The sequence below is a fragment of the Halichoerus grypus genome, chromosome 4 (genome assembly GCF_964656455.1).
Source record: "Halichoerus grypus chromosome 4, mHalGry1.hap1.1, whole genome shotgun sequence".
Taxonomy (NCBI): Eukaryota; Metazoa; Chordata; class Mammalia; order Carnivora; family Phocidae; genus Halichoerus; species Halichoerus grypus.
In genome coordinates, this window is record NC_135715.1 from 77,734,275 (window position 1) to 77,806,363 (window position 72,089).

General features: G+C 41.9%; 1 protein-coding gene across 1 annotated transcript; it reads right to left on the bottom strand.

Moving 5' to 3' along the window:
* Positions 1–3,098: 3,098 nt before the first annotated feature.
* Positions 3,099–36,683, bottom strand: FGF9 (fibroblast growth factor 9). The gene is made up of 3 exons (XM_078070570.1): positions 34,374–36,683; positions 25,774–25,877; positions 3,099–4,303 (listed from the first exon to the last, which is right to left on the bottom strand). Exons 1-3 carry the CDS (start codon positions 34,648–34,650, stop codon positions 4,058–4,060), a joined length of 627 nt encoding a protein of 208 aa, XP_077926696.1. The 5' UTR covers positions 34,651–36,683; the 3' UTR covers positions 3,099–4,057.
* Between the last annotated feature and the right edge of the window lie 35,406 nt (positions 36,684–72,089).

Genomic DNA, 72,089 nt, shown 5'->3' on the forward strand with positions numbered 1-72,089 from the left:
GAGGTTATTTCTTATTTCCACATAGTCCTGTCTGGCGAAGAAAATGTTACATCAAAAAATGCTTGTGGATGATGGATGTTAACTAAAGTGATCGTGGGGATGCAAGTAAAATCATTACGCTGTACACCTTAAACTTAGACAATGATGCATATCCGTCTTATCTTACTAAAACCGGGGACCAAATTCTCCTATAGACCCAAGAGAAAGCAGTCGCCAAAGCACACTGGAAGTAAAAGGTAGAAATCACGCTCCCAGCCACTGTTCACACTCTGGTGACCACACCTGTTGTGTCCAGGGCCACAGCACAGAGCTGAATCCCAGAACTGGGGGCTATATGCTGAAGGAAGCAGGCACTGTTTATTCTCATAATTCCTCCCCGTTCCACTTTTAACGACAATATATCAATTCTAAAATGTGAAATGTCCACGGACGGACCCACAGGGCATTATGTGACATATATAACACACGTATACACACACACACACACCTGAGGGGGCCCGGGGGCTCGCACACCTTTTGAATCCATCTGGCATATTTCCCCACCCCCGCGACTTCATTGCTCTCTCGTGCAAGTGACCACAAACAGTGGATCTAAATTCAGCACATTTCAAGGTCAAATGATGCAGCCAACAGAATTTGACCTCAAACAATATGTCTTTGTCCATTCACCCATCCACGTAAATGTGTGCACACACTGCGTTTTGCTCGCTGCGAGTTCATAAATCTTTATCCCAGATTACTCGTTTCTTCATCTAATGCTTACAGAAAAGAAAAAAACATCTGGATGTTTGTTCCTCTGCCTCCAGCCCCCACACCCCCCATCCCCTCAACACACACGCAACAGCTGTAAGAGCAAGGAGAGCTTGTTTTCAAAATTCCATTGGTTCATGTAGGCACATAATCTGAAGCAGCTCCAAAATGGACATCGAGTAAAAAATACCAGTTTTCAAAAGTCTGTAATTATGTATTTACACAAATTACATAATCCTGTATGTATTTACATACAATTACAGATTATCAAGTAAATAACACAACGTTGTAGTGTTAATGAGATGAAATAGAAGGAAAACACCATCAACTAAAGCCATTCATTTATCTACAACACAGGACCTGGCAGGGACAGGTTCCCCAACACTGACCTGGCCTGTCCTTCACACTGCCTGGGGACATTCACATGACAGGTGGGAGGGTGGTTCAGTCCGTGCCCGTGAAGTCTCTAACCAAGGTGCAAGTGCTGTCACCAATAAGACAGTGGTTTGGCTATCTGAGCGTCTGTTTGTGAAAACTGGACCCACCCACTGCACGGTGGCTCGGAGCTGCCATCCAACAGGCTTGCGGTCTCTTACGACAAGAACCGGATGCAAACCCACTTGCTCTAAAACCCCACAGGACAATGCCCACGCCAAAACCCTGAGCCATCTACTCTCCCAGAACACTTATTTACATAAATTGCATAAGTCAATATTTATTTATTTACAGACCATTACAGTTTATTGTATCCATTGCCAAAAGCATATAACATTTTGTTTTTCTTTAAAAAAAAGAAAAGAAAAGAAAAAGGTACCAAAACGAAATTAACTCCAAAAGTAGACGTTAAAGTAGCATTTTCTAGGAATGCGTGGAGATTTTAATCTTTTTCACGAATTGGTTGCTTTCGTTTAGGCCGATTATCTAGCATCTCATGCTACTTCAAGATTACTTTTGGCTACCTCCTAAAACCAGTTTCTTCAGTGCTAAGTATTGTACCCATGACATCCTAGAAACTTGCTTCTTCCCTGTGGTCAGATGTTTAATGTTTTCAGCCAAAAATATCAAATGCCTTTTGGAAAAACTAAAGCCTGAATATGTGCACATTTTAGCAGCAGCAAAGGGTTAAGTAATAAATAAGAATACTATATCTTGGAATTAAATGCAGTTTCTGTTTCGAAAGTAAAAGAAAAAAAAAAAACCCAAGAAAATAAATGAAGAGGACATTCTGAGTTTATCATAAATCAACTATTTTACATCGCTTCTGTCCCCTCCCCCCAAATATTTCTTAATTCCAAACGTTAGACTTAGTTTTTCCTTAATGCACATCAGCAGGAGGTCTCTGCTACATCCTCGAACTTGGACTATAGAAGGGCCACATGTGCTCATGGCAATAAGTCATGCGCTTCTACTTCCAAACAGCTTTAACTCAACAGTGACATACTTTTATTTTTCATAAAGAATGTGCATCAGAGCAAAACAAAGTTGGAATATTAAATTTTAAAATTAGTTACATAAATCCCAACACAATTTTTTAACTGTCACTTTCAATTTCCCAACATAACTGGCTAGAAAGTGTTATATGTGGTATGTGAATTTGTTATAAATTCCTTTTTCTTAAATATTGCTTTAAGAATTTGGCTCTTTCCTCCTTAGTATATAGTAAGAAATAGTCTTCCTTGCCCGAGGGCAAGTTCCAAAATTATTGCTACTAAAGAAATATGTATTCTTACGCTTTTCAGCATAAAATGTTATAAAAGCCTTGTAAAAGATATTCTATATAGTAACCTCCCCTCTAAAAAAATTGAGCGCTTGTGAGGACCATTTTTAAAAACAAAACACAGTCAACAAGTATAATACTTTCCCCCTCATTGTCATTATTGATGAAGATTTATTAGTTTCATTTTGCAAGTTTTACTTGAAGGGTGCTATTATGTATTACGATGGTTCACACCAAAAGCAATTTCCTATAAAAGATGTTACAATGACCTCTATGGAGCTTGTATAATGTCATATTTGATAGTGCACAAATAAAAAGTCTCCAAGAATGGTCCTGTTTAATCTGACTCTTGTCCCTTAAAAAAATTAAAAAAAAAAAAAATTTGTGCTACGTAAGCTCTTTTTTTTTTCTTTTTTTTCTTTTTGAGCATTCTAAATCAGTACAATGTTTGATGTTAGTCCTGTTGTCCTGGAGATCAACTAAAATAAAAGCATAGTTATTGTTCAGCTTTGGTATATTCTGCAATAGGTTTAAACACGTAGGATATATACCAACCCTTATATTTTCCAACCGTGAAGTTACAGTGATGGAATAAGTCACTTATGAGAGAGGAAATATTACAGACACAGAATAAAAGTTTGAGACCCAGTTTTTCTTTAATCCTCTGGGATAAGCTATGAAACAAGCAGTCTGAAGAGTGAATACTCAGTGTCATGAATGATGTGCATAAGTTTACAATAATATGGGCACAAAAGAGATTGTCACCTTTAGTACATTAGGGTCATTAGAATTTCTCATATCCATGCACCGTTATATTTACTTGCATGAATTTACCACAGGTTCGTAGCGGACTTTGCCATTTAATGCTTACAGAGCCTAAAGCTTCCAAAATGCCTATCTGGCCTGTACATATTTCATTAAAAATAAACTCTATATAATAAATAAATATATAAAATAAATAAAATGTTGCCTTTGGAATTTCTATAAATAAATTTAACTTTTTTTTATTTTTATTTATTTTTTTTTATTTTATTTTTACTAAGAGGTCTTTGCTTTAAATTCACCGGGATGGCACCAGTGAGCATTAACTGAAAAAGTCTCTTAAGTAAGACTGCACCCTCCATGCCTTTGAAAATGCAGCGTACCCTTGCGCAGGCCACCAGCTAAAATCCTGATGAGTCGAAGTATGGCAGCTGTGCTGATACAAGATGAAGTACAACTGATCAAAAATGTAAAAGCGCGTCTAAATCCCAGCATGCATCAGGCCGCGGTCCTCTGCTTCTGCTTCTCTCTTCCATCTCCCCTGCTCCTCATCCACGCACACACTCACACCCCCGCTCAGTCTCCCTCTCCTCTTCTCACAATAAATCAAGCAAGTGGGCAGCGGCGGTCCTCCAGGAGGACAAGCCTGTTTAAGTGCAGAACAAAATCAGCATGTTCCCATCCAAGCCTCCATCGTACATTATACATGCGGCAAAGTTTGGCAACTGTGGAGCTGGTGTGATGACTCAGCTAATCAATAAGAACCCACCGCGTGAAACCTTTATAGTGGTTACTTTTTTAAGGGCTCAAGTGAAGAAATTGTCTTTGTCAACTTTGGCTTAGAATATCCTTATATAGTTCAGGTACTTTGTCGGGGTCCACTGGCCTAGGTAAAAAATGTGTGAATTTCTGGTGCCGTTTAGTCCTCGTTCCTTCTCTTGGCGTCCCGTCTTTATTTAATGCAACATAGTATCGCCTTCCAGTGTCCACGTGTTTATACAGATTCGAAGAGTACGTGTTATACCAGTTTTCTTCAAACTGTTCTCTGAATACACACTCTTGGGTTAGTTTCTCCTGTTAAAACAAACAAACAAACAAATCAGTATTTTGCAAAATAGCTACTTTCTGTATTTAAAGCAATATCCAATCGCGACACAATATAACTCTGGTGAGAAAATACTGATTTTAACCCATTTTAACCATTGTGACGTATTTTGCAAAAAGTGCCTGACTGTATAAATTTAACTACATTCTAATTGTTTTCCATACTGACTGAAGTTCAAAAGATTTCAAACGTTTTCTAGTTAGATTTTTTCGTATGCCCATTATTTGAACAAGCCCGACAGACAAAGGACGACAAATGCTATGAGTTGTTCCCATTTTTACTGCAGCAATTAGGACGGTGACCATCCTGCGAGGGAGAGCCTTAGCTGAAGCGAAAAGTTCAGATAACTGCCTCATCTTTAATATATGCTTTAAAAAGTACTTGCAATATAGACCAACATTCTCAACATTAGCACTGTGGTCGGATACCTTCTGCCCTCTGAAGTAGGAGAGGTGACATATTACTCCATAGGAGTGCTTTTCAAACTTTAGGATTACAGAAGAATCAGCTGGGATGCCTCTTTAAAATGCAAATTTGCAATCTCCAACCCTTTAAAATTCTGATCCAGAAAGTCTGGAAATACACATTTTTAACAGGCCCTTGGGGGAATTCTGATGCAGTTAATCCATGGTCCACATTTCAAGATAGAATGCTTTCTATGTGACTGAGTCTTCCTGAAGACAAAGAAGTAAAAACAATTGCTGTAGCCCTCCTACTTCCTTGAATTTAGACAGAAAGAGCCCCCCAACTTAAAAAGCCACATTCTCAGGCACACAGCTACCAACAGAAAAGCTGTACTTATTCCTACATCCCCAAAGTTAAAAGGTTCCACATTTTCACAAATGTATTGCACCTCTCCCTCCACCTGAGCTTTACGAAACTCTAGGTCCCATTTAACCGCATGCCCCAGGGCTCCTGCAGCCATGTGTCTCCTGGACAGAAGTCATGACCAGAAACAACATACGCCTCACATCCCTGAACCAAGAGCACACCCAAGTCACAAAAGCTGTCCCCTGGAGAAACAAGGCAACGGGACTGAATAGCCTTTTTGCTCTTCTCACCAGTAGGCCACAACTTTTCAAATCAATACCTTCCTCGACGGTACTTTTAAAAAATGAACACAAAATTACCTTTAAAAATATTCCCCTCGCTCTTGCTCATCTGGCAACTTACATAAATAAGAAAACAAACCAAAAAAACAACACATGTCCATGCACACACTTAAAACAGCAGAACAGGTAAGGGCATTTGATGTTCTTCCATTTCTGACATTCAGACCCAGAGGACAGCAAACTAGACATCACCAAAATACAGATGTCCTTTCTTTTTTTTTTTTAAGATTTTATTTATTTAAGAGAGAGAGCAACAATGAGAGCACAAGCAGGGGGAACAGCAGAGGGAGAGGGAGAAGCAGGCTCCCCGCAGAGCAGGGAGCCTGCCGCGGGGCTCGAACCCAGGGTCGGCAGACGCTTAACCGACTGAGCCCCCCAGGCGCCCTCTTTACATGCACACACCCAAGACAAAATTTAGTACACTGAGTTCATAGAGAGCAGCCGGGCAGGATCCATCACATCCTTGCAATGGAGTAAGTCAGGAGAGCAAAGGGAGAAAGGGAGAGAATTTGACAAAATCAACAGTCCAAAGTGAGGCCGGCTCCCCTATTTCTTTTATGAACCGAAGGCTTAACACCCACTCCAAAGCACACAGGGCCTGCCCGCACCTCCTGATGGGTGCTCTTCCAGGCCCCGAAAGGGCTTGTGACACAATATTATCTCACTGGACAAGTTCTTCTTAAATCAAACAGGGCAAAGCAAAAAGAAAAAACAACGTGTCTGTCAAGGACAGATTCGACTGTCAAGGACAGAAACGACGGGGAAGCTTTGGAAGGCTGATGCTGGGTTCGTCGGGACAAAATGAATTGCCGGGAGTGAGAAGTCCTCCACGGCTCCCCCCTCAGAGGGATTACTCCACTGGGGTTCCAGGAGAAGCTCTGCCCTCGGGAGGAGGGGGTGAGCATCGGAGAGGCAGCCCTTCACCTCACTCCAATGGAAACCTAGAGGAGCATTCTTCTGAGAAAACACAACCCCTCCCCTCCCCTGCACTGGAGGATGAGGCTGCATGTGATTTCTCTTTCATCTCTATTAAGACTGACGAAATAAAAATAGTGTGTTAAAGACATTACCAGCAATTTTAGTCTTTACTTACATCTGTATAATAAATATTCTCCTCACAGACAAGATTATTCCTGGCTAAAAATGCTGGTTTGGGTTTGCTGTGATTAAGTAAATTTTCTAAACAAATTATGTTTTTGTTTTTTTCTTCTTACCTAATAAAATGGACCAGCGTATGGAACTGTATGCTGAACCTTTAGTTCCTCAAAAAACATGAAAAACTAATTCATTTTAAGCTTGCTTTTTCTCAGCAGGAAATCATATCACCTGACAAACATTTTACTTAAAAAACAGAACACTTCTTTCTTCTTTTGGAACCGTGAGTTATGTACTAGTCCTGCTTGCTTTACAGAGCTATCGTACCTATCGTACAGTGGCCTTTGTTGGATTAGAAACACAGACCCGTCACCTCAGCAGAAGACAGGTAGCTTGTTTGCACGCTGGTGAAGAGCCCAGCTGGGGCGTCGAAGGCCCATGCACATCCCAGCTTCGCCCTTCTCTAGCTGTGGGACATTTACGACTGTACTTAACCTCCACAAGCCTCAGTAACTTCAACTTTCAAGCAGGTTAGTATCTTCAGACAGGGCTATTACAAATACGCAGTCAAAGAACATGCCTGGCACAGAGGAAGCCCTCCATAAACAATGGTGGTTGTTGACATTATGTTAACATCATAACCTCTCACAACTGGGAGGAACTTTGGAAAACAGCTAATACAACTTCTCCTGTTAAATACATGAGACAGTGAGACCCAGGTGCGAAATGACTTGCCCCTGGTCTCTGCCACAGGATCTCGTTATTAGGGGAATGAAGCCACCAGAGCAGGAAGTTTCCAGGAGCCCTACTGGAGGCGCCGCAATCTGGAGACCAGTCCCTTCTGGGTTTTTTTTGCTTTTCACTAAACACTGTGATTCCTCCAGACCTCCTCCTCCAGGGAGGCTTCTGGTGCTGTTTCCAAAGGGCCAGGCACTAGAGAGGGCTGTGCAGAGGAAAGGCTAGGGCTCGCACACCATGCTCAGGAATTATATGAAGCAACTGTTACTCTAAGACTCCTATGTGCTTCCTTCCTTTTTTACCTTAACAAAATGTAATTTTTAGAAAACACTATTCGCTTTGCAAGAGGAATCTGTAGAGATTATGAACAAAAGTCTACAGTGGTGGGGACAGCACAATCTAGCAAGGGAACACATTTGTTTTCAGTATTTATGAAAAGATTCTCATTGTATATGTTTTGAGGGGTTTTTTTAGTTTACAAAAAAAAAAAAAAAAAACCTTTTTTTAAAAAAGTTATAAGCTAAGAAACTGAACTAGCCTTTTCACTGCTCAGAAAACACTGCTCTATTTCCCCTGGCAAGCTATTATAGCATTTTTTATATACACATAATAGAACTTTTTAGGCAACCCAGAAAATAAAGTGAATTATTCCATTTTAAACAGCATCATCTATAGCCAGCACTTTTTGTGATGGTTAAGAGTTCAATTGCCTCCTACACGGAAGGGTTGTCTGACTTCGGTTAACAAGTTAAATGAGATCGTGCAGACATTACATTGCAAAAGCACTGGTACATTTCAGCTCCTGTAATTATGACAATTAGTATAATGCCACTCAGATAAACTGACATACCTTAAAAATTAAAACGATCATTAAGAATTAAAGACCCTGTTACTTTTTTATGCCATGTATATTCTTTTAAATAATTTCTTCCTCTTATTGGGGATTACATTAACGTGTGACTTCTGCTTTGGACAGACAGATAAAATAGCAAGATTTACAGAATTACTCTCTTTATGATCACTCTTTAGAACTCAGTGACAAAATACTTAGTCGAGGTGACTATACTTACGTATTTGTACCCCGCAGTGATTTTTCTAAACTAAAAATGAGCAAACGAGTGCAAATTGGGACAGCAAAAACATACTAGCCTGTATTCTTCTATATATGCAGTGGAGGAAAAAAAGTTTCTGCCTTCCAATCAACTATACACTTTAGAATTATAGAACTCAGATGTTTTAAAACTCACCACATGTTTCCAATGCAGACAGTTTATAGAGTATTCCACTATAAAGTGATCAATTCTTGTTTTATTGTATTTCCATGTTTTAATTTTTTTTTCTTTAGATTATTTAACTATAGCTGTTTATGGCATACCTATCTTTGAACTGTTGGATTATATCACTAGGCTTGGGTGGAGAATGTGGATTTAATTCAAAAGTCTACTAAAGTCCATGCTTTGGAACAAAATCTGGTGAATGTTAGCAACTATGGAAACCTCTTTTCATTTTATATCATCAAATTCTAAGCAGTGGGAAAAACTGAAATTAAAACTTCAAAACTTTTACGAATCCTATTAAAACCAAAGAATGAGATAATAATGTGAAAATTACAGCACACCCTAAGGAATGCTTAGGAATGTTATAAGACATAAACTCATATAGACACCACTTAAAATATTAGACAATTGGAAAATGTGTAATCCACATGGGCATTATTATGCCCAATTCATATCTATACTCACTTAAAAACTGAAATCAGAATTTTTCAAAATTTGAGGCTCAACAGTTCTCACGGAAAACATATAGGCTTATGGCATGCTGCCATTTTAAAACATGATTTCCCTTTGTATATCCCTTTGTATATATATCCCTTTGTATATATAAATATATTTATAAATATGTTTATAAACATATATGGTGTAGCTTTAATCACACTATCCAAAATGGTTGCATTTATTCAACTCAGTGGGTCACTTAAACTAGTTGCGCAAACCAGGCCAACCCATAAATCCGAGGTCAGCGACTATACAGAAACTAACTTGATAGCAGAGTTCCCAAACATTTTGCAAGTTAATGATTTGATGTAATCACTCGTTCTCATATCTCCCGTTTATTACAGTCATGGTATTTAAACCTCCCTCAACCACAATTACTCGTACAGATGTACTCTTTCTCATTAATAATCTAGCAGTAAAGTCTTAATGGGAGTTGTTGCAAGGATCGGGGTGATTAAATATAATGACTAAAGGACCATTAATAAGAAGCCAGGTCTTTCAACTCTTCTCTCCTGGGAGAAGTCCCCAAATGGACAGAAAGCAACAAACACAGAGGAGAATAGGCAAGAGGGCACTATTTCTTATTTTATTAGACTCCAATTCAGAGCCAACCCCGTTATGCCCTCGATATGGCTCCCCATAAGCCCCGTCTTTCAAATCCCCACTATTCCAGAGGGGCCTGCTTTCTTTCCATGATCTTAGAATTGTGGGAACAATTGGATCAGTTGTGTCTGGTCAACGTAAACAAAATGAAGCAAGGAGGCAGGCAGTTTTTCATTTGGTCTCATCAAAATATAGAGAAAATAAAGAATTCCAACATTCTCTCCACTCCTCCCCCACCAAACACTAAACAAAACAAACACAAACCACCCTTTCTCCAGGAGCGGCTTACTTGGGCATTTGGGGATTCAAAGGCCAGGGCCCAGTCTGAATCCAGGCGCACATGGACACTGTCTAGGCTGTGCGCTCACCAGCCTTGTGGCACCAACAATGCCGCCAAGGACAGAACCTGCCCCAGACAGGCTAGACAATTCAGGGGCCTTCTTAGAAGCCACTATAGACATGGATATTCGTTTAGCAAATCTTATTAGCTCGTCAACTTGTACTCCATTTCCAGAGACGTAGTCCCACAGGGGAAAGAAAACCTTGCTCCAGGTGCACGAGGATTCAAATTTGACAAGTCCCGTGTTCACTTTAAGAAATATTGTTGCTTGTGCCCCCTATGCAGACAATGCACGTTTAATGCTTCCACTGAGAACCTTACAGGAAAAAATCATGAAACTTCTTTTAGGATCTTAGAACACCAGAGTAAAAAGAAATCACATGTAACATTTCTTACCCTAGATGATGATCTGGTAAGAGTAGCAGGTCGTCCAGCGACCACTGAAAATACACATCAAAGACCTGCAAATGCTGAAGAAACCTCACAGTGCGTAGCGCGAGAGGGAAGAGCCCAGAGCAGAGGGAACACCCTGGAAGAATCTGACTGACACACCATGGCGGAAACCCGTCCAGCTGAACAGCTGGGAGGGGAAATTAAGGAAATACGGGATCCAAAAAGACAAAGACAATTGAGTCCAACTACTTTGTTTCCATGATAACCATCAAATATACCGTAGGGAGTGGAATTGGAAAAGAAAAATGTGCCAAAGGTTTTCTATGATAGACAAAATGGGTTAAATTAAGAACTTGGTTTGTAGAAATAAAATTAAGAGAAACCAAAAAATGAACCAATACAATGACAGTGGAAGCCCAAAGACTATTTTTGAAGAACTAAAAGATTCACGGAATTTCCTTACATAAAGGAATGCCAAACTTACACACACACACACAGGGTCTGGGAGCGGCGGGTAGGTTGATTAATAATCCTGGGCCTCAATTTCCTTATCTGTAAAATGAGGGAACTGGACTAAGACATTTCTAAGGTCTCCTTGGGTCTAAGATTCTAGGGATTCACTCTTGGCACATCAAAATGGAGAAAGCAGAGCTATCCACAAGAACTCTGGAAGGACATGTTGAACAGGAAATGGAAAAAGAAACTGCAGTGGAGGAAAATAAGGAAAGAAACCAAATAAAATGTGCTGCATCAATTGCCCACTGCAGAGACGGTGGGGGCAGCTGATCAGAAATGCAGACTGAATTAATGCTTCCAGAAGCAGCCAAGGGAATGAGGTTGCTGTTTTAGGAAGAAAGGAGGACAAGGAAGAAGACATCACTTTGGCACAAGGAGCCCCTTCTTTCTTCTCCCTGGGAGACCGTCAGGATGATCCCATCCTGGAAGGTGTCTTGCCCACTATGACCTTGCATTTTAGGGCCCGCCACCATCCTCTTCGCCATGTTGGCCACCAGAAACAGGCCTGACCCACAAACCCTACATCATAAGCTCTCCCTCAGAGAACTTACTTGGGAGAAAAACCAAGTCTTGCAAGAAAATAAAAAGTCCGCAATGTCATAGAGCACTCAAACCCAACGGGAAAGCTGGATGTGGGCATAAGGCAGACAAAATGCAACATCGAAGATAAATAATACCAGAACTCTTGAACTTCTCGAATACCCCCAGCCAATGCTCATGGGCCCCTACACCCCCATCCCCACCCCCGACACCCACAGAGAAACCCTGCATAAAATCGCAAAGTAGATAAAGCCTGTCTCTGGCACCCCCAGCTCTTGGGCCCCCAGCTGCTAGCCTCAGCCGTACGCGTGCCAGCCCAGATTTCTCTGGAACCGAACTATTCCTCCCACCCCTGAACTTGTGATATATAAATGGCCCTGCTCTCTTAGAAAGCGACCGGTGCAGCTGTCCCTTCCCCTCTGTAACACGCAGGTGACTGTCTCACTCTCTCAAGGCCCCTCTCCCTGCTAGAGTGGAACAACCCACTTCCAACAGTAATCAGGGCTAATACCACCAACTAATAATTCTATTGCTCCAAAACCAAAGTCATATGCTGACATAGACCCTTTTTTAAAACAGTGCTTTAATCCTGAAAAACCAATTCTGAAGGTAGGCATTTCAGGTGCTGTGACAGCCTGGTGAATCCACTAATGTGTGAACATTAGAAAAAAAGAATTACAGTAATACTAAAGTAAATTAAATCCCAAAGAAAGAAACTTCTTTAACTATGTGGATAAAATAATAACAAGCTACATATAAAAATAAAGTATCTAAAATTAATCTTGATAAGCAAGGCTTTATGGTTAACATTTTAAAGTATGATTCAAGGGATGCAGGAACGAAGGAAATTTATATTTATTTTCATAGACTGTGTGATACATCTTCATTCCGGAATTCAAACTGGCAAGAAACACACTCTCTGTGCACGTCGCATCCAGTAAGGCGTATACAAGGCTGTACCAGGGCAGCGTCCACCACGACCACACTCATCCGGGAAGAATGCTAAGGGAACGAGCCTGCACTAACCAGCCGCTGGGAGCCACGCAGTGTGCTGGCTGTTCTATGGGCTTCGTCTTCTCTAATCCTCACAGCAGTGCTGTGATGTGGCTGTCATTAGCCCTGTCTCACAGTTATAGCTCAGCAAGTTTGAGTAGACTGCCCAAGGTCGCACAGCGAGTGAGCAACAGGGCTGGGATGCTAAGCCTTGTGTTGCCGCTACTCCCTGCTTTACCTCCAGCTTCGAACCATCCGAATGTTCCAAATGCAAGTAACAGGCTTCGATATTCCATCAAAACCCTGCAAACTGAAAATGAACTTGAAAGATGGAGAAAGAAAAAGAATACAGGCCAAGTCAACACAGCCAAGAGAAAACTATCTGAAACACAGCAATTCATGTGGAAAATGGATGGAGGGATGAAATCTAGAGCCGAGGGTGGACAGCAATTACGTGAGAACATACAAAGCAACATGGCAGCTAAATGGGCAAAAATCATTCCATGCAAAGCAATCACATCATGCACCACAGGGAAAGGGATGTCTTTGGTGTGACCTTGGCAAGTCTGTTCTGGAATACCGCACTGAGCTTTGAGCACTTCATTACAAAGGAAAAGCAAATCATGACGGAGATTTCAGTGAATTACAATACACGCGAAAAAAAGAATAAGAAAAGAGGGGATCAACTTATGTCGGGATTTTAAGCATTTATAAAGAGGACAAAGGAGGACAGCTCTGTATATGTCTCTCCCACGTAACACCAGAACCTTTCAATCCTGAGGGGGAGCCCTCGGCAGCGGGGGTGTCAGGAATGCAGACGATTTCCTCAGCCACCCGTGAGGATGCCGCTGAGGTGTACCAGGTCCACAGACTGAGAAACGATGTCTGTGCACGAGCACAAGTCAGTCCCTGGCATGGGGGAGGCAGGCGGGATGAGGCGGCCCCGCCACCACTGTAGCTGCCCTCAGGGTAGCGCCCCCCGCCCCCCGCTCTGGGGGGTGGGGCGGCAGCTTTCTTTGTGGGGCTCCAGGGCACCTCCCACACCATGGCTGATGATAGTGACAGGAAAGAGGCTCCAGCAGCAGCTGGGAGAAACAGAAGCGGAGACAGGACATGGCGGGGGGCGGAAGTAAAGATAACAGAATTAGGGTACAAGCACAGCCACCATGTTTCTGAGCCCAGCGGCAAAGCCGCCTTCTCACAAGCCTTCCTCTCCTCAGGACACCCGCCTGGTTTTCTCCATCTCCTCTGGGAACAATCCTGAAGTTCTCTCCCACCCTGGAATTAAGCTCTCTAAGTTCTCCGAGCCCTTTTTGTACATAAGGCTATCATAACAAGTATCATACCAAATTATAATTCTTGGTTTGTGTATCTGCCACCCCCCACAAAGTTGCAAGTTCTTGGATCAGTTCTAAGCTCACCCAGAAGAGGAAGTACCATTTGCATTTGTATGTTCAGTTGATCTCATTATCCACGGTAGTTCTGTTCTCTAAAGCCTCTGTGAGCACTGAAGTCATGAATACTGACGCGCTGTTCCCAAGAGAAACACGGCATTAGGTGCCACGCAAGTCAGTCATAACACTTTGGTCAATCAATACGTAACCTTGATTTTTGTGGGTTTCTATTTAAGTTAATGTTGTAGATTCATTAACAACGAACTCACCGACAACACACCAGCAACAGCACTGTGGCTCACACTCACACAAGACTCTCTCACTTAGCTGGTGTGCTCCGTAAGACTCATCACAGCCATCTCGCATTTAGAAACACTAGATAGCACTTCAGTACTATGCTTCGGGGGCATTTGAAACACTAAAATCACCAAAAAAAGCACAAAAAAGGAAAAATGTGGCACTAAATAGATCCCCAAAAGGACACTTTTTTATAGTGTGAGCTGAAGCAAGAAGGCAGAGCATCGCCTGGCAGGACCTCTGCTGGAAACGTGCCCATCAGGCCATTCCCTTCTGCTTCTCCTTGAATGTCTGCAGATGACCATGGAAGTGCCACCAGTAATGACTTTAGGATCACAAGCAAATTTAGTAAGTAGACGAATTTGCAAATATACAATCTGCAAATAATGAGGAGCAGGTGTACTTCCAGTACCAGCATGTAATAGTAGTAGGTGGTGTCACTGATGTTTGTTGGCTTCATGAAAGCCAGCAGGAAAGACTGAGGGTGTAGGTGAGGGTGTGAGCAAGTGAGGGTGTGAGTGAGTGAGGGTATGTGTGAGTAAATGGAAGAGGGAGTCAGTGATGAGCAAGTGAGGGTGTGAACAAGTGAGGGTGTGAGTATGTGAATGAGGATGTGAGCAAGTGTGTGAGCGAGGGTGTAAGTGAGTGAACATTTGAGCGAACAAAGGTGTGAGCAAGTGAGTGTGTGAGCAAGTGGGTCTGAGTGAGGGTGTGTGTGAGTGTGTGAGTGAAGGTGTGAGCCAGTGAAGGTGTGACAGAGTGAGGGTGTGAGTGAGTGTGTGAGCTCATAAGCAAGTGAGGATGTGAGTGCAGGTGTGAGCAAGTGAATGAGTGTGTGAACGAGTGAGGATGTGAATAAGTGAAGGTATGAGCAAGTGAGTGTGTGAGTGAAGGTGTGAGCCAGTGAAGGTGTGAGGGAGTGAGAGTGTGAGTGAATGAGTGTGTGAGCAAATGAGGGTGTAAGTGAGGGTGTGAGTGTGTGGACAAGTGTGTGACTGAGTGAAGGTGTGAGCCGGTGAGGGTGTAAGGGTGTGCATGAGTGTGTAAGCGAGTGAGGGTGCGAATGAGTGAGGGTGTGAGTGTGTGAGCAAGTGAGGGTGTGAGCGAGTGAGGGTGTGAGTATGTGCCTGAGTGAGTGAGCAAATGTGGGAGGGAAAGTGTGAATGAGTGAGACTGACCCAACTCTGATCAGCCTGTCCAGCATCACTAATTCAAGGAACTGGGGGAGACTGAAACACTTAAAAGAGAAGCAGAAGGCTCTGCAATTCGGAACCAGTCTGTGAAACAGGCTCCGGTGAGGAGGAGTTCAGGTTGTGTGTGACCAACAATCCATTCTGAACTGAGAGGTGATGCTGGAAAGGTGAGATGGAGGATGGGGCAAGGGCAAGTAGCAGGTAAGTGAGGACTAGAAGAAGCAGGGGGTGCTTGGAGGCAGTCAGCTTGTGCCTCTGTAGCCCCCAGTGTTGTTTTCTCTTGGTGGTCCTCACGCTCCCCAATTTACAAATTAACCAGATTTCATGCGTGCAGGGAGGCTCAGGACAAGAAAGCCATTAGTCAGCATTGCCAGTCAACTATGTAAGTGAAATATCCACTGCACAGATATGCTGCTTTTTTCAAATGTATATATGAACTGCTCTGTAACAAATTCATTTTACAATGTTAATGAATTCACAGTAGGTTTTGTTGTAATGTTTTTTTTTTCAATCAAAAGACACAAGCACAGGGGCCCCTGGGTGGCCCAGTTGGTTAAGCCCTCTGACTCCTGATTTAGGTTCAGGTCTTTTTTTTTTTTTTTTTAAAGATTTTATTTATTTATTTGACAGAGAGAGACATAGCGAGAGCAGGAACACAAGCAGGGGGAGTGGGAGAGGGAGAAGCAGGCTTCCCGCAGAGCAGGGAGCCCGATGTGGGACTCGATCCCAGGACCCTGGGATCATGACCTGAGCCGAAGGCAGACGCTTAATGACTGAGCCACCCAGGTGCCCCTAGGCTCAGGTCTTGATCTCAGCATTGTGAGATCGAGCCCCTCCTCGGGCTCTGTGCTCAGTGGGGAGTCTACTTGAGATTCTCTCTCTCTCCTTCTCCCTCTGCCCCTACCACCCACCATCTCACGTGCCCCCCCAAATAAATAAATCTTTTTAAAAAGTGGGGGGATGTCTGGGTGGCTCAGTTGGCTAAGCATCTGCCTTCGGCTCAGGTCATGATCGCAGGGTCCTGGGATCGAGCCCCGCATCGGGCTCCCTGCTCAGCGGGGAGCCTGCTTCTCCCTCTCCTTCTGCCTGCCGCTCCCTCGCTTGTGCTCTCTCTCTCTCTCTCTGACAAATAAATAAATTAATTAAAAAAAAAAAAGGCACAAGCACAATTACTATCCTGTGGGACTCCCTAACATTTTTTATCAAAAAGGAAGCCTTATACACAAAATGGTCAGGAACCACTCTGGTCTGCATGTCAACCTTCTAATCTTCATAAATTAGGTGTTTAGGAGCCAGGATCCACAGGGTCTTCTTAGAAAGAAAGAAACAAACAAACAACCAAAGTGATTTGGGATCCCACTGACAATATATTCATACTTGCAACATGTAATAAGTGCCAACTGCATGCAAGACACTGTTTTAAGTACTGGCAGTTCCATAGGAAACAAAAGTAGGCAAGTCCCTGCCTCCATGGAGCTACCCTTTATGAAATGGAATTCTAGTAGGGACACAGAAGAACTATGTGCCAGTGGAGACTCTGCCCCAAGAAATGGCCACGCCCTCAAGCCTTCCTCGTCAGACTTCTCAGGCAGACACTGAGGCCGTGGAGCTTCCGAAAAGGCAGGAGTGTGGAGCAGGGAATATGAGTAAAACCAAGGGCAGGAAACAGAAGGGATCTTGTGTGAAGCCTGCACCTGTCATGAGGAAGATTCTACTCCCAGACTCCTGAGCCTGAACAAAGACCACTGCTGAGCATGTTGCCTGGTACCCAGGACCATCCTCCTCCAGATGAGATGAGAGCAATCTCCTGAGCTATTAATGATTAAAACCAAATCCTTTCCAAGGCCTTTGTCTCCAGACCTGTGTTCTCTGACTTTGGTCATTACTAATGTGGGATGTTTTAAACATGTCTCAGTAAATCAGTAAAGCTAATCCACTAAACAACATATACTTAACTAAAATTAAATAAACAAATAGATACATTTGTTAAAAGATGATTTTCCATGAACTAATGTCCATCGGTACACATGCTAAGGAAACAAACCAACCACAAAATAAAAACTAGGCTACTAGAAAGAAAAAAAACTGTTCCAAAATCATATCTGTAAAGGAAATACTAAATCCTATTCTAATACATGGTTAATTCTGGTAAAATTATTTTGTATTCACAAAAATGGATGGCAACTCTTATGCATATGTTTTGGACAAAGTTTATTCATCCAGCTACATTCAAATCGTAATTTGTCACTATCTATGTGACCCTGAGTAAGCCACTCGGCCACTAAACCCTCATTCTCCCCATGTCTAAAACAAGGACAGTGTATGAACTCCATCAAATAATATAGAAGATGCTCTTCTGAGGTGCTGCCCTCTTTATCATCAAAGAATTATTACTCAATCCTTTGAAAATTGGCAATGTCCATATGCAGTATAAGGTAATACTCTATTTCCCAAAACATCTGTTTAAAACCACCTATTTCCATAGCATACTGCTATCAGGTAGATCACTAAACAAATGATCCTTTTCATTTCCTTTCTACGAATTACATTCTTTGGAGACTATCTACAGGACATCCCTAAACATCTACCGTCAAGGTAATCTGAACTGACAGACCACAGTGACAGATTGCTAAGTCTAGTGGTACCTTGCCCTTTGGTACAATATCCTGTTCCACAAACACACTAGTTTATTCTGCTCGCTCAAAAGTTGCTCACAATTGCCAGTGCAGGATGCCCGATGGAGACAAGGTCTCCGATACACTGCCGGGCTCAAGCTGCCTCTCCAGCATACCACCAAGCCTCCTTGCTGGACTTCACACCTACTGTGATGGGATATTTTCAAAACTGGCATCTGCAGACCCCCGGAAGACAAAGGACCTAATTTGGAGAGCACTTGCAGCCCTCCAAATTGGGTCCTTTGTCTTTGCTTGGTCTTTTCATTTCATGAAAAAGTGAAGGGATTGGGGCGCCTGGGTGGCTCAGTTGGTTAAGCGACTGCCTTCGGCTCAGGTCATGATCCTGGAGTCCCAGGATCGAGTCCCACATCGGGCTCCCTGCTCAGCGGGGAGTCTGCTTCTCCCTCTGACCCTCTCCCGTCTCATGCTCTCTCTATCTCATTCTCTCTCTCAAATAAATAAATAAATCTTTAAAAAAAAAAAAAAAAAAAGAAAAAGTGAAGGGATTGTTTTAAGGCTATTCTGGACCCCCCATGACCGCCTGTAACTGTACACCGGCGCCCAAGAACGTATCTGTGCTAAGCAGTGCCGACTAGTGCTACTTCCACCATCAGGGCTAACAGGAAAAGAAAAGATGTACCTAGCACATCATCTGGTCTCCCAGGAATTAGAATAGGAAGACTTGAGGGTTAGGGGGACAGCTGTCTTCCCAAGGTGCTCAAAGGAACAGGTGGGCTCAGCTCATAAAAAGCTTTAGAGCCACACGGACAGTGAAGCAGCATCTTAGCCTCAGTCGCATACCATCTTCCATCACACTAACTCAATCACGCCAGTCTGGATTTTATTGGTCTTAGAGGTTAGTGCAAATTTTAACATTAATATGTTTCGAATTGGAGTTGCTAAAGAAGTATAAGAAGTTCGCGTTGGAATGAATCATGGAACACTACATCAAAAACTAATGATGTACTGTATGGTGACTAACATAACATAATAAAATAAAATAAAATAAAATAAAATAAAATAAAATGTTTGTGTTGGTTCATATTCAAATGACATAGCCATGATCATTTAAATGAGTATGGGTTTCTAAGGATCTGAGAGATTTTATTTTTTCCTCTTAAAGAGATTTATAGGGGCACCTGGGTGGCTCAGTTGGTTAAGCATCTACCTTCTGCTCAGGTCATGATCTCACAGTCCTGGGATCGAGCCCCACATCGGGCTCCTTGCTCAGCGGGGAGTCTGCTTCTTCCGCTCCCACTGCCGTTCCCCTTGCTTGTGCTCTCACTCACTCTCTCTCTCTCTCAAATAAATAAATAAAATCTTTTTAAGAAAAGAGAGAGATTGATATATTCCTTCACTCTGGGACAGGTAGGTCTACAGGGTCTCTCTCCCCTCTATCCCACACCATGGAGACACCTTGCAAGGGAAATTCTTTGACTCACATACCTCTAACCCAGTAGAGACAACTGCCCTGACCAATGTATTTTTTTTAAGTTTATGTGCATAGGAAACACAGTCAAAAATCCATCACACCTAGTTATTACATGGATTCATATAAACCAGGGCCCAATTGTGTCTCTGGAAACATAACAACCAAATCTACTAGGAAATACATGTTTTATAAGCATCGCCATCAGGATGATGGTCAGGTTCCAAAGCACTGGTCTGAGGGCTGCAAGAACTAGGCATGAGTCACTCTGCCATCTACAAAGTCTGGGTCTTTAAATAAGGAAGAAGAGGACCCTGTAAGAGGACAACCACATACTAGGTAGTGCTATCGACCACGGTGCCCAAATTCAGTGAGGCTCTGCATCTATGTGGGTCGTGACAGGCTGAATAGCTGGTTCAGCAAACACTGACCATATGCCAACTGCACCGAACGTGTACTGCTGGGCCTTTAAAAAACAGAAAGATTATAAAGACAGAGAATCTGACTCCTAGAAATTTAATCTAGTGGAAAAGACCAACAGGAATTAAAATTCTGGACAGAAAAAAGTAAGTGCTATAAAAGGGATACAAACCCAAAATCTGCACATCATCCTTTTGTATCACTTTTACAGATTCTATGCTCTACTTTCCTGTATCATTACAATTTTAATGATTGTGCTACCCTTTTTAATGAAAAGGTGAAATATCTTTCATTAAATGCAAGCTTCTTAAAGGAGATTAATTTTTTTCATGGCATTCTTTTTAAAAGAGATATTTATTACAGTCAATTACTCTTGATGCTTTAAAGTATCTTGGTAACAGGGACACCTGGGTGGCTCAGTCGGTTAAGCATCTGCTTCGGCTCAGGTCATGATCCCAGGGTCCTGGGATCGAGCCCCACATCGGGCTCCCTGCTCAGTGGGGAACCTGCTTCTCCCTCTGCCCCTTCCCCCTGCTTGTGTGCTCTCTCTCTCTGACAAATAAATAAAATTTAAAAAAAAATAAAGTATCTTGATAACATTCAGATAAATTAGATTGACTCTAAAAGTAACTATCCAAGCCTTACTTCTAGTCTCCTTGATAAGAACAAAAGTGACAAATGTAAACTAATACTCTAATAAACTATAATCCTCTGTGTGTGTGTCTGTGTGTGTGTGTGCACGCAAGCGCACACGTGCACGATCTAACACCCTCTCTCTGACTCAGGCAGGATACTCTAATCTTTACATTTGAAAGCTCATGTGCCCTAACTTGTCTGCCCTGCCTTTTCTGAGACTCCTATTCCTCCCTCAAGATCCAGTGTAAATGTTACCACCCAATTTCCTCAAGCAGTTACTTAAACACTCTTTTGGACCCCCAAGATGTTTGTGTGTTTCTCTGATACAGCACACTGCACTCTGCACTGAATTACTTATAAATACACGCCTGCTACTAGATTTGGGGATCTTTGTTGCACGGTTATGCACTCAGCACAGTGCTGGGCACATAGTGGGTATAAATGTTTATGAATGAAGGAGCAAACCAAGGAATTGATGCCTGGGTGAATTAACATATGAATTCGAGAATCGAACCCCACCCCAGAGCCATAATCTTTCAGGTTGTCCTTAAATCATACCATGATACACACTAGCGATCGCGTTTTTCCTATTGCCACATTCTAACCAACTGAGCCACCCAGGCGCCCTCCTATTGCCACATTCTAATAGGGTACCAGAATTCCATGCATTTTTCTGAAGAACTATGACCCCTTTCACCTCTGGCTTTTTAGATACATTCCTAACATAAACTTGGAAACCAAAGAATTACACAGATGAAAAGAGAAAATTTATCCCAAAATACATTTTAAATTAATATTTGCTATATTTTGCTTTACTTTTTGAGGGAAATCTGCTATTTCCCCAGATCTCCTATTTACCTTCTTTCATAATAAGGTAAGTCTTTTCAAGGTTTCCCCAATGTTTAGAAACTTCCCCGCTTTAGTGTACTGAGCTTTACCCAACTTCATATAGGTAAAAATTCTTTAAGCTACAATTTTTAGTGTACAGTTGACCCTTGAGCAACGCAGGGGTTAGGGACACTCACCTCCGGCCCAGTCAAAAATCTGCGTATAATTTTGAATCCCCCCAAACTGAACTACTAATAGCCTACTATTGCCTGGAAGTCTTACCAATAATATAAACAATTAACGCATATTTTGTTTTTTTGTTTGTTTGTTTTTGTTTTTGTTTTTGTTTTTGTTTTAAAGGTAGGCAGCTTGCCCCTAGGGGCCTCGCCTTGCTCAGCATAGATGCCTTTTTTTTTTTTTTTAAGATTTTATTTATTTATTTGACAGAGAGAGACACAGTGACAGAGGGAACACAAGCAGGGGGAGTGGGAGAGGGAGAAGCAGACTCCGCTGAGCAGGGAGCCTGATGTGGGGCTCGATCCCAGGACTCCGGGATCGTGACCTGAGCCTAAGGCAGACGCTTAATGACTGAGCCACCCAGGTGCCCCAATTAACACATATTTTGTACATTATATGGGTTACATACTATAGCCTTAACAATAAAGTTAGTTAGAAAAAAGACAATGTTAAGAAAATCACAAGGAAGAGAAAATACATTTATAGTATTGTACTGTATTTATTGAAAAGAGAAAACAGCTGCCTAGAAGTGGACCCACGCAGTCCAAATACGTGTTGATCAAGGGTCAACTGTATTTAATAATAGAATCATTGCCTGTTTCTTTTCTTTCCTTCTCCCAGTCTCATCACAATGAAAATGTAATGTTTTTGTCACTCCTCACGTCCACTGCCACACCAGATATGATAACCATAAACCCGATGGAAAATGTGATTCCTAGCCACAGAGGAGCACAGATCTCATCTCCATTCCCCTCTCCTGCCTTAGGTACATCCAAAAGGAAGACCATCTGGCTATCCAGAAAGCTTTCTTCCCAGCTCTGTACATTAGAGGCAAAAAGATCTCGATGCATAAGCACTTTGTGTACATAGAGAACATCATGCATGAAGCAGACAAGACTCAGGAGTAGCCTAAAAAATCCAAAGTATAAATTCTTGAGATCCAGACTAGGAAAAGACACTCCAGACATCGAAGTCAAGCTATTCATCTCATAGAGGAGGAGAACAGGGCCCAGCACCTCACTAGTGGCAGACACAGAACGAGAGCGCAAGTCTCCTGACTCCTCTTGCCATGCTTTCGCCACTACACTCTCTCTTTCCAGCCCCACCCCAGCCCCAGCCCCCTTGGGCTGGACACACCAGGGACGGCATACCACTGTCCAACTCAGCATGGGAATGAAGAGGCGGATTCTCCCTTCCAGCGGAGTTCTCAGTACCCCTGACCACACAAGCAGACCCGGTGAGGTCCACACCCATGTGTTTCATGAAACATCAAAATAAATCACAATGCTTAGTTCATTTCAATCCAACAAGTGTTTATTGAGCACCTACCACGTGCAGATGCAGGCAAAGTGGTTGGTGAAAAGGCCTGAACGCTAGGCTAACGCACGCGGGCATTCGCCTTCAAAGGCAAGATTTGAAGGGATCCACACTGAGAAGTGACACTCATATGTGAGATTTGAAAGGTGATTCTCCAGTGAGTGTGGAGAATGGACTGGAGAGGGGAGAAGCCGGCTGCAGAGAAGCCACGGGAGATACTCTTCCACAAAGGAAATCACAATTTGGAAAAGCACTCCTCATTATACTTTCCTCCAGGCAGTTTCCAAGCCTGAAGATACTCTTTATGTGAGAAACTGTGCATTTTCAAGCACAGGAGGAAATGGAGGCCTTTTTTCGGACTCGCCCCTTTGCCTAGCTGGGGTTCCACGGTGGCGTTGTCAGCGAGCCCTGTGGCTTTGCGGCCACATTGCAGTGGAGGTGGGAGGCGTCCTCCCAGCCACACACTCTGTGTGCTCAAAAAGCCCTACACGAGGCAGTCGGGCTTCCCAGAAAACATGCCAAGATGGGGTTCTCCAACTTTCTGCCACCTGGCCACAATTTCAGGCAGGACTGTCACTGATATTCATTGGGTCTACATTCGGGGTACCTTCTAGAGCCCACACTCTGTTCTCAGCCTGTGCTGCAGATGGGGGCACACAAAGGCAGGGGAGCAGCCGGAGGAGAGGAGAGATGAGCAAGAAGCCACCGCAAGAGTCCAGACAGGGAGATGAGGCTCGGCTGGACAGTAAACATAGAGGCCACCGCTCTCCTTGTCAACCAAGAAACTGTGGGAGGCTGTCATGCTGGTGATTTCATCCGAAAGACTGGTCATCTCTCTCCGGGGGAGGGTACTCTGCAGGGGCATGCAAGGTGGCCCATGGAACGGGGAACAAAAATGGCCTCTATTTGTGTTTACTCATTTGTCACAACCTTTTAAAATGTTTACCTTAATACAAGTTTTATAAAATAAAATAATCTCTATGAACTATATTTTATGTATTGAATCTTAAGTAATTTAATATACACTGTTGAGATTCATAGTCAAAAAAATTGTTTTGGTGGTGGTATGTGATCAAAGAAGTCTAGAGACCATGATGATAAACGATGGAACCTTCCATCCACTAAAGGTTGGATTGTGCCCTACACACAAGAAGCAGTTTATCAAGTTCAACTGTGACCAACTTAATTTAATCCATAAATTAAATCTCTATATACCTAAGAGTGAAAAAAATTGAGGGGGTGACAAAAGGAGAACATCATTTTATGTTTTAAAAGTGTGAAAGCTGGGGCACCTGGGTGGTTCAGTCGGCTAAGCATCTGACTCTGGATTTTGACTCAGGTCATGATCTCAGGGTCGTGAGGCTGGGCTCCGTGCTGGGTATGGAGCCTGCTTAAGATCTCTCCCTCTCCCTCCTCCCTCTCTCCCTCTATAATAATAATAATAATAATAATAATAATAATAATAATAATATGGAAAGCTTCCTTATACCTTCTATCTTTGCACTTAAAAGTGCTGACAAAGATAATTTAGGCAGTAAATAACTTTATCTAAACCACAAACTGTGTTTAAAAAGCTAAACCCAATCCTATGCTTAAAAACGTATTTTAAAATAATCTATTCTCTCAAGGAAGCACTTTTTTAAAAAAGACTTAAATATCTAACAAAATCAACCAATCTAGATTCAAATTTTACCAAGGCAGAAAAACCAATCTTGCACCATTAAAAATGGTGTGTGCTATATTCAAATTACACAGGCCATTTCTTGTCATCTGGAGTGTTTGAGTAAAAGTTTGATACCATTCCAACCCTTGCATGTGTGCGTGTGTTTACACATTATATATATTTACTAATATGTGGATAAGAAAGGCGTAGACCTAGAAAATGTTTCTCCTAATTATATATGAAAATCCCCTTCATTTCGGTTTCCCATTCTGAGTTTCTTTTAATTTTCAACTTGTTATAGATTCTAATCAATGTTTTCCTATGTAGATAACGTGGATTAAATTCTCATTTGGCCACCAATAATGGCAAGGAAAAACCAAAGGTTGATTTCACTATAAGCCTTTTGTTGAAAACTCAAATTAGTATATAGTAACTAGTAATCTATGATCCACACGCATACATTTAGCAAAAATGTATCAAGTTCCTACTGTGTAGCATGCACTGTATTTTAGAAACTCTGCTAGCACAAGTAAAGAGATAGCAAAGATGTAAAGTCAGTCCCCTTCTCTCAAAGCAGAAGCGGGGACTTTGTCTCATTCACTGCTGTCCCTGAACACAAGGAAAAGCACCTGGCACCTGCCAGGCTATAATAAACACTTCTTCACTGCCTCCTTCAAGAAGCTTACAACCCAGTAGAGATGGGAAGTGAGACAGGAAAAAACAAAAACAAAAAACTCATAATACTTGCAAATAATTATAATATTTTTATATTCTTGTTCACATACAAGAATGTCTGACAATAATTTCCCTCTCCCTCTTCTCTCTACATAATGAAAGTCTTATGTAGCTCAAAGAAAGAGGTTTATACTCACTGCACAGTTGTCTATTTCTAGTTTTAATTACACTGCTTTGCAAAGCTTAGGAGAAGATAATTTCAATTCATTTCAAAAATAACTTCCATTCAATACAAGAATATGGAATTTTTCACACTTGTGAATTTTTTATTTACTTGATAATGAAAATGGTTTGGCATATAAATAAAGCATTTTCTTAGAAACTTTGGTCTAGTGAAGATCCAGGGCTGATATCTATAAATAAAAACAAAATGGTTTTTCTCAAAAAGCAAGAATTTACACTCTCTCCAAACAGACTCAGTTTCATTTCTAGATATTTATAATCTAGAGAAAATGCAGTTCAAATCAAACGTGAAGCATAAAGATTGGCAAAGTCTCTCCCAGTACTTACTGATCCGTACAGCTCCCCCTTCTCATTCATCCCGAGGTAGAGTCCACTGTCCACGCCTCGAATGCTGACCAGGCCCACTGCTATACTGATAAATTCCAGAATGCCTATGAGACAGATGGCAGAGGGCAAAAGAGAGGTCAGAGCACAGAGCAATTCCTAAGTCTCAGCATCCCTAGGACTTTTTGGGAGGACACTGAGCCCAGTTCCCAACTTGGATAATCTCACACTCATTAAAGAAGTTTCTTCTCTTAAAACCACTTCCTAAAAGAACTAATTTTTCAGCTAAACTCTATCTTATAATAATGATACAAAAATACTTACCAACGCAACACAGAACAAAACATTTTAAAAATGAAAAAGCTACTATTTACAGATACCCTAAGAAGTGATATGACAGATAAGCCAAAATACATCTCCTAATCAACCTTACAAGAATATAATTTAAGAGAAAAACAACTTACTCCCACTTTGTAAATATGAAATCAAGTATTTGTGTATGGGCATATATTGGAAAACATTCTATTCAGAGAATGGTCTTCTGTCCCTTAAAACAAGAGTACCAGGTGCTAACCAAAGACCTGATTGGTTTATATGGAAAAATAAAGCAAGATAAAGTTATTGTATAACTTTATTGAGCTCCATCTGGAAAATTAAAATAGCCTACACATATCCCAAATATTTCTGCTACACAAAGTATTGGTTTTTGCTGTACTTATCTAAGCCTCAAAGAGCTAGTTAAGCAATTAAGATAACGTAATATTCTGGAGGTGGCGGGGGGAATACTGATACCAAAAATGCTCTTGATTTAAAATAGGCATGGAAGACTATATCCCAAAATCAAACTAACATAATGATCTTTTTTCCCCCTTCTTTCCCCTTGCTTACCTCACTAAGAATAATAACACCTAAGCTGGGTATAAATCCAGAATTTTACGGCCATACAACAGCAGCTTTAATTTCCCTAACCATATTGTCGTTTTAAGATGACTACCCACCTGTATATTTGGGACAATGCTAGTATTACTTGTGCTTAGCCATTTGCTCAAGTTTGTTATAAAGTGCTACACTTTGTGTAGACCTCGAGTTAACACTTACCAAATACCAAGTTCTTGTTTTAAAAGTATCTTTAAATATTGAAAAATTCACTTATATTTAAGAGTTTAGGAAAAAACTAAGGATAACAGTATGCTATAGGTAGTCTCGTGTGACTAATAAAAAAGCACTTACATGGATTTTTAAACAATTAATTTTGCAACTCTCACAAAGTAGACTGTGTGGCAATCGAAAGAAGACATGCACTACATAAATCTGAGGAAGCAAAGGGTTTCAAGGCAATGTCAAAAAAGAAGAGAAATTTCTTATAAAGGGGTATTCTTAATTCTTTGATAAGCACAAAATGTAACAAATATCTTGTGTTTACATTTTATAGAATATCTATCTGGATATGCGAAACTATATTCATAAAATGGGAAATAGTGTATGGAAAAAATATAAAGGGAAATTACAAATTGCATTTTGGATCTGATAATCTGCTACTCTGTATCGGAAGATGCGTCTAAAAGCAGCTAGTTTATTACTAGCCTTCCCTACCTCACAAAGCAAACGGAAAGATAAATAAGGAAATACCTCCATGAGATTCATTTCGTATGAGAGGCCTTCCCTTATTGATGCAATTATTTCATTTCATTGTACTATTTCCAATTCTTCTGGTTAAAAAATAACTTACATTGTGGCATTTAATTACCATTAGGAGCCATATGCATATGAACCTCTTGTTAGCTACCTGAAAACACACCACAATATAGGTCGTAGTGATCCTGAAATTAGTGTAAGGAATTCATCAATGTCCAATTGTCCTTATAAAATGAATGACAGGACACATTTTGCCCCCGTTGAGGTCTGACCACTTTAATATCCCATGTCAAGGAGGAAGAGTTTAATCACAAAACTAAAAGACACTTGAAACTTCCAACAGGGTCTTTGACGACCTCTTGGTTTTTCCCTAGTGGGGAGGCAGAACTAATCATGAATATTCATCATCATCATCACCCACCAGGCCCCAAAACAACAGGGTGTGTGCGATCTTACAAAACCATCTGACTAGCTTGTCTTTAGAACAGCAAGAAGACTATCAATAAACCACAACAATGACAATCGTAATAGCTTGAACACTTGAGCATTTAGTCTGTGCCAAACGAGAGGCCTTCTTTCACTCAATCCTCAGAACAACTCTCAGCATTACAATATGTTCATCTCCAGCTCACAAATGGGGACATTGAGGTTTTAAAATGTTAAGTAACTTGCCCCCAAGCAATCAGACATCAAAGCCTAAATCCTTATTGATTATGTACATCTTATCACTGTTTTTACCTTTTTTACATGTGTCCGTGATTTCTGTACCATTTTTATATAGTCATTCCCTTACTAGTGACAAGAAGATGTTACCTAGATCAGACTCCACAGACCCAGTGAGCAGGACTAGAAGTAGCAGAGAAAATGAAGAGCAGGTAACTTCCTGGGACTGTGCTCTCTCATCATGCCAGATTTGGGAAGATGGGCATCTCCTATGTATGTAGACATTTACCCAAACTGTTTATGTGCACAGAGTTAACGTCTATTAAAAGACTTAAGTACTGAAATTATTATTATATACTTTAGAAATGAAAGTATTAAGATACCTATCTTGTTTCTTTCTCTGGCATCAAAAAGATAGCTGTTAATTCATATGCACTGACCTATTTGATCAACAAACTATTATTGAGTGACCATTATAAGCCAAGAAACATGCCATTTGTTAAATATACAAAGATGAATAAAATATAGCCTAAGCCCTATATCCTCAAAGAGCTTACCTAGTGGAAGGAAAGACAAATAGATAAATATAACAATGTGGTAAAGGCAGTGAGAAGGAGATGCTTAGAGTACTGCCACTCAGATTTGGGAAGGGGAGTCAGAGGGGGCCTCCTGAAAGTGAGACAAGTTTCTGAGGGGCTCTCCCTGTGAAAAGGAACTACCTATGTAGTACCCCAGGTGGAAAAGATTTCATCATCTCACACCACCGTCCGTATCTCTGTAGCTCCTTGAAAAACAGGGACCTCAAAAGAACAGCCCAGCCTTTTATGAGGTCACCTCAGTGATCCAAGGGCAAGCAGAACACTTGAACGTGTGAGTCACAGCATTCCCCCCACACACAGAGAGAACACCAATGTTGTAAGGTCAGAAAGACCTGGCAGCCTGGCAACAAGATCCCCAACGCCCAGATTGGAATCCTTAACATTCCTGGTACCATCTTGTCCACAAGAAACTCCATAACCTCCACCAAGTCAACGAACCTCTCTCTGGGCCTGAGCCAAGCCAAGTGCTTTCAACCATACTCATTCGGGTACGGCCCACTCCCCACGTTATCTGTTTGCATGAGTGTGCAGTACAGAGGGCTGATGCATCCATAGCAACCCAGGAGAAGTCTTCTGTGTAGAAACATTTCAATGTTTAATGAGCAACAGGAGAGGAAGGGAAAGAAGGAAGGGCAAGGAAGAGAAGAAAGAAGACTGGAAGAGAGGGAGGGAGAGAATGGTGGACTTGTGCCTGATGTTAAAACTGTGACCCTCACGTGCGTGCCATGGTGGGCTGTCTCTCCTCTTCAGCAGACACAACCAAGACATCTTCAATTCAGAAGGGCCACCGACATGGGTAGTGATGGAGTGACAGGGGAAGCACAGGGTCAGTGGCTAGTGGCATTTGGCTCTTCTCTTTCACAGCAGCCAACAGTTCCTTTGAGGATGTGCTCGCTGGGCCCAAGGGGGTCTGATGGGGTCTGAGATCATCTCTGGTCCACAAGAGGCCACGACAGTTCCTGGGACTACTTTAGGAAAATGACCACACCAGACTTAATCCTTGCTCCAGACTTGCTAGGTATTACTGGTCAGCCCAGAGCTCTGTTCAAATGGACCATTAACCCAAAGCTGGCCCAGGTCCCAAGAGCCCCTCTGCACTGAGCCTCACCTTCCAAGGCCATAATAAGGCCAGCCATGGCAAATGGGAGGACAGGCAGAAGCGGCTCCACTCTGGCCCATGCTAAACAACCCTCTAGCCTAAAAGCCCCCAACACTTAACAGAGCTGCATTCTTTAGAGAACAAGAATGTATGCAGACTGTGGAGAGAGGCATGACATGAAGGTTTCGAAAATAGATTAACCCCCCTCCCTACAGAGCTCCCTGCTCACCCAGAGAATCCCACACCAGGGCTGCCAAATCAATCATCTCAAAGCCTGGGACAGAGTAAGTCCGAGTCTGTAGCAACCTGAGGAAATCTCAGCGTTTCCTTAGGAAATGACTGACTAAAGGGGAGTTTACAACTCCAATTTTTCAAGAATCTGAACCAATCCAGAAAATAACACCTTAAATAGGAAGTCTTTCTCTTAGTGAGATATTGAACAGGAAGCCCCAGGTCATGCTTGTCTGGGGTCCTGATGAAGTCCGGCCTTTTAGAGCCACCACTCCAGGCCAAAAGGCAGACTGCGGAGAAGCACGCCATCTTCCCACAAAGTCAGGTGGTCAATCCACTCGGGCTTCCTTGTGCCAAGTTAAATAGCGGATCAGGACCAACGCTCACTCTTTTATTATTCTGCAATACCATTTCCTCAATTGATTTTCTGCTCACTTTTTTCTGTCTAGCAAGTACTTTAAAGAGAAAAAAAAAAAATATATATATATATATATATATACACATATATATGAAATGAAACCTCTCTCTCCCCCAGCCTTCTACCCAGAGATACAATTCCTCCTTCCTTTTCTCCATGCTCAACCTTATCTCCACACCACCACCCCCAAAGGAAAAAACAAAGGGCTCTCTCAAGGTCCCACCTAAGTTGTCACTGCCGCAGCTCCTGCCCCGCCCCCACGTCCCCTGCACTGCCGCTGCTGTGTCACCGCCAAGCTTGCCAGCAGCTGCAGTCACCGGCGGCTGCATGGGGGTGGCAAAAATCATTTTTCCAGCACGTTTCCTTCTGCCGGTTCATTGCACATAGAAATGCACCTTCTATTTTAATCAAGGTGTAAAGCTACCCCCACTACAGCTACTCTTTCCTAGAGAATCGGAAGAGAAACAGAGTGAAGACAAAGTCCCCTGAAGGGAGTCGGGATGAGGAGAGGGAGGCTGCCGATAAGGGAGGGAGGAGGGCAGAAGGAAAGGCTGCGGGGAGCTAGCAGGAGCGCCAGGTGTGGCGTGCTGCCGCAGCCCCTCAGCCCCTTCCCGGAGCCCGCTGGCTCCGCGGTCCTCCCCTAGCACTCCGGGCCGGGTCCTAGCGCCCACGAGCCCAGCCCTCCTTCCGGGCGGGGCTGAGAAAGCAAGGGTAGGAGACTCCCGGCACTCGCACCTCGCTGCAGAGGTTGCTAATATTGGGACCTGCCGCAGCGGTAGCAGCGGGAGACCGCGGCACTGCTGTCACCCCGGGGGCCGCTTCTCTCTGCAACCGGATGAAAGACTTAAATAACCCTCCTGCCTCACCCTCCTTCCCCACCCCCACTGCGCACAGCCACCCACTCAGCTCCATCCAAAAGAGGGTGAGTGGCACAGCGGAGCGCCAGGCGCGCCCTTCCCCCGCAGCCAGCTCCCGGCCGACCCCTGAGCTCGCCTGCTCGGCGACCCTTCCCCCCAACCCTGGCCAGGGCTCTATTCCCCTCCCACCCGCACTGCCCCTACCAACCCAGCCAACAGTGCCTAGCGAGTCTAAGGAGTAGAGATGTCACTTCCTTGGCGACACCTTTCTCCAACCTCTAGGATTGGGGGTGGGGTAGAGGGTGACGACGTCTAGTTTTTGTTTTATGATCTCTATTCAGCTGCTGTACCAGCAGTCCTTGTCCGCTGACCCCAGAACTCGCCTCTCGCGTTCTCTCTACCCTCGTGGTCCCCACAATTCCACCCTTGAATCCTCACTCTCCCCTGTGGCACTTACTGGATTTCTAATAACTCGACTGCATTTTGCAAACGTCCTACCCTAAAGGTGACTGCATTAAAGAAGAAGAAGAAGAAGAATCTCATGGGGGGGGGGGACGTGGAGGAACCCCAGCTGGAACATCCTATAATCTCTCCACGCCGGGGCCCAGTCAGGCTGCGCCGGGGTTCCGAGGTGCTCTCTCAAAGGCAGGGCTCGGCTAATGCACACAATGAAGCTGCCCCGGCCTTGCAGCGGTGTACCCCGCCGCGCTCCCCCACCCACCCCCCGGCCCAGAGGCCGGGGCCCAAGCCTGGGGGCTGAAACGCAGGCCCGCGGGCCGCCAGCCCTGCTCCCTGAACGCAGTTAACAATAGCTCACCGCCCCCTCCGCCCGCCTCCGCGGCCCTTTGTCCCCCCCCCCCCACTACCCCTTCCCCTGTGGCTCCGGCCTTGTCGGCCGGGGCCCCCGACCCACCTCCCGGGCACAGCGGAGCCACCGACTCTCCGAGACCTGGCTGCGTGCTTCAGATGAGGGAGATGGGTCCGAGATGGCACGGGGGAGGTCAGGGGTACGACCTCCAGCCAGTCCTCCGTCCCCGCCACCAACTCTCCCGCCGCGGTGCGCGCCTCCGGCGGTTCCCACACCGCAAACGACCGCGCTGCCGGGGGCGGCGGGCTGTCAGCCCCGCTGGACCCACGCTCACACACAAAGAGAAAGCGAAGGGACTAAACTTGGGCAAAAAAAAAATCTCATTCCCTAAACACGACCAGAAGTGTGTCAGCCCCTGCCCGTCGCCCCCGGACACAAGGAGTCCCTGCAGCACCGAAGGGCGCGCTCCAGCCTGGTAGAAAGGGGGACGGAAACGGAGCGTGTTTAGGACCGCGCGGAGCTGGCCCGGCGGCCGCCGAGTGCGCCGGGGGGCCCGGGCTGCAGACTCGGCACCTGCCGGCTGGGAGCGCGGGAGGACTGGGGCTCCCCCCGCCCAGCGCACCTAGGCCGCCCGCCCACGCCACTAGCCACCAGCCTGCGCGGTGCAAACGTCCAGTGGGTGCCCGCTGCGGCCCGGCACACACTCGGCTCTCCCACCCACGGCCGCCCACTGCCTGTTGTTCGGGCACTGAACGCTAGGCACTGTAGCAGCTCTTAAAGCGGCCAGATAGAACAGCACTTCTAGTAAAGTTTAGTCTTCGCTTTGCAACAACCAGAGCTGAGTTTATTTCGGTGGGGGCGGGGGGGGTGCAGTTATATTTCAACTGAATAATTGCAAAGCAGAGAGCTACAGCTTTGCCTTTTCTTTCTTTTCCTTTTTTTTTTTTTTTTTTTCTTTTTTGAGCAGGGAGGGGAGACTGCCAGAAATTTACACTAGTAGGTTCAGCCTGGGGCTTGGGATCGGCCGTGAGCAAAGGGAGAAAATCCTGGGCCTCGTGTATCTGGGACCATCCCCATCCCAGGCCTGAATCTTCCTCACCTTCTGGCATCATCTACAGCCCCACGAGCCTAAACAGATAGTTTAGGCTGTGTTCAACATCTGGCATTAAAGCATGAGGAAGAAAAATCACCACAGGACTTTGTTTTTTACGACCTAGTTTAAGTGTTGTCAGGTGGGTTCACTGAGAAGTTAACTCCTTCCAACAGTCTGGTTGTCCAACTGGCGCTTTCTTTTTAGTAAGTAAGGAAAACACCCGAGAGTCCCTCCATCGGTATTGTGCTCGCTGACACTGCGCTGCTGGGCTCAGGGTAGCCCCGCAGGCACGTGTGTGCAGGCTTTAAAGTGAGCAGAGTCACCAGCACTCGGGTCTGCAGCCCTCAATGCTGAGTCACAAGTACCCTCCTTGGGAAATGAAATCCTCGGAATGCCCTTTTAAAATTAGCTCGCAGCTTTTGCACGCGCGCGCACACTCACACCAGAGAGCCACCCAGGAAACCCACACAGGGCTGCACACTATAGAAATATGGAGCATAGGTAATAACTTGATAGCTGCAAGGACAAACGTCCCTGGTGAGCGTTCTGCCCCTTCCCGTCATTTTCCCCCAGCGCCTCTGCCTATGCTGCTCTCGGAGTCTAAAATATGACTTTAGTCCTCCCAATAGAACAATCAGTCAGCAACCTTCGCGTACGGGGTTTTCAGACCCTCGCGGTGGGAATAAACAATACGCTTAATTTACAATTCAAGCAGTATACTTATCAGAAGAAAAAGAGAAGGAGCAAAAACTTCATTGGGGCACAAGATGATAACCACTGCTTTCAGCAAAAGGCATTTTCAAGTTCTCAGTAGTTAATGATTAAAGCTTTAAACTCGTGGAATCAGTCCATTCAAAAGAAACTTCCTAAACCCGATCTTCCCGAGTATCTGATGCAAAAGAACTACAGACTTTTGTTATATTTATAAATCATGCCCTCTTTTCAAAAAAAAAGTCGGGGGGTTGCCTTTCAATGTAGACTTGCATCAGTGCCAGCGGCAGATCTGCAATTCCAGAGGCTTTTTCTTTTTTCTTTCTTTTCTTTTTTTTTTTCTTTTCTTTTTTTTTTTTTTTTTAGCTGGCAAGACAGAGACAGAGGGACAGATCCTTTCCCGCATCCCCCGCCCGGCCACCACCTTCTTGGTAGTTATAACCCGAACATGTCATCGCCCGGACACTAAAGGGTTAATGGTATACCTACCAAATCGGCTGTGGTCTTTCCTGGTTCCCTGGATAGTACCATTGGGGAAGATTTCTAAGTGAAATCCAGTCCTGCAGTATAGCTGCCTCCGCCTGAGAATCCCCTTTAAATGATCCAAGTCCGTGACTGCGGGTCCCCTGGGAAGCCCCCCTGCTTCGGACTGACCCAGGTGGTCACTTAACAAAACCGGACTGTCCACCGGCAACACGGGCACATTCCCAAACGGTACCGCATCCTGCACACCGAAATAGTTCCCAACTTCACCTAAGGGAGCCATCAGAGGACTCGGCTTTTGGAGCACAAGAATAAACAATAATGACGGTATCAACCCAGAAGATATTAGGCGAGGTATATCCAACTCCCCTCCCTTACTGCAGTTGCAGAGAGAGAAAAGAAAAAAAAAAGGTTCTTTTCTTCAATCCATTAAATGCATAAATAAAAGTAATCTGCTGTTTCACTGGCACAGGTTCAAGGTCAAACCACTGATAGTCTAAGAAACCACCACTTTATACTCACACACTGACACATTGATAAACATATCTATGTATCTCTATAGATAGATCCCCAGCTCTTAGCAGGCAGGAAGGTCTTCATCCCATCCGACCGTAATAAGGAAAAAAAATCCGTAGTTTCTCCATTTGGTTTGAGATCAGAATGACCATAGCAACTTAAATGCCTAGGCGTTATTATAGGGATTTTTAAGATGCACGGGCTACGTCAGAATTTACGGATCCCGACTCCAGGAAGGCATGCGCTGTTTTTACTCTAACCGACTCTGCAGACATCAGCATGAATCCTTCAAGGGGAAAAAAATATCTCACGTTGGCGGCGGCGACAAAATCTCCCCTCCTGGTCCCCCCTCCAAAAATAATAATAATAATTAAAAAAACAAAAAGAAGAAAAAAAACTTTAGGCGTCCAAAGCTAGTATCCAGAATTCCCCAGAGGCTCGGCAGATGTCCATTGGCTTAGAACGGGTGGCGAGCGGCGAGCGAGGAGAGCCACGACCGGGAGCTCGCGTGCCGCCCTGGCTGCCGCGAACAGGTGTTGCCGCGCCGGCTCGCGGAGCGTTGTAGCCGGGCGGAGCGCTCCTCCTGCGCAGCCCCCGCCGGCGCGCAGAGTGGCGCAGGCAGCGGCATTGGGCTGGGTTTAAGGTAGCGCCGCGGCCGCCCGGGCTCCCCGCGGTCCTAGCGCCCGCCTGCATCAACCGCGCCGCTCTGCCGCAGGCCCGGCGCTGCGTGCCAGAGCGCGAGACTTCCTAGGGGACAGCCGACGTACGCTTGCATTACAAAGAAAGATGCATGGAGAGAGGCAGGAGGCAGAAACCCTGAGTGTCCTGCAGAATTGAATCTGATAACCTAAAGTCTTGCTCGATACATTGATGGAGGTTCAGACTACAATTGGGAAACTAGTTTTCACATGGACTCTGTAATGTTGCATTGCATTATAAAATAAAACTTGGTTGAAAGAGTTGGAGGGAAGTGGCCTTGATTCAGTGAGCTTGAATGGATATGGCAGTTTCTCTTTCATTCTTCTGCCAGACACACACAGAAAGAAGCGCAAACCGTATTTCAGGTAAGCCGGATGGATGTGAACCTAGCGTGTGTGTGTGTGTGTGTGTGTGTGAGAGAGAGAGAGAGAGAGAGAGAGAAGAGAGAGATACAGAGAGGGAGACACACACACACAGGACACACACACACACACACACGCAAACACAGAGGCAGATGTGGCCACCGGTTTTGTTCCGGGCTTCCTGATGGCATCGGTTGGGGCTATGTTTAGGTCCAGCCCCGCCGCCTGGGTCCGGGCCGCCGCGGTGCAGTCGGCAGGGGGGGCGCCAGAGAACCGCCACTGTCCCCGAGTTCGACTAGCGCGCGCATCTTTGGAGAGTCGGGGTGGAGAAGAGCGCGCCAGTGGGCTCCCTCTTTCCCCCAAGCACGCTAATTAGGGGGAGCTGTGCCACCCCTCGCTGTTTCAGCCTGTTTCGCTGTTGGGAAAGCGAAAGAGGAGTTCCAGTGTCTCCCCCCCACCACAGTCTGAAGCCCGCCGCAGAGCCGGGAGAGCTGGCGCGAGGCGCGTGGGGGGCGCCCTGGGGCCCGCAGCCGCTCCTTCCTGCTCTGCCTCGCGGGGCCGCCAGTGGAAGCCCGAGCTCCAGAGCCCAGGCTCGGCTTTCTGCTCGCGGCCGGCTGCCTTCGCGCACAGCCACAGGCCGGGACAAAGAAATCCGCGACCCCGGGCCTCTAGGGGCCCTGCCGGGCCAGGCCGGCCCGAGAGCCCAGCGGCGGCGCGCTCTGTGTCCGGGACACCCTGCAGGCGCCCGGATCCCCTGCGCGGCGCCCGCACAGCCCCCGGTCCCCGGCACCCACGCGCGCACACATTCGCCCCGCAGCCCGCCCGCGGGTCGCTCTCTCTCCCCGGCTCCTCTTTGTTCACATTGTCTTCGAAATGGCCCGACTCTCGGGCCAAAATGGTGAAAGTTGCCGAGACTTGAGCACAGCTCCAGACTGCAGGACAGGCGAGTGCGAAGCGAAGTCGAAGCAGAGACTGGATCCCTGCGGTGGGAAAGGGACTCAGCCTTTTGGGGGGTAGGGGGGGACCCGCCTCAGTAGTCAGCTAAAGGCTGGAGGTGAAGAACTGGGGCTGGCCCTATTCAGGACTGAAGGGTTTCGCCCGAAGACGACAGGGAGTCATGAATTTGCAGATTTCTCGGGCGCAGGAGGTGCCGGCGACCTGGAGCGACCTTCCCCTGCCCCCAGGGTGGAAAGCGTGCTTGGGCCCCAGCAAAGAGGAAGGAGAGGGGCGAGGTGGTCCTCCCTTCTTGCCATTCCCACACCCCTTTGCCGCAGTCCCAGGTCATTGGGTGTCCGCGGGGCTGACTCCGTGCGTCGTGCTTACGTGTTTATGAAGCACCAGAGCCCTGCCCCGTGGTATTTACAGCAGTCACATCGACGGTGGGCTTTAACGTTAACTGCTCAGTGGCAGATACAAGAAGCCGGGGAGGAAGTGTCACTTCTCATAAACCACCTGAGTAGCTGGCATTAATCACGGAGGCAGCCAGCAGCTCTGGGTTAAGCAGGGGCGTTCCTGGACCACTCCGGTACAGTGTGCCGGGTGGGTTACTTTTTTATAAAACCTGATAAAGAGAGACAGGCGGACGGGGAGAGATGGAGAGAGGGAGACGCCTGATAAGGGAAGACATGAGCAGCACGTGGACATTTCCACTGAAGACAGGACTGGGACAATTTCCACCAGCTGTCTCCAACCACATTCTTTCGGTCTGAATTTAGATTGTGAGCCAATGAGCAAAGACCATTTCCGCTTCCGAATCCTGCAGCCTCGTGACTGTCACTTTAAAAAGGATGCAGCAGTGGGAGAGAGGGCTAAGAAGCTGATACCGCACTTTCCCAGTTAGAAGCAGCCTGCCTGCTCAAGCACCTCTTTTCTACTGCAGTGAATTTAATCCATATTTCATCCGCATCCCTAACTCTACCTGCAGGAAGCTTTTGCTGCTTCCTTGCCCCCTGAACTTGCCCGGCAGGTTTCTGTCCCTTCTTCCGTTTGGTCCTGTTTTCCTATTACAATAGTGCAAACACTAGCTCCTTTCTTTCATTGATCACATCCCATTTTCTCCAGAACTCACTCCACTGGCTCTGTCTGGCTGACTTCCTCAAGATTCCCTTCCAGCGCTGCCATGATCATAAGCTCCTATGTCCACGCCTGTATGCATGTTTTACAAGTGTTCTTCAATTAGTACATAGATGTTAAGCTCCAAGAGGAATGAGGCCTTGCTTTCTAGACACGTGGTATAATTGGCTTAATAACACCTGCCTTGGAAGATTGTTGTTAGGAATAAAAGGAAAAATGCACATAAAACAGGCAGCACACAATAGACACTTAAGACATAGTAGCCCTTATTATGCTGGTCCTAATGTAGTTCCCCCTAGAATTCTGCCCATGAAATATTCAGCAAATACTATTACTGATTTCAACCCCAATACTCTCTCAGGCTCGCTCTTCTTAAAATATTATAATCCCTCTGGTTTTCTCTTCTTCCAGTTTGTCATCTGTCTTTTCTGCTGATAGTTTAGTGCTTAGACCCAGATAGGAATCATGATGAGGTAAATGAAGAGAGGTATGAAGAGAAATGAGCACTAGAATAGGGATCAGCAGATCTGGAACTGGCTTCTCCAACCCTCCCCACACCACCACCATCTACTCCCTGTGTTTACCGATACCCCCTTCACGGGCCCAGGGTGAGTTGCTGTAAATATGGGTTTATGATACATGTATGTAAAAATGGCCTGTAAGCTATGAAGTCCCTACACATTTAAGATGACCACTGGACAGAAGTGCTCTGTCCACCTCTACTGCTTTGTGCATTAACATGTGTCTCCTCCTTTGATTTCCTTGGACCCCCCAAACGCACATCACTAAGGAATACTTTCATTCCTTTCCTACAACAATAAAGGTATAACTGGGCCTCCACCCTTCCATCTCCATTTCCCCCATTCTCCTCACCTCACTCTACAGCCCTTTGGTTTGGGAACTGTGATGAGTGTGGAGTGGAGAAGAGTGTTTGGGAAGGTTGAAGTCTGTTCCTAGTCTGATCCCCATTGACTACATACAAGCTTCAGTGGTTAAGAATTCTGGTAAGAGGACAGAACTATTGTAGTCAACATTTATTGACTGCTTTGCTATGTTCCAGACACTCTACTAAGTGCTTTTGTGCCTTATCTTTTTAATTTTCAAAACTGCCTTATGAAATCAGCACTATTATTATCCCATTTTACACATAGGAAAACCGACTTATAAAGATTAAGTAAGGGGCGCCTGGGTGGCTCAGTTGGTTAAGTGTCCAACTCTTGATTTCAGCTCAGGTCATGATCTCAGAGTTGTGAAATCGAACCCCGAGTCAGGCTTCATGCTGAGAGTGGAACTGCTTAAGATTCTCTCTTTCCCCTTCCCCCTGACACTCACTCACTCTCTCTCTCTCCCTCCCCCTCTTAAAAAAAAAAAAAAAAAAGATTAAGTAACATGCCTATTGCTACAGTGTCAATAAATGATGGAAGCAAGTTCGTAGACTTCAGACCCCCATTATGCACACTGCCTTCTATTATAATAGGCATATACTTCTAAATTTTTATAAATGGCATGTTTCCATAAAATAAATATATAGAAGTAAATAGCTTCTATACATGTATGAACAACCAGTTAAAACACATAATGAAGGAATAAAAACCCTCATTACAATAGGGGTGGGGGGAAGAAAGATAAATTCCTAGGAATACAATTAACAAAAATGTGCAAGATCTAGATGAAGAAATATATTTAAAGCTCTCTAGGAACACAAAAGAAGACTTGAACAAATAGAAAGGTATACAGTGTTCTTAGATTTAAAAAAAACTCAATTTCATAAATATATAATCATTCCTAAATTAATCTAAAAACTTGCCCCTGATGCTAAAGTTAATATAGAAAATTAAAGTTGACAAAAAGAATGTTTGAAATTGACAAGAAAAATAGGAAAGTAACTAGCTATACAATATTTTTAAATATTTTAAAGCTGTAATACTCAAAACAAAGTAGTGTTATATGAATTATTCATATTAGCATATGAATAAGGAGATAAGCAATAACACAGAATAGAAGTCACAGAAATAGACCTAAATTCATAATATAATTTTTTTTAAGATTTTATTTATTTGACAGAGAGAGACACAGCAAGAGAGGGGACACAAGCAGGGGCAGAGGTAGAGGGAGAACCGGACTCCCCGCTAAGCAAGGAGCCGGATGTGGGACTCGATCCCAGGGTCATGACCTGAGCTGAAGGCAGACGCTTAATGACTGAGCCACCCAGGCGCCCTCATAATATAATTTAATACATGATAAGTAATCATGAAGAGGAGGTGGGGAGAGGGGGGGAATGAACTACTGAGTGAATGGTTTTGAAACAACTGAATAGAAAACTGGGAAAAAAATAAGTGGTATCTATTCCTCATACTTTACATGAGGATAAAACCTAAATGGAGCAAATATTTCAATATTTTTTAAAAAACCATAACAAATACTAAAAGAAACAATGGAAGAACTCCTTTATAATCTCAGTTGTGAAGGTCTTACTAATTGTATCACAGAACCCAAATGCCTAAAAGGGAATAATGACAAATTCTACCACATACAAAACAAAACATTTGTTTAACTGCATGGAGGGAAAACACAAATTCAGAAGATAAATGACAAAATGGAAAAAATGTGCATCTCTCTAACTCATTTCTATAATATATAAAGAGCTCCTATAAATCAATAAGAAAAATATGACTTCTGTTTTCCATTCTGACATGTAAAGACTTGGAAGTCATTATTCCTGTCCACACAACAAGAAAAAAGTTGGACAACTAAAGTCAACAACTATTCTTAGATCCCTCAAAGAATCCAGGTCACAGGACAAGCTGCTGTTGTGAAAACTGAAGAGAGAGATAGAGAATCAGACCTTACTGGAGCAGAAGCCCACATCTGGAACCAGTATCAGTAGGAACATTAAACTGTAGTTGATGAATTAATTGCTGGGGGCTCAGTTTGGACAAGCTTGAGAGTTAAAAATTCAGAAAAGGCCTAGTCTTAGAAGGGCCCCTACACTTTCCTGAGATGTACCTCCAAGAGCTCTACCAGGTTCTCACTGAGAAGATCTGAAAAAAATTCCTTCCTTCTTCCTTCAGGGGAAGGGAAAAAGTAACCATTTTGAAATACGCCCAGAGTTCTCTGTTCTCCTTAACAAAGCCTGCCCTCAAGGGAAGATATTTTGCCAGCACCTAACCAACCTAGACAAAGGGAAATATCTACCTCCAGCCCCCTCCAGACCTCATTGTAGGGAAAAGGAAATACCCAGCTGAGGCTTTCTAAAAGACTGAGACCTAGTCATAGGACTATAGAAAACTTCCCCCGCCCCTACATCTTACCAGGACATCCGAAGGGCTCCTGTATAATAAGAGGGATTAGAGCTAAAAGAACTGTAAGACTCAGACCCTATTTTAGAAATCTCTAGGGAAACCCAAGGACAACAAGGGAAACAAAAACAGGGACACCAGAAGAAATTTTAGCCCCTGGCCCAGTACTACTGCAAACAATAAAAACAGCCTAACTCCTCACCAGATAAACATAAAATCTCCACTAAACGCTTGTCTCCCTAAGTAATTTTTACCCGATACATCATATCCAGTTTTCAACAAAAAATTACGTGGCATATTAAAAAAAAACACAGTATGAAAAGACAAAGCAAGAGTTAGAGGTTTGGGAATTATCACACCAGGAATTTGAAATAACTGTGATTAGTAAGTTAAGGGCTCTAATGGACAAAGTGGATAACATGCAAGAACAGATAGGTAATGTAAGCAGAGAGATGAAGACTAAAGAAAAGAATCTAAAGGAAATATGAGAAATCTAAAACACCGCAAAAGAAATGAAGAATGCCTTTGATGGGTCATCAGTGGATGGAATACAGCTGAGGAAAGAACCAGTGAGCTTGGAACATATGTCAATAGAAATTTCTCAAATTAAAATGCAAAGATAAATAAAAGAAAGAAAAAAATGGAACAGAAAAATCCAAGAACTGTGGGAACATTACAAAAGAAGTAGCATACACATAATGGAAATCCCAGAAGGAGAAGAAAGAGAGAGGAAAAAAAAAAACAGAAGAAGTATTTGAAGTGATAACATTGAAGAGTTTTCCAAAATTAATGACAGACTCTAAGCCACAGATCTAGGAAAGTCAGAAAATACTGAGTAGGATAAATACCAAAAAATCTGCAGTGTATCTCATATTCAACACATATTCCATGTCTACAGTGTAGACAAAGACAAAGAAGAAATCTAGAAAAAGGCTAGAGAGAGGGGAGGAAATCTCACCTGTAGAGGAACAAGGGTAAGAACTACATTGGACTTCTCTTCAGAAACCATGCAAGCAAGAAGAAACTGGAATGACATATTTAAAGTGTTGGGGGACAAAAAACAAAAATACTAACAATAGAATAAAATAGTTTACAGAAAATACATATGGGGGATGCCTGGGTGGCTCAGTTGGTTAAACTTCTGCCTTCTGCTCAGATCATGATCCCAGAGTCCTGGGATGGAGTCCGGCATCAGGCTCTTCACTCAGCAGGGAGCCTGCTTCTCCCTCTGCCTGCCACTTCCCCGGCTTGTGCTCTCCCTCTCTCTCTATCCCTCTGACAAATACATAAATAAAATCTTAAAAAAAAAAGAAAGAAAATACAAATGGTTCTTAAACATTAATAAATATGCTCAACTCCATTTATAATATAAGAAATGCAAAAAAAGGGGCGTCTGGGTGGCTCAGTCTTTAAGTGTCTGCCTTCGGCTCAGGTCATGATCCCAAGGTCCTGGGATGGAGCCCCGCATCGGGCTCCCTGCTCCACGGGAAGCCTGCTTCTCCCTCTCCCTCTCCCACTCCCCCTTGCTTGTGTTCCTGCTCTCTCTCTCTCTCTCCGTCAAATAAATAAATAAAATCTTTAAAAAATAATAAATGCAAAAAAAAAACCCTGTGCAGATATACCATTTTTTACTTATAAATTTGACAAATATTAAAAAATAATATAAAACACTGTGTTAGAGTTTGGGGAATTCAAATGCTCTCATACATTACTGTGGAGATGAAACTGACACAGCGGAAGGGCACTTTTGATAATATCTACTTATAAATCACAAATACACAGATCCTTTGATTCAACAATCCCTCTTCTGGAAATTTATCTTCAATACCTATGTACTCATGTACAAAATCATGTGTGCAGAAGATTCCTTACTGTGGCACTCTTTGTAGAACCAAAAGAGTGGAAACAGCTTATTTGTCCATCGAGAATGACTGGTTACATGAATTTAAATAAATTCGTAAAATAGAATCTTAAGCAGCTTGGTAAAGGAAAAAAAAATTGGGAAGTTTTTTGTATACTGCTATGGACTAATTTCAAAGGATATTTTTAAGCAGAAAAAATACAATCCAGAACAGTTTATATGTTATGGCATCATTTGTGTCCTAAAGGGAAAACTTTTGTATTTATACATGTAAGTACTATCTCTGGAAATACATACAAGAAACAAGGACAGTAGCTTTGATTGCCTTCAAGAAAAGAAATTGTATAGCTAGGGAACAATGGATAGGAGGGAGAATTTTCACTATATACACTTTCTTACCATTTCGAACCACATGAATGTAGTGTTTATTTACAAAAACATAAGCACAGTTTAACTTTTTAAAGGCATTGCATCTTCCTCTTTGGAAGGAATGAACGTGCAGTGCCTGATGCAAAGGTCTTGAGAGGAACTGCAGAAAATGTGATCAGGGACCACTTTCCTCCACACAACCCAGATGCATGAATTAACACATTTCTGAAAATGTAATGGAGTCAAATCCTTTCCATCTCTTTCAGCATTATTCTTGTTTCCTAAGCAGTATTCAGCATTTTTCCTGCTCCTTTTATCTTTCTGCCTCTCCTTATTCCTCCAGCATAAAACATGGCTGGCAAAGTCCTGGGACTTTCTTCACTTATAATTGTCCCAGTGTTGGATCACATTGCTGATTCAAAATGCACTACCTTCCACTCCAAGTTCATTCTCATGGCCAGCAAAGCTGCCCAACTTCCTAATGTGACCTCACCTCCTTGTTTGCCTCTCCATTCCCATTTCTCTCCACTTTCCTTTTGGTCACTCCAGCTTAACCCATTTTAACTTTTTTTCTTGTCCATTTCCCTACTTTTATTATTATTTTTAGTTCCTTACTTTTAGAATATAGATGGGGTATAAATAATAACAATACTAATAATATTTATCACTCAGTACATGCAAAGAACTTCACATACACTATTTCATTTGAACTTGATTACACTATGAATTAGACATCATTACCTCTACTTGTTCAGGTTGAGGAAACTAAGACTTAGAGAGCTTAAGACACTTGACCAGAGTCACGCTAGGGAGCAATGGAGCAGGATTCTAATGCCCTCCAACACAAAAGCCTAGGTTCTCTCCTCCTACTTCTTCCCAGTTTAAGCTTAATTTGTAATCAGACTCCCACTGAGTTATCTGTCTATATTCTCTTCTCCGTTTCTTTCTAACTCTGCCCTTTGTTACCATTAACAAGAAAGCTAAATTTAATGGAATATCTATCTGCTTCATTTTTTATAGTTCTTATAGTTTTTTAGTGATTCAATGGATAATTACCAAGTTACTGGTTTTTAATAAGTACCTAAAAACATAGACATGGGAAGAATAGAAAAAAACTATAAAAGCACAAATTATATTAAGAAGAATAAAATAGTATCAGAGGTGTGACTTAAATTTTTAGAAGCCATATTTCAAATGTGCTGAAGGATGAGTGAAAAAGAATAGGCATCTGATTCCTATTATCTATCAGCTAACATAAACTTCCTACTTTTATTAAAGAATTGCTTTTCCAGTTAGATCAGAATCTCTTTACAATGGGAGAAAGCATCTAGAAAATGTTTATTTTTGTACAGCCTATATTCATTTATATCCATGCATGTCTAGATATTGTTGATTATATGCCAGATGTTGCATATAGAAAAGTGGAGGTTCCTGCTGATGCTATATTCCACTAAAGAATGTGTCCCTTTTCTTCTTAGATATGAGTGCTTGATCACATGAATCCAATCAAGAATTGAACTGGGTTGGGGCTGGGTTGCAGTTTTAGGAAGACTCTGTAGACCTTTGATTCACACTGTTCCTTGGGCATAGCCCTCCCCTGGTTCTGATGGAGAGCCCGTAGGTGTCAATTTCCTCAACTCTGGAAGATTTCAGATGTTTTCAAACCAGCTCTCCAGGTTCATCACGCCACAAAGTGTCAAAGTCTGGCAAAAGTCTTAAGGCCAAGAGGAAACAGTCATGTGCTTGAAGCAGGCCCTATTCGCCAAAGGCTTCTTGTTTTTTTAAGAACAGAAGCCCATGGGAGGTTTCATTTGCCCTTTAGAAACTTTCAGCCCCATTCCCCCAGCATCCTATGAATCCCAAGAACTCAGCAAATATTTTGTGGAGAAAACCAGCTCTGAGTGTGAAACCCCTCAAGTTTCCAATTTGTCACACTAGGCCCCATGTTGTTTAGAGCTTTGCTGGTCTCTCTTCCCTTCACAAGGACCATCAGCCTGAGCCATGTCTGATCCTCACCCTGTACCCCAAATCAACAAAGGCCACTAGGGCCAAGTCTTCAACTCACCTGAGGAACAATTCTTCCCTCTCTGTAATTTTAGTTCATCTAGTACTCATTTCTTCCATGACTCCCTGGTGCCTTCCAAAATCTCATTTCTGTAATTTCTTCAGTTCTTCCTAGTTGCTGCAGTAGAACTGGCCTGCCTCAACCAACTACATTCTATCCAAAAGTAGAAGGTTCACATTTTATTCTTGAAGATGAGAAGGTGATTATTATGAGGATTCTACTTTATATGTCATGGTGTTCGGTACTTTGCGAAGGTCTTAAACATCCACTATCTCAACTGGTTCAAGACGCTTACCAAGTCTGTGGCCTAGGTAAACTAGGCTACCTGACTTGGCAGGAAATCTCTGAAGCCATACCACCTGAGCACAACTGCCCTGGGAAAGGGGAGGAGGGCTCTTCTCAGTTCTTCTGAGACCTAGCTGTCTGCAGTCTCTCCAAATTCAGGACATAAAAATAAATGGGAGATTTTGACGAGGCTAAAGAGCATAGTCTTCAACAACTGACTTACAGTCATTAGTCTTCATTTACAAGAATGCTTGAATGCAGACAGATTCAGGGTGGGATTTAAAATTATTAGTGAATCACCTTAAATCTTCATAAATGTGGGTTTACAGCATTTATGAAACAATCAGCTCAGACAGCATTGTCCACTGGGTTACTGATTAGAGAAAATACAAAATCAAAAATAGCATTCCAAAAGCTTCTAAAGATATATATAGCAGTAAAATTGTACCCTATATGAACCTCCTGGCACATAAATTTCATGAATTATGCTGGTATGTAAACTTACCTCTAGATAACCATGCTTGCTTCTCAATATTGTAGACCTGGGAGGATATGTTTATCCTTAGTATCTCTCTAGATAGGTTTACCAAGCTGACCTTTCAAAGAAATGGAATGTGTAACGTCTTTAGGTACCTTCTAGATAGCTTTTGCAATCCAACAAAGTCCCTTTCACTATAGCAGAGTAGCTGCTATTCCACTGAGCTGGTCTTTGGCATGGTGGCCAGCAAATACTTATCTGGTATTCTCTGAAGGAGATCCAGAAAGTCCCTATGATCAGAAATTCTCCCCTAGCATTACTGCAATTTTTTTTTTAGAAATCAGAGGGGGGAGGAGAGCAAGTCTTATTCATAAATTGGCCAGACCCAGAAGACACATAGTTAATATCAACTTGTGTATTTTCCGCAAGAGTAATTAAATAGCATGGGTTCAAAGAAAAGTAAAAAATATAGCCACGTTCAGCATACAACATCACTATAGATAGTTAATGCTAGGGAGGCATTCTTATTTGCAATATACAAGAGCTGCTTGAGGGAGGGCAAAGGAAGTGAAATCATGTTTTCATGCTATAATTTGATTATGTGAAACTAATTTTAATTGATTAGTCATATTTGTGCTTGTTTACTTTAATGTGGCATTATTTACTTCAGTGTGTTGAACACACAGTAAAACAACAAAAGTTTCTTAGTATTTCTAAGTATACCCAATATGGAAAGAATGCCATATTTTGAGTTACTCCTTCACATGGAAAGGAGATTCAAAGGACAGTGCTCATTCTTAATCTTTGAACATTTCTTTAATCGTAGCTGAATTTTACTTATTTTTATTTATTTATTCATTTTACTTTACATCCTTCCAATTGAGTTGAAAGATGACATACCACTTTTCTCTGTCAATTTTCAGCATGTATCTGATTGTGTGGATTTCAATGGGACAGTTACCAGCGACTAACCCAAAGCCTAAAACTATAGTTTTCCATAGTTAACTTTTCCTGGGTAAAACTTATTGGAACATGAACTAAATTTGAAAACATAAGTTGAAATGAAACATGAATAGTCATGCCCCTAAAAGAAAAAAAGGCATGCTTCACTTTGTCAAATTTTAGAAAAATAGCGACACTATATGTTACAATATCGAACCAGATATTGAGTCTTTGCACATATTCTTTCCCACAGAACAAGATGAAAAGGGGTGCTCTCCCACAATCCATAAATCCCTTTCTCCACAAAAGAGAAGGTGGTGTAAAATAGGCAGACAAGACAACATGGCAAACTAGAAAGAGTGTATTTTTCGGAAGCTCTGCCACCTGGCAGACTAGACAAGTTCTTCAGTGACACCTAGAACAGTTTCCTCATCTGTACAATGGGGATGCTAATACTTGCCTCATGCTTGTTTGGAGGATAGAAAGAGCTACAGCTGACTTAAAATGCCACATATCTAAAAGGGGCTTACTGAAGGTACATCATATTAATGAGTGTAAATCGATTTTCCTTGAACAGTAAAGCTATTTTCAACAGAAAACTAGATAAATAAAGGGAAAAATGCAATTTATGAAGATTAAGTAATAACAAAGGAAAAAGCAGGGGAAATTTTAAATACAGCATGATTGCCTCTATACAAAAATGACATTTGCTCAGGATCGGGGTTCAGTAGGGAAGCCTCAAGGAAATATACCAAAATACTAACACTAGTTATGTTATGATCGCGAACATAAGGTATTTTTGCCCTCTGTTTTCCAGATTTTCAATAGTGTGCTTAGTGTTACTTATATAATGAAAATACTTTTCCTTTTTGAATTTTGAAAGCTAGATGATGCCTTTTTTCATAGAAATCAGCAACTTCCTAGCAGAGACATTTAAAATATTGTTTTAGATACTCCAGAGCTGTTTGCAGTAATTGCTAATAACGTGCTTCATTCAATTCATCATTTATTGAGAGCCATGTGCCAGACTCCAGAAGGAAACATAATAAATGAGATAGGGGCCTGTCCTCATTCCGTCCCTTGATAATAACAATGCTGGTGGTTCTATTGTAAACCAGCTTAAGCATTAAGGCTTGAGGCAAAACAGAGAAGGAGAGAGTGAGAGAGGGAGGGGAGGGAGAGATTTATTGCAAAGAACTGTGAGGGCTGGCAAGGCAAATTCAAAATCTGTGGGGCAGGCCTGCAAGCTAGAAACTCTGGGGCAGAAGCTGAAGCTGCTGGGGCAAGCAAAATGTTTTCTACCTCAGGGAAACCTGAGTTAGGCTCTTAAGGTCTTTCAACTGATTGGATCATGCCCACGCATATTATCCAGGGTAATCTCCTTTACTTAAAGTCAGCTGACCGTACATGGTACCCCCATGTATAAAATACCTCAGAGCGACACCTGGATGAGTGTTCGGTTAAATAACTGGGGACTGTAGCCTCGACAAGTGGACACATCAAACTGACCTTCAGAGTCACCCAACATTTCTCCTATTTTCTCCTACTTCCTAATTTAGTTAAAGCCACTAGTTTCTCAGCTCATTTCAGACCTCACCCAAAACAGAACCCTCAGGAAATAATGCACTTGCTACACCCCTGTCTTCCTTCCAAGGCCAGCTTAACACAATGCTTGGTCGATTAGGAACTTGATTACTTCGCAGAACCATCATTAAACCAAACACAAAATCATCACAGAGGTTTAAAGCTCTCTCACTAGAGAACGCCTTAACAAATTAGGACAGTATTCTTATTCTAGGTAGGCTGTTGCTTTAAATTTAGTGAAAACCAAGGTGGAGAGGCATTATAAAAGTCAGTGAAAAGCTAAATCTGCTCCCTATGAACCACAATGTCAAATGTGAGGAGGCGGAAGGTGGAGAACAGGAGAAACAGCTGTGATTCCCACACTGTAGGCTCCAAAGGTTTTTTGACTGTTGTTCTCTATTAAACTTTAGTTTTATTAGACAATCTCTTATTTAAATTTATTTTAGGCTGTGGTCCCTTACTTATTTATGCAACTAGCCTTACTCATGCCATACGTATCTATACCCGCGGTTCTCAACTGGGGTGACTTTGCCCCACGGGGTGACTCTGTGGCAAAGTCCAGACACATGTTCGGTCGCTACAGTTGCGGGTACACAGGAGACGCCAGGCTGCTGCTGAGTATTCCACAATGTACAAGACAGGACGACACAACAAAGATTTATCCCACCCAAAATGTCAGTAGTGCCAAGGTTGAGAAACCCTGGTCTAGGCCATATTAGTATGAGTTCTGTCACAAATTCCAATCAAGTTCCTCAAACACTAGATCTATGAAGAAAATAAGCTTGTTAAATCCTCTTAACCTTTAGTTTCCAGACTTCGCTGAAATTGTTCTTTAAAATCATGTCAGAGTTTTTAGTGCTGTGGGAAGGTAAAATGAAGAAAATATGTTCATTTTTTAAATGGCTGAAAATACCAATGTTCTGCGTCAGTGCAAGTTATTGATTGTAGTTAAACTGTTAAAACGGTCGGGGCACCTGACGGCTCAGTTGGTGGAGCATGCGACTCTTGATTTGAGCCCCACGTTGGATGTAGAGATGATTTAAAAATAAAAATCTCTAAACTATTAAACATGTCAACCACACTGCTGAAACATAACTCATGAAATATAATTTACATTATTAAGTTTTTAAATAACATATCTCAAGTGATTTATTCCATTTCCATTTATTCTTTAACTGAATTTATATTAAACATTATTTGCTCTTTTCAAAATCTATTTCATCTTAAAAGTAAAGTAAGAGGAAGTTTTCTAAATTATAACTGTAGCACCCTCCTGCCCAATGAATGTAATTCACAAGTGACACAACATATATTTTTCTGCTAGGAATCCAATATATTTGTCACTGAAAAAAAAAGGTTGAAAATACACGGAAAATCATGTGTTTTTCACCCCATTTTATTAGGGTTCTCCAGAGAAACAGTCAATATGATGTATACATGTGTGCAAATATGCATATGTACATATTTATTACAGATACAATTATTAGACTTTATATATAAAGAAGATTATTATATGGCGAGTGATTATATGAAGAGATTTATTACAAGGAACTGGCTTACGTGATTACAGAAGCTGGGAAGTCTGAGATCTGCAGAGATGATGCCCCAGTTTAAGTCTGAAGGCTGAAAGCTGCCAAGTCGAACAGCCAATGCCTAGTTCAAAGGTCATCAGGCAGAAAGAGTCTTTCTCCCTCAGAGAAGAGGGTCAGCCTTTTGTTCTCTACAGGCCATAAACAGAGTGGGTGAGACCCACCCACATTTATGGAGGGCAGTCAGCTTCAATTCAGTCTGCTGATATAAATGTTAACTTCATCCAAAAATACCCTCACAGAAACACCTGGAATAAGGATTCACCAAATATCTAATGCCTAAATTGACACACAGAATGAATCATCACACCCACTCAGGAAGAAAAAGACATCTGGAAAAGGGGAAAAATTAGAAATAACTTACAATAGCCAAGATATGTCTATACACACTGGAATATTACTCAGTCATAAAAAAGGATGAGATCTTGCCATTTGCGACAATATGGATGGAACTAGAGGGTATTATGTTAAGTGAAATAAGTCAGTCAGAGAAAGACAAATACTGTGTGATTTCACTCATGTGTGGAATCTAAAAAATGAAACAAGTGAATAAATAAAAAGCAGAATCAGACCTATAAATACAGAGAACAAACTGATGGTGTCCAGAGGGAAAGGGGTAGAGGAATGGGCAAAAAGGGTGAATGGGAATGGGAGATACAGGCTTCCAGTTACAGAGTGTATAAGTCACTAGAATAAAAGGTACAGCATAGGAATATAGTCAGTGGTATTTTAGTAGTGTTGTATGGTGACAGATGGGAGCTACACTTGTGAGCATAGCATAATGTTCAGAGATGCCGAATCACTGTTGTACACCTGAAACTAATGTAACATTGTGTGTCAACTATACTCAAATAAAAAATTTTTTAATTGGAAATAACTTAATGTTCAATAATAATGAATCAGTTAAATAGACAAATTCAGTCCCACAATAAAACCATTATTTTTCTAGTGTGGTAGAAAACTGTTTAATGTCATGGAAAAGTTTCTTAAATACCATTGACCAGGCTCAGCCATTATATACATGAATTCCTACAATGCCTTGTGATATAACTCATACAGCTCTAAAAATGTGAACCTATTTAGTACACTCATGTACTCACTTATCAGAGCCATTAAATGGAATCATATAACTGGAAGGAAACTCTGTGATAATCTCCAAATCCCCCCAGTAGTGACAAAGAAAACAAGATGGTGATTTAGATTTTTCTTGAATTATTGACAGAGCCTTGATTTTGGACACTCTAAAATAATAAGCATTTAAATATCAGAGTAGGATTTGATGTTGACCACTCAAACAAATGGGAAAAGTACAAACCTGCATTGGCAAGGTAAGGTGTCACTATTCCTACTTTTTGTTAATGTCAAGATTACATTGGAGAGATTGCTTTTTATTCTGCAGAGTATGGTTATGATCAAAAGAAACCCAGGAGTAGTCCTGGTTATGCCTCAGGATTATGTGTGGAGTGACATAAAAATACAGTTGCTTTGGACCCATCTCAGACTTACTGCTAGGATTTCCCTCCCCTTCTGGTGAGAATGCTAATCTAGAGTTTTACTTAAACTTTTGACTTATTCTACATAGACATGCCCAAAGCAAAAAACAGAAAGGAGTATTAGGCATGCAAACTATGATTTTTTCTTAAAGCCCACAATTTGGGAAAAAGTATTTTCACAACTACTCTTTCCCACCTCTAAAATAAAGTTCTGTATCAGAGAAAGTCGTCATTTCTGAAGTTAATCACACACAAAAAAGTAAAAATATAGAGTATCGAATTTAACCTGATAAATATCTGGGTCCAGCCTTTCCTAATTCAGTTATGAATTTATAATACATATATCTGTTAACAATATTTAAACATCTGAATGCCACCCCATTAGAGTTTAATGCTCTGATATTAATGATAAAAATATTCCTCTTGTACCATTTGGTGTCTATGAACTGCAAGGAAGTCTAGAGATACACTGGTTTTATTTTCAAGATGTGACTTTTCATTATGAATCTGTTGCTCTTAATTGAAAAGTGAGGACAGTAACTTTACAAACTCTGCCAAAAGCATTATTAGAAGAATGCCTATAAAATACTTCAAGATCCTTACATAAACAGTGCCACATAGACACAAACTCTGAAGCTATAGCATTATGGTAGCATATCAACATAATCAGAAAGTTTCTCTTCCATTGTGCAAAACCAGTTACTGAGATACATTACCTCTAGGAGGGTTGATAAATTGATTTTTCTTAAACATAACTCAGTAATTTGTCAAAGGACCCTCCTTCCCATAGGAAGGGGCTTCCCATCACTGGCTGCCAAATGCAGATGCTGCTACTGAACCAAGTCTATGCACCAGAGGTTCCAGAACGTTTCCTGGAAATCCCTCAGGATCCTTATCTACTGCACATCCCTGTGATCAACCCATAGAGATTCCAATTCAGTATGTCTGGGGTGGCACCAAAGCATCCACATTTTTAATGCGTACCCCAAGTGACTTTGGGTGGTGACCAGGGAACCTGCCCTTGGAGGAGCTCTGTAATACAGTGTAGCCTTTGGCTTATTTTGCCCTCGGTGATTTTTGCTAATGATCCTCATTCCCTTACCTAGTTTTCTTCAGAGGTTCTCCAGCTCAACTGAGCATTGGAATCCGCTGAGAGCCAGTTCCCGCCCTCAAAGATTCTAAGAAAATTGGTCGGGGGGGGGGGGGGGAAGGGAGTGGTGGTGGGGCAACCTGGGTGTATTTTTGTAAAGCTCCCAGGTGACGGTCCAGTTTGAGGATATGGTCGCTGGTCCTCAAACTGACTGGCCCATCCATCCAGTCGCATCACCAAGTTGTGAGCACCTGAGAGAACTGCCTGTTCCAGTCCCCATGGTCAGGACCCCAAATCCAGAAGATAACTAGGTCATGGAAATTAAAGACGTCCATGCCAAACAGAAAGAAGTCCTAAACCGAAGCCTCCCCATCCTGCACACAATTCCAGAGAGGGCCTTTGGGGACACTGCCCCTTACTTAAAGAAATACAAACCCAACCAAATGATAGGGCTTTCAGTCATGAAAAATAAGACTTTCTTACTAGTCAAGGATGGTCTCTCTCCCTCGTGAGAATTGTTCGGCTTCCTCTGGGAAGACTAAATCAACAAATAAATGATAAATTAGTAACAAATATTTAATATATATGCTTATTTATATATTTATTCTAGGCACTAAAACAAAATAATTCTCATGAAGGAGAGGGACTCTACATATATATTTTTTTATGTTATTGCATAAGTAATACAAGTTTACTATAAAACATTCAGACAGCTCAGAAGCTCGTGAAGTAAAATTTCAAAATCTCTCCTATCCTCTCAGGCGCTCACTAGTACTTGATGTGCATCCTTCCAGACCTTTTTCTAAGTACCTACATATATGTACAAGGGTGTTTCTTTAAATGGGAACAAATTACACATATTGACATGCATCTTGCTTTCAAAAACCAGTACTCTACCATTGACATTCTCCTCTGTCAGAACATGCAGACTTACCTCATTCCTTTTTAATGGCCACTTCACTTTCCATAGCATCAATAAAACCATAATTCAACAATTTTCTCCTATCAATGGATATTTGACTTGTCGACAGATTTTCACTCACAATGTCACAGTGAACATCCTTTAAACTAGACCCAGTTCATCCTGAAGTCAGTGCCCCTCGTTGCCCCCCACTTGCCCAACTGCAGGAGTGGTGTTCAATATGCTGAGAGCTATGCCCTGGGGTTGGCAGGAAGACCTGCCCAAAGCAATCCTTTAACTTAGTTCTTGGTATTCCAGTCTCCCATATGAGGCTTTCCTTACCTGTTTACAATATTCAATTCTAGCCAATAAACATGCACTGAGCCCCTACTAAGTGCACAGCCCTGTGCTAGATGCTAGGAATTCAATGCCACACAACACATGGTCCTTGCCCTCAGGGGTCTCACCATATGCTGTGTCAGGTGCCAATCTAGTAATAGCAACAAAAGGCAAAGGGAGAATGGAAGTAGATATGATGACCACACTCGGCCCTGCTCTTACCTGCTCTAAACCTTTACTAATTATGCCCCCTAGACAAATCCACCTGCTTGCTCTAGTACCTGTCTGACATTCAAGAGATGAACGTACTCCAAGCACATCTCAAATAGTTCTCCTCTGGGAGATATGTTGACTATATATCTAGGACAGAAAAAAAAAAAAAAAACCAAACAATAAACCTATAAATATATATCCCACACACATGCATTGTGTGGGGGTGGAGTGTCTAGAAGTGGTGAACCAGCCTCCTCCATGGACGTTACCTCAGATGGAAGAAAAATGTTTGCTCTGTGTAAACCCACGCCTCTACCTACAAGTTAGACACAAAATACATTTGTTCTCTAAATATACGGGTCTATGTATGGTGCATTTGTGTGTGTTTATCTCCCTTAGACAATTTATTGCTTATTCATGTTCAATAAATGTACAGCTATTTTGAATTTTTAAATTAGAATAAATAAAGCTTAAAGATAGCTCCTGCCCAGCTCTGCCCAGTTCTGGGAAGACCACACAAAATTTATCTTTGTTTTTCCTTTCATTGTCACTGCCTTCCGGTTCCCATTGCCATTCTTCCATATCTTCGAGTTTAGGTTTCCTCCCTAGCAGTTGGCTTGGCTGCCTCTGTACCACCCTCTGTGGAGACGGCCCCCATCCTCTCCAAGACAGCAATTCTGCATACACTTGAGTCACACCAAAAAGTCTAATTTCAACTGCGTCTTCCCAAGCTACCTAACACTGATTTCCTTATTTTGCTTTCATTTTCCTCACCTTCCAAACTTCTCCTTTAGATGTGGATTTTCTCTGCACTTTTTACTCAGTAGGACATGCACTCCAACATCACCCAGTTGTAAAATCTGTAAAGTCAGGGTTCTTTGTCCCATTCAGCAATATATCCAAGTCCCAGGAAGAGGGGATGTTCCATCGTAGGTGCTCAATAAAGATTTGTTGACTGACTGAATGAATGTCTCTGTCTCATCTTTCTATGTTCCAAGTCAGATTATATCTGAAAAAAAGGGTGTTACAGCATTAACTTTGCCTTCAACCGTATTTCATTTCTGGTTTCTAAAAAGCAAGGTGATGGCTTTGCGCCAAGCCCCACTTTTACCATTATTGGTAAGTAAGCACAGTATCTGGCATTATAAGTCAACGAATGTTGACACTTGGATCGGAAACCAATTTTTGAACAAAAATGTAATGCTAACATTTTTCTTTTCCTTTGTGACTGATTATCTTCTGCTCAACTTTTGTTACAGAGAACAGTGGTTTCTAGAAGAACGTCTTTGGCTTGGAAAACCCTGGGTAGATTGACTCTCAGATAAAGTAAAAGCTACCTCCTTCACTTTCCCTGTACTCCAGGTAGGTTTGCTCTTGTTCCCTAGATTATGCAGAAAGGAGGGGAAGCCCCGAAAGAGGAATCTGAACAGCTATGAAGGCTCCATTAGACCTTGGCAAAGGCCCAAAGAGACCACCAAGCTTGCTCATAAATGCACAGTGTCTAATAAAAACATGATGATTATTATTATGTATTTATTGAGCAGCAAAAATGTGCTAAATTTAAAAATGTATGTACTCTGTTATTCATATCTCCCGGATGGGTGTGTAGAAACTTCTGGCTGTCTGTTTTCCCCGGTAATTGGCACGTTGTTTTCACAGCCTGGTGGCTGCCGACTGTCACCATTCTGCTCATGCTTGAGGTCTCTGTGGCCCAAGGATGGCACCTAACCCCACCACCTCATGCTGATACCACTTCGTTATGGGACAAGTTCCATTCTACGATGGAATCAATATCGGACAAACATGTTTACCAAGTCCATTGGATTTCTTTTTCCTAGTTCTCCAAAGAAAAACATTTGCTTGAAGCTTCAAAGTGAGGAATTTGCTTCTTAACCCAGAGATCACACAAAAAAGTGACTTCATACTTTAAATCTACTTCTGATTCAGAAATCACTACAGGAAATCGCCAACATCTTGGGCAAACTCCCATCCTAGTTGGAGAATAAAAACAACAACAAATTAGTTCCTGGAGGATTTTTCAGATGCTCCCAACAACCATGACTTTGCAAGCACTTTATCAACTCTTAGGCAAAGTGTCTCAAAAATACAGCCAATGTTTCACGAGTGGGAAACCACAACCTGTTTGCAAACCAGAAGTAGGTGCTTTGTGAACTGCTTGCTTTCTCTAAATTCTGCAATGGGAAGAGTCAAACTGGTCAATAGGAAACTGTTGTTTTAAATTAGGTGAAGTCTGCAATTTTTCCTTGTGCTCCTCCTCTTAAAAAAACAAACAAACAAACTACAAGTCACTAGAACGACTCAAGCCAAAGCAGAGAATGAATATTACAGGACTCAACTTGACCAGGCATTATTACGCCAGCACACCTAAGGCCAGGTGCTCAAAAGTTTCCCTCCCTGTTTGCACCTGCAATTATTTTCATGCACAAATAATGTTAAGTTAAACTGGTCACTTGTGAGCTGAATTCAGCACTGTCTTCTCATTCTGACTGGATAAAGGATCATCTTCTAGTGAAATTACATTTCACGAGCAATTTTTGTGTCTGCATGCTATGGCTGAAACAAACGCTTTAACCCTGAAAATGACAGTAAGAACTCTTTCTAAAACTCAGTACGCTAAATGTATTTGCAATTTCTCTCATCTCCACTTTTCTATGATGATAAATCAACAGCTATCATATTCGAACAAACCCCAGAAAGCTAAGACTAATTTGAAGCCTCTCGGGTTTTTTCCCAAAAAAAACTGTCCAGATTTGAGTCAATCAACGATGCTCAAGAAAAATCATCATGATGAAAAAGACCTAACTTATCTTGAAATCTACCCAGTACACATATTGCTATCTTAAATTTTTTTCCTTACACAGTTTTTATATTCAAAACCATTTGCGACTCACTCAATACCTATGTCTTTCCACACAGGAGATGGAGTATATGTGTTCATATTATGACAAACTTACCAACATATAAATTCAGTAAAAATAGAGATGAATTCATATTCTTTCAAGAAAAGCGGAGTGGTTCTTCTCAGGCTGGGAGTAGGCTGATGCAAACGAGGGGCCTGTGATGCAGAGTCTGAGAAGCCCTCACACGGAGGAGCTGACCCTGCACTGGAGGGGACCTCCCCACCTCAAGGGGAGTGCCTCCTTACTCCCTCTCAGAGTCCGGGGACTTCTGGGGTCAAGTCAATGCTGCCATGACAGCACAAGCCTGGTCTTTCCAACAGATGAGGGAAAGCCAAGTCACGTGACCTTAAAATATCGTGGCTCTCACAGCCAGGCCTGGGAGCCCCAGTTATGTCACCAGAGGTGTTAAAACCTATGGCAGTAAACCCGTTCAGTCATTTTAAATAGCATTAACCAGCTCTCATTCACGGCTAGAGGGAAGCCACCCGTGTTCATGGATTCTCATCACGAGAACCCTCTTCTGCCTCTTGTCCATCTTCCCTCCACGAGGTTTACAGGTCAATCTGAAGGCCGAGGCTGGGGGAGAGCCAATGCTCCATCTTCTGACTACTGCTCCATACTTGTTAAATAGAGTGCCTTAGGTGGGAGGCATGCTTCCTTCCTCACTCGCTATTGCAATTTTGGTTTTGCAGAGGGGAATAGGTTAGTGTCACATTATGTCTATTGGGGCTTTCTCAGGAGACACGAAAACCACTTCTAGCCAGCCACACTGAAGTACTAGTCACTGAATGGACATTGTCACAGGCCTGTTGTTGCTCAATGAGATTAGTCTCCAACTGATGCACACGGGTCTTACTGAAAAGACTATTCTGTAATTGTTGCCATTAGCGAGGCTACCATTAGGCAGTTGCCTAAAACTTCCTGGAGGGCCTCGCTGGCCGCTCTGGCTGCCACGGTTCACTCATGTAGAACAGCGGGAGCCACGCTAATTTCCAGTCCCCCATCCATTAGGGGAGAGAAGCCGCTCATTAGAGGTCCTACCCTCTCAACTCCAATTACCCCAAGATAATGACAAAACATGGAGCACACTAGAAACTTTCAGAGCTTCCCAACCATCCCTCCCATTCATGCTCTCTGTTGATTACATCCACAGAAATCAACCCCAGACCCCAAATCTCCTCACAGGCGGGCATGTCCACATCGTCAACCCATGTGAACGTTGGGTCACAGTCATTTAAAAGCTGAGAGCTTTTATCTACACTTAAGACTCCTTGAGAAAACACTGAACATAATTGAGTAGTATAGAAAGGGGCTCCCCCCGCCCTGCGCCGCCACAGCTCTTCTTCATCTTACAAGGAAAGAAAATCTGAGAGTAATGTGAGCAAATTCATTAGTCCCAGAAGTTTTAATATCTCTTACCTTTGCAGAAAACTGTATGAACATAAAGCCTAACCTGGGCTTCCCTGCTCCCCAAGTCATATTCCTTTAGGAGTAAAAAGGTGGGGGCAAGCAAGCGAAGAGGGAGAGAGGGAATTATTTCCCAGGAAAGCTGAAAATCGCACAAATCTGCTTTAAAAATGGCATCTCCACTCATGGGCCAGTGTATCAGACCGCTAGGCAGAGCGGGACCCCCAAGCGACAGGGAGTGCTCTTCGCATACTTTTGTCTCGTGTCATCAAAATTTAACTTCTACAGACCTCAAAAGAAAGCTGGGGTAGCAATTCTTATATCAGACAAATTAGATTTTAAACTAAAGTCTGTAATAAGAGACACAGAAGGACGCTATATCATTCTTAAAGGGTCTATCCAACAAGAAGATCTAACAATTGTAAATATCTATGCCCCCAACATGGGAGCAGCCATATACATATGCCAACTGTTAACCAAAATAAAGAGTCATATTGATAACAATACGTTAATTGTAGGAGACCTCAATACTCCACTCTCAGCAATGGACAGATCATCTAAGCAGAAAATCAACAAGGAAACAAGAGCTTTGAATGATACATTGGACCAGATGGACCTCATAGATATTTACAGAACATTCCACCCTAAAACAACAGAATACTCATTCTTGTCGAGCGCACATGGAACTTTCTCCAGAATAGACCATATACTGGGTCACAAATCAGGTCTCCACTGATACCAAAAGATTGAGATTATTCCCTGCATATTCTCAGACCACAATGCTCTAAAACTGGAACTCAATCACAAGAGAAAAATTTGGCAGAAATTCAAACACTTGGAAGCTAAATACCACTCTGCTCAAGAATGTTTGGGTCAACCAAGAAATCAAAGAAGAACTTAAACAATTCATGGAAATCAATGAGAACGAAAATACATCGGTCCAAAACCTATGGGATACTGCAAAGGCAGTCCTAAGGGGGAAATATATAACCATCCAAGCCTCACTCAAAAAAATAGAAAAATCCCGAATTCACCAACTAACTCTACACCTTAAAGAACTAGAGAAAAAGCAACAAACGATGCCTAAGCTATGCATTAGAAGAGAAATAATTAAAATTAGAGCAGAAATCAATGAATTAGAAACCAGAAACACAGTAGATCAGATCAACGAAACTAGAAGTTGGTTCTTTGAAAGAATTAATAAGATTGATAAACCACTGGCCAGACTTATCCAAAAGAAGAGAGAAAGGACCCAAATTAATAAAATTATGAATCAAAGGGGAGAGATCACGACTAACACCAAGGAAATAGAAACAATTATTAGAAATTATTATCAACAACTATATGCCAATAAACTGAGCAATCTGGATGAAATGGAGGCCTTCCTGGAAACCTATAAGCTGCCAAGACTGAAACAGGAAGAAATTGACAACCTGAATAGGCCAATAACCAGTAACGAGATTGAAGCAGTGATCAAAAACCTCCCAAAAAACAAGAGTCCAGGGCCTGATGGATTCCCTGGGGAATTCTACCAAACATTCAAAGAAGAAATAATACCTATTCTACTGAAGCTGTTTCAAAAAATAGAAACAGAAGGAAAACTTCCAAACTCATTCTATGAGGCCAGCATTACCTTAATCCCCAAACCAGGCAAAGACCCCATCAAAAAGGAGAATTTCAGACCGATATCCCTGATGAATATGGATTCCAAAATCCTCAACAAAATCCTAGCTAATAGGATCCAACAATACATTAAAAGGATCATCCACCACGACCAAGTGGGATCTATCCCCGGGATGCAAGGGTGGTTCAACATTCGCAAATCAATCAATGTGATAGAACACATTAATAAGAGGAGGGAGAAGAACCATATGGTCCTCTCAATTGATGCAGAAATAGCATTTGACAAAATACAACATCCTTTCCTGATTAAAACTCTCCAGAGTATAGGGATAGAGCGAACATTCCTCAAGCTCATAAAATCCATCTATGAAAAACCCACAGCGAATATCATCCTCAATGGCAAAAAGCTGAGAGCCTTTCCCTTAAGATCAGGAACACGTCAAGGGTGCCCACTCTCACCACTGTTGTTCAACATAGTACTAGAAGTCCTAGCAATAGCAATCAGACAACAAAAAGAAATAAAAGGTATTCAAATTGGCAAAGAAGAAGTCAAACTCTCTCTTTTCGCAGATGACATGATACTTTATGTGGAAAACCCAAAAGACTCCACCCCCAAATTACTAGAACTCATCCAGCAATTCAGTAATGTGCAGGATATAAAATCAATGCACAGAAATCAGTTGCTTTCTTATACACTAACAACGCAACTGTAGAAAGAGAAATTAGAGAAACAATTCCATTTACAATAGCACCAAAAACCATAAGATACCTCGGAATAAACCTAACCAAAGAGGTGAAGGATCTATACTCTAGGAACTACAAAACACTCATAAAAGAAATTGAAGGAGACACAAAAAGATGGAAAAATATTCCATGCTCATGGATCGGAAGAATAAACATTGTTAAAATGTCTATTGTATCCAGAGCAATCTATACCTTCAACGCCATCCCGATCAAAATTCCAATGACATTTTTCAAAGTGCTGGAACAAACAATCCTAAAATTTGTATGGAATCAGAAAAGACCCCGAATCACCAAGGAAATGTTGAAAAAGAAAAACAAAGCTGGGGGCATCACGTTGCCCGATTTCAAGCTGTATTACAAATCAGTGATCACCAAGACAGCACGGTACTGGCACAAAAACAGACATACAGACCAATGGAACAGAATAGAGAACCCAGATATGGACCCTCAACTCTATGGTCAAATAATCTTTGACAAAGCAGGAAAAAACATGCAATGGAAAAAAGACAGTCTTCAATAAATGGTGCTGGGAAAATTGGACAGCCACATGCAGAAGAATGAAACTCGACCATTCTCTAACACCAGTCACAAAGATAAACTCAAAGTGGATGAAAGACCTCAATGTGAGACAGGAATCCATCCAAATCCTAGAGGAGAACATAGGCAGTAACCTCTTTGACATCACCCACAGCAACTTCTTTCAAGATACATCTCCAAAAGCTAGTGAAACAAAAGCAAAAATGAACTTTTGGGACTTCATCAAGATCAAAAGCTTCTGCACAGCAAAGGAAATAGTCAACAAAACAAGAGGCAACCCACAGAATGGGAGAAGATATTTGCAAATGACACTACAGATAAAGGGCTGGTATCCAAAATCTATAAAGAACTTCTCAAACTCAACACCCAAAAAACAAATAATCAAGTCAAAAAGTGGGCAGAAGAGATGAACAGACACTTCTCTGAAGAAGACATACAAATGGCTAACAGACACATGAAAAAATGTTCATCATCATTAGCCATCAGGGAAATCCAAATCAAAACCACACTGAGATACCACCTTACACCAGTTAGAATGGCAAAAATGGACAGGGAAAGAAACAAGAAATGTTGGAGAGGTTGTGGAGAAAGGGGAACCCTCTTACACTGTTGGTGGGAATGCAAGTTGGTACAGCCACTTTGGAAAACAGTGTGGAGGTTCCTCAAAAACTTAAAAGTAGAGCTACCCTATGACCCAGCGATTGCACTCCTGGGTATTTACCCCAAAGACACAGATGTAGTGAAAAGAAGGGCCATATGCACCCCAATGTTCATAGCAGCAATGTCCGCAATAGCCAAACTGTGGAAAGAGCCGAGATGCCCTTCAACAGATGAATGGATAAAGAAGATGTGGTCCATATATACAATGGAATATTACTCAGCCATCAGAAAAGATGAATACCCAACTTTTACATCAACATGGATGGGACTGGAGGAGATTATGCTAAGTGAAATAAGTCAAGCAGAGAAAGTCAATTATCATATGGTTTCACTTATTTGTGGAACATAAGGAATAACATGGAGGACATTAGGAGAAGGAAGGGAAAAATGGGGGGGGGGAATTAGAGGGAGAGATGAACCATGAGAGACTATGGACCTGAGAAACAAACAGGGTTTTAGAGGGGAGGGGGAGGGGGGATTGGTTAGCCTGGTGATGGGTATTAAGGAGGGCACGTACTGCATGGAGCACTGGGTGTTATACGAAAACAATGGATCGTGGATCACTACATCAAAAACTAATGATGTATTGTATGGTGACTAACATAACATAATAAAATTAAAAACTACAAAAAAAAAAAATTAACTTCTATTTCCTTGATCTCTTACCACTCACTGACTTCATTATCTATTTGCAATTTCACAATAAAATCAAAGGCCACAGATTTTTATTTTCAGATATCTTCACTCACCCTTTTTGGTCGCAGAAAGGAGTGTGTGTATTTGTATACATGTGTCCTCCTCCCCCCGCAGGCTCCTCTGAGACGGCCGGCCCCTTTCTTATTCCAGCGTGCGATCTGCAAGTGTCATTTTACTCATGTCTGAACTCATTAATGGCAACGTCTCCATAGTGCTGTAACTGTCTGAATAATAAAAAAATGTATCATATTGTTTCACCATTTTAAATGAATCAACCACTTGTTTTCTGTGTTATGTAAATATTCTTTCAAATATGTAGAAGCATATTTTGGAGACTAGTATTTTTACTGACAGGTCTTGTTCATAGGCACTAATGAAGGAGATGTTTTTACAGATAATCCAAATAGCATAGACCTCATCTATTATAAGGATATTGTTAGGAGATGCATAGCCCATGTTTTTCTGATGTCCTAATCGAATATCCCCAAGTCCCAGTGGAAAAAAATTATAACTGTTTGGAATGTAATACAGCTGTCAAAATTTACATGAAACCAGCTCAGCAAACAGCAAAACATAAATCACTCTTCTGTTTATTCTGTGCCAGTAAGAAAATATAAATTGTTGCTTCCAGGTAGAAAATAAAAACAAAGAATATAGGCGCCCTCTTGTGGAGAGAGCCAACACTACCACTTCAACTTCATATTACCCAAATCAGACTGGGTCCCAAACCATATATATATACATTTTAAAAGACGTTCACCTTCCTAGTTGTTGCTCAAGCAAACACTTATCTTGCCAGGCAAGGGCATAAGAGTTTCATTTTCTGTACAAGCAAAGGTCTTGCCTCCCAAATACTTCTTGGCAGGCCTACCTGTGCATTACCTTAGCCCCACGAACTCCATGAGGGGCTAAATACAAGGTGCCTCCTCCGGTGGAATTTCAGACAAAACCTGGGACTGGCCTGGCTAATAGAGACTCCTGCTGGTCTCACGTCAGGTCCTTCCCGTTTGGGACATACTGAAGCCATCACAGCCTTATAAATACACATCTAGTGAAACTGGTCCCTCTCTTTATCAAACATCGTACATTAATTTTATCTTCATTATGTGAAGAACCCCTGATCTGAATAAATCTTATGATCATTGTCCTCAGAGAAATAACAGTGCTGTTCTTACGTGCTAGGGCAAGAGCTCTTCTGCTAGCATTTATTATGACAGATGTTCATTGCTTAGCTGCTCAGCGGTCTCTCCCCAGACTGTAAGTGCAGTGAGGACAGCGACCACCTCCTCTTTCGACCATGGCACTGTCACGGCCTCGTGCGGCTTCCTGCATACAGTGTGTGCTTAATAACTAGGTCTGCATAAATAAATTCTATTTCAACGCCCGCCCAAAGGTGGCTTGCTAGAAGCAGCGGCCCAGAGAGCCATATAAGCAGTACACACACATGGTAACTTTCTGTTACCAAGAATTGTGGTTAGGATTGCAAGACACTTCCCCTTTCCAGCCACAGGAGAGCAGAGGTGAAATGAGAGAAAAGGCCAGGGACAGCTATCCCTCTGAGGCTGAAGTATGGCAGGGTCACCCAACACTGTGGCCCCCAAACTTGAGTGGGCACCAGACGCACCTGGAGGGCTTGTTACTTGCAGTTGGTGGGCCCACCTCTAGAGTCTCAGACTCAATGGGTCTGGGTGGAGCCCAAGAAGGTGCAGCTCTAACAAGTTTCCAGGTGATGCTGATGCTGTCAGTCCAAGGACCACACACTTCAAGAACCACTGATGGAAAGCTATGTTTGATTCTCACCCTGATTGTGCTTTAGGACCCCCTGGAGATTTTTGAAAACTTGGGTTGCCCAGGACAACTGAAGTCAGAATCCATGTGGGTGGGACCCAAGGGGCAGTAATTTTAAAGCCCTCTCCCACACCCCACCTGGACAGAAAGCCTTTTCTAGACAGAAAGGCTTTGCCAAAGCCTGGGGCCCAACGCCTGTGTAGGTAATCCATTTCAGTGACGGAAACACGCAATAATAAAACATTTCTTTACTGCAGAGTCTTCCCCTATGTAGTCTCATGTAAGCCTCCAACAATCCTAGGAGAAAGAGAAGGCAAAAGTTTTAACTAGATTTTAGAGAAAAGAAGGCAAGTAATAAGTGACAGCTCTTGGGCTTAAATCAGTTTTTTTTTTTTTTTTTAATGTTAACTTTAGAGTCAAATAAACTTGGAATAGAGGTGTTACAGAGGCCATGGAAGAGCTGAGTGAAGCAATCTGGAGATTGGCAACAACACCCTGAACTAAAAGGGGAAAGTGTGCTATCAGAACCCAGGGCCCAACCAAGGTGGAAGCCAGCTGACATGGGAGCTTGGGAAATGCAGGCTGCAAGGCTCAGCACAACAGTGAGGACCTGAGTGTAAACAAGCCCGACAGGCCACATGGACGTCAACAAGTCTCGGGTCTGCCCATATAACCTGGGCAACTGCGATCAAGTTACCTGACGTCTCAGGAATGGACCTGACCTCTCTAGAAAACGAAGATTCTACATCTAGATTGAATAACTGCAGGAGGTAATACATGCAGTCCCTAGCAGAAACCTAGCACAGACCAGGCACTGAGCAGCCACCTCATTCGCATGACTTCCCTCTCTTCACCTGGTCCTTTGCTATCAAAGCTATTGGCCTTCCTGAAGCTATTGGCCTTCCTGCGATCCCACAGTCCGAAACTACTGGAAATGATGGGTCCACACATTAGTAATGCCCAAGATCTGAGTTGGGCCTCTTCCCAAGTCACACTTCTCTTACTGCTTCCATTACAGTAGACCTCCTCGTCCCAGGATGGCTGTTGCTGTCACAGGTAAGTTAGACCAGTCCTAGAGAAAGGTGGCTATTATGGGCTATAGCAGAACAGGGTCCAACAGTGCTAAAGACAGAGTGATGCTCAGTTTGAGGGCCTGCTAGCAATACTGCCCAGAGGAGCAATGCCACTATCGACTAGATCAACATGGAAGTTTGAGGTGTAGGCTGGCCCCCAAAATATTGTTGCCCATGCCAGGTTGGTGGCCACAAGCTATGGAATTGATCTGCCTCTGCCTTCCAATAAGATATCAACAAGGGAAAACATTTCCTGAAGATATTTTCATGAACACGTAGAGCATTTATTTTTATATCACATTTTTTATTGTCAATCAAAGGCAACAGATTCATCTTGTGGTCACCTTTCATTTATAGAAACTGGATGCACGTTACATAAGAATTAATCAGTAAAGACAGGTAAGAAAAAAAAAGAGCTGAAGACAGGAAATGTAGCTTCATGATTATTTGGTAAGAAGTAAACAACATTAAACCCAACATGGCAGGCTTGGTTTTGCTAGTCTATATTTAGAAGGCTAAATTATTAAAGCCTAATAGCAAGATGGTGTCTTTAAAAAACACATAAAATTTTTATCTAGAAGAAATTATTTATCTAGGAGTCGGTAGACCTGGGTTCTACTGCTAGATCCATCACAAAAACTTCAAGTCTCTGGGATAATTTGATTTCCTTTGTAAAATTAAAGAGCTAAAAAATAATTTCAAAAGTTTCTTCCAAATCCAAAATTATATAATTCCTTTATTCAAAAAAGAGATTTCAAATTTCACCTTTTACTTTCATTAACACTAGTTTTATTTACCAATATATTGTCTTGTTTTCATTGTGCGTACACAAATCAACTATTATCCCACCAATAGTTAGAGGAAGGTTAGGTTTAAAAGAAGCAATATATTAGTAGGGTGGTTGGCTGACTTCCTCCCTGGGAGGGAGCGCAGCACCAGAGTTAAGAAGGAAGACTGGGATAGGACTCTCCTTGGGCAAGTCTCTGGGCCTCCGTCGCCTGTGCAGGCAAGTGTAGTGACTTACCTCCTCGGGCTGCTGGGAAATTAAATGAGCTCCTGCACGGTGAGCATGATGGCAGGTGCCAGGCATGTGGCATCAGTTATGTTGGCCATTATCACACCACACTTAATTTCTAAGAAAAAAACCTGTTCTTTTTGTTAGCATACAAGAAATTTGCAGAATCTCATACCAAAACCTATCATTAAAAAAAGAGTATCTTATTATAAGGTCAATTAAATCAGCATTCAAATATTACTGCGTATAATGGACAAATGGGTCTTCTTCCCTTGTCATTATTACAAATATAAGAATAATATCTTTTCCCCATTCAGATAACCCTTCTATTCCCCAAGAGCCTGATGTATTTTTCCCAAGTATTTTCTTTAAATATCTTGAGCGCAGGAAATAATCCCAGTTAAAATGTGATGTGCTTTATAGGAAATAGTAATTATGATGTAGTTTTACAATCTTAAACTTTATTAGGGAAAATTTATATACACTTTGTCATCTCCAATATTATTTTTAAAAGCATCACATTTTAAGGTAGATTTTACTATAATTATTATTATTATCCATAATAATAATAATTATAACCATTGGCCCTTGGCAGCTGCTCAGAGAAGCTAGAGACTCAATAAGCTTCTTCGAGTTTAGCATTTTCACGCAACATATAATTTTAAAATACTGAAAATAGATTTGAACACTAGTAATTCTATATTTGTTTCCTTAATAGTGTTGTGACGTAATAGATTTCTTCCCTATTTAAGTTGTTTCTTGCAGCTGCACACACTGCAATTATTCAAAACTCTGGAATTTGCATTAGACTTAGATACAGAAATGCCAGTAAATCGTACTCGAGTTTGGAGTACAGTGTATCAATTAACACTGTTGGTCCTGACAGCTTTATTATGCTTCTTAATCCAACTTATTTCAGAGCTTAGAGACAAATATATATATATGCACATATATATATTTTCATATTATAACACCATATTAAAGAGAAAGCTAGCAATAAAAGAAATAACAAAATTAATAATTGTAATAAGAATTTAAAATACATAAATCCACTAATGTTACACATCCTAAATGTTCTAGAATTGATCATTTCACCTGAGTACCATTATCAATACTTACCAGAGAGAAATCTGAAAGTGCTCAACTGCTTCAAAGGATCCTACTGAAATGATAGCATATGTGCCTTATAAAGTTTTCCAAAAATCATTCACTTTTCTCAATCCTGTTTGACTTACATTTTTTCAAATATCTTCCTTTATATATAAATACATATACTCTGTGCTACCTCTATCCAAACTCATATCCGTACACATCATCAAAATTAGTCAATTGAGTTTTTAAAAACTCATAGTAGGACTTGTGACATCTAGTGGCTCCCAAATCTTAGTGCACCTAGGAATGAGCTAGGAGCTTCCAATCCAGCAGAGCTGCAGTCTAGACAGTCTGAAAGGTCCTCTCACCATGCAACAAATAAATTCCGCATAAAAAGCCATTTTTGCCACATTGCTGGGCTTTCAGGAATTAAGTTGTGGTCATCATTCCTAAGGGTTACCAATATCTGGTTCTCCTTTTCTTCTTGAGCCTATGGAAGATTGTATTTCCCCAGTCCCCTGCAGCTGGAGGAAGCATATAACTCCCCCAATAAATATGAGCTGGATGACAAGTGTCACTTTTGAGTTGATAGAGTAAAGGTTTTATATATAATTCTCTATGCTCTCTTTTCCTTTTACACCATGAAAGCAGAGGCCTCACATTGAGATGGTGGAACCATTAAGAACAAAGTCACCTGGGCTGCTTAGTCACAGCATGGAGGACAGGTGCCCTGGCAGGTACTGTGATCTGCATCAGGCCTTATGTGGGTGAGAGATGAACTTTTGCTGTTTTAAACCACTGAGACTTTTGGAATTGTTTGTTAACACAATGTAGCTTAGTCTATTCTAACTGATTTGTAATATAAACTGACAAGGAAGAAAAATAAGCAGTGAGCTATAAAAAGTAAAGTGCTGCATTGCATGGCAATAAATATTAATATCAATCTAGCCCTCATGAAGGGAGGGGGGTTGAAATAAAGACATGAGGATTTAGCCAGAGACTCAACAAGTGTCCAGTGAAACCCCTATCTTCCAGATGAAACAAATATCCTCAATTGAAGTCCCCAGGTTTTCCATATATTAACCAACCAACTATGAGTTTCTCAATCAAAAATCACAAAATCAAAAGAGAAAAGATAAATCCCCACGAATGAGAGTCAGCAGAAACAACAAACAACAGGGACTTTAGATATTTAAATTACTACAGAGTGGACCATAGATTATAAAATACTTATATATTTGATGTTTAAATGGAATCACCAAAATTAGCAAGCAATAAGAGACTATTAAAAAGAAAATATTTAACAACAAATGTTGGAGAGGTTGTGGAGAAAGGGGAACCCTCTTACACTGTTGGTGGGAATGCAAGTTGGTACAGCCACTTTGGAAAACAGTGTGGAGGTTCCTCAAACATTTAAAAATAGAGCTACCCTATGACCCAGCGATTGCACTCCTGGGTATTTACCCCAAAGACACAGATGTAGTGAGAAGAAGAGCCATATGCACCCCAATGTTCATAGCAGCAATGTCTGCAATAGCCAAACTGTGGAAAGAACCGAGATGCCCTTCAACAGATGAATGGATAAAGAAGATGTGGTCCATATATACAATGGAATATTACTCAGTCATCAGAAAGGGTGAATACCCAACTTTTACATCAACGTGGATGGGACTGGAGGAGATTATGCTAAGTGAAATAAGTCAAGCAGAGAAAGTCAATTTTCATATGGTTTCACTTATTTGTGGAACATAAGGAATAGCATGGAGGACATTAGGAGAAGGAAGGGAAAAATGAAGGGAGGGAAATCGGAGGGAGAGACGAACCATGAGAGACTATGGACTCCGGGAAACAAACAGGGTTTTAGAGGGGAGGGGGAGGGGGGATTGGTTAGCCTGGTGATGGGTATTAAGGAGGGCACGCACTGCATGGAGCACTGGGTGTTATACGAAAACAATGGATCGTGGATCACTACAACAAAAACTAATGATGTATTGTATGGTGACTAACATAACATAATAAAATTTAAAAAAAAAAGAAAATATTTAAAAATAAAAATTAACAATTGCTAATTTAAGACATTAATGTATTTAAGAGAATTATTAGTTTACACTTTAGGGCACACAATGTATAAAGATGTCATTTTGTAACATTAACATTGAAAGTGGAGGCACAGAGCTGTGAAAGAGCAGTTTTGTATGTTATTGAAGTTAAACTGGTATAAATTCAAATTAGAATATTATAATTTTAGGATATTAAATGTAATCTTAGGTAATCACAAAAAAATAGATATAGATAATACACAAAAGGAAATGAGAAAGGAATTTAAACATTTCACTACAAAAAAATACTCAGCTAAGCACAGAAGAAGACAGTAATGCAATAAATGAGGGACAAAAAAAGTCATAAGGTATATAGAAAATAAATAGCACAATGACAGTAGTAAGTTCCTTCTTATCAGCAATTACTTTAAAGGTAAATGGATTAAACTCTCCAATAGAAAGACAGAGATTGGCAGAATGGATAAAAACACATAATCCAACTATATGCTGTCTACAAGAGACTCACCTGAGATCCAAAGACACAGACAGGTTGAAAGTAGACGAATATAAAAAGATATTCCTGCAAATAGTAACCAAAAGAGAGCAGATGTGGCTATACTAATATCAGACAAAATAGACTTTAAAGCAAAAAATGAGAAGAGACAAAGGACATTATATACTAATAAAAATTTCAATACAATAAGAAGATACAATTTTGAGCACTTACACACCTGACAGACCATCAAAATACAGAAGCAAAAAAATGACAGAATTAAAGGCAGAAATAGACAGTTCTACAATAATAATTTGACTTCAATACCCCCCTCACAATAATGGATAGAACAACCAGATAGAAGATAAATAAGGAAAAAAGGACTTGAACAGCACAATAAACCAACTGGGTCTAAAATTCATATACAGAACACTCCATCCTAAGAACAGCACACACATTCTTCTTAAGTGCACATTGCACATTTTCCAGGATAAACCATATGTTAAAAGTAGTCTCGGTAAATTTTTAAAAATAGATGTCATTCAAGATATCTTCTCTGACCACAATGGTGTGAAGTTAGAAATCAATAGCAAAAGGAAAACTGGAAAATTCACAGAACTGTGGAAATTAAGCAACATACTGTTAAATAATTAATGAGTCAAAAAAGAAAGCACAAGGGAAATTATAAAATACTTAGGAATGAATGAAAATGAAAACACAACAAACCAAAACATGGGATAGAGTAAAAGCAGTGTCAAGGGGGAGATTTATAGCTATAAATACTTACATTTAAGAAACAAGAAAAATATAAAATCAACAACCTAACTTTACAACTTAAAATACTAGGGTAAAAAAGAACTAAACCCAAAATTAGCAGAAGGAAGAAAATAATAAAGATTAGAGCAAATAGGGAATAGAAAAAAAATAGAGAAAATCAATGAAACCAAAAGTTGGATCTTCAAAAATATCAACAAAATTAACAAAACTTATCTAGATGAACTAAGAAAAAAGAGGAAAAACTCAAATTATTAAAATCAGAAATGGAAGTGGGAACATTACTATCAATTCTACAGAAATAAAAAGGATTTTAAGGGAGTGTTATGAACAACTGTACACCAACAAATTGGATAACCTAGATGACATAAACAAATTCCTAGATCACAAAACCTACCAACATTAAATCACAAAGAAATAGAAAACCTGAATAAACCTACAACTAGTAAGGAGATTGAATCAGTAGTTTTAAATCTCCCAACAAAGAAAAGCCCTACACCTAATGACTCCTTTGGTGAGTTCTACCAAACATTTAGAGAAGAACTAGTACTAATCCTTCCCAAACATTTCCAAAACATTGAAGAGGAGAAAACATTTTCTAATTCATTCTATGAAGCCAGCACTACCAAAGATGAAGACACAATAAGAAAAGAAAACTGCAGACCAATATCCCTTATGAATATTGATGCAAAAATCCTCAAC

What these genes read in the sequence shown, in the direction of transcription:
- FGF9 (XM_078070570.1), bottom strand. Translation starts at nt 34,650, where the DNA reads ATGGCTCCCTTAGGTGAAGTTGGGAACTATTTCGGTGTGCAGGATGCG. An exon ending in GAAAGACCACAGCCGATTTG is followed by an intron (nt 25,878 to 34,373) that starts GTAGGTATACCA and finishes TCTGTCTCATAG; the next exon opens with GCATTCTGGAATTTATCAGT. An exon ending in AGGGGGAGCTGTACGGATCA is followed by an intron (nt 4,304 to 25,773) that starts GTAAGTACTGGG and finishes TTGTTTTAACAG; the next exon opens with GAGAAACTAACCCAAGAGTG.